Source organism: Pristiophorus japonicus, chromosome 14 (genome assembly GCF_044704955.1).
Source record: "Pristiophorus japonicus isolate sPriJap1 chromosome 14, sPriJap1.hap1, whole genome shotgun sequence".
NCBI lineage: Eukaryota > Metazoa > Chordata > Chondrichthyes > Pristiophoridae > Pristiophorus > Pristiophorus japonicus.
Genome location: NC_091990.1, coordinates 69,154,954 through 69,226,160, shown reverse-complemented (window position 1 = coordinate 69,226,160; position 71,207 = coordinate 69,154,954).

The following is a 71,207-nucleotide window of genomic DNA, read 5'->3' as shown; positions in this document are numbered from 1 at the left end:
TGACACAATCTGAGACAGACTGAGATATATCTGAGAGAATACCTGAGACAATGAGACAGTCTGAGAAAGTATGAGACAGCGTCTGAGACATTCTGAGACAGTGTCTGAGACAGTCTGAGTCAGTCTGAGACAGTTTGACACAGCGTCTGAGACAGTGTCTGCAACAGTCTGAGACACTTTGAGACAGTGCCTTAGACGGTGTCTGAGACAATCTGAGACAGTGTGAGACAGTGTGAGACAGTGTCTCAGACAGTGTCTGAGACAATCTGAGACAGTGTGAGACAGTGTGAGACAGTGTGAGACAGTTTCTGAGACAGTCTGAGTCAGTCTGAGACGGCATCTGAGACAGCTTCTGAGACAGTGTCTGAGAGAGTTTCAGACAGTGTCTGAGACACTGTGAGACAGTGTGAGACATTGTCTGAGACAGTGTCTGAGACAGTCTGAGACATCATCTGAGACCGCGTCTGAGACAGTGTCTGAGACAGTTTGAGACAGTGTCTGAGACAGTGCCTATGACAATCTGAGACAATCTGAGACAGCGAGACAGTTTGAGAAATTCCGAAACAGTGTCTGAGAGAGAATGTCTGAGACAGACCGAGACAGTTTGAGACAGTGTCAGGGACAGTGTCTGAGACATTGTCTGAAACAGTGTAAGACAGTGTGAGACAGTGTCTGAGACAGTGTTGGATGCAGTCTGAGACAGGTTAAGACAGTGTCTGAGAAAATGTCTGAGAGAGTGTCTAAGACAGTGTCTGAGACAGTGTCTGAGACAGTCTGAGACAGTTTGAGACAGCTTCTGAGAAAATTTCTGAGACAGTGTGAGACAGTGTGAGACAGTGTGAGACAGTGTGAGACAGTTTCTGAGACAGTCTGAGTCAGTCTGAGACGGCATCTGAGACAGCTTCTGAGACAGTGTCTGAGAGAGTTTCAGACAGTGTCTGAGACACTGTGAGACAGTGTGAGACATTGTCTGAGACAGTGTCTGAGACAGTCTGAGACATCATCTGAGACCGCGTCTGAGACAGTGTCTGAGACAGTTTGAGACAGTGTCTGAGACAGTGTCTGATACATTCTGAGACAGTTTGAGACATTGTCTGAGAAAGTGTCTGAGACAGTTCGAGGCAGCAACTGAGACAGTGACTGAGATAGTGTCTGAGACAGTCTGAGACAATATCTGAGACAATCTAAGACAGTCTGAGACTGTGTCTGAGACAGTCTGAGACAGTGCCTATGACAATCTGAGACAATCTGAGACAGCGAGACAGTTTGAGAAATTCCGAAACAGTGTCTGAGAGAGTGTCTGAGACAGACCGAGACAGTTTGAGACAGTGTCAGGGACAGTGTCTGAGACATTGTCTGAAACAGTGTAAGACAGTGTGAGACAGTGTCTGAGACAGTGTTGGATGCAGTCTGAGACAGGTTAAGACAGTGTCTGAGAAAATGTCTGAGAGAGTGTCTAAGACAGTGTCTGAGACAGTGTCTGAGACAGTCTGAGACAGTTTGAGACAGCTTCTGAGAAAATTTCTGAGACAGTGTGAGACAGTGTGAGACAGTGTGAGACAGTGTGAGACAGTTTCTGAGACAGTCTGAGTCAGTCTGAGACGGCATCTGAGACAGCTTCTGAGACAGTGTCTGAGAGAGTTTCAGACAGTGTCTGAGACACTGTGAGACAGTGTGAGACATTGTCTGAGACAGTGTCTGAGACAGTCTGAGACATCATCTGAGACCGCGTCTGAGACAGTGTCTGAGACAGTTTGAGACAGTGTCTGAGACAGTGTCTGATACATTCTGAGACAGTTTGAGACATTGTCTGAGAAAGTGTCTGAGACAGTTTGAGGCAGCAACTGAGACAGTGACTGAGATAGTGTCTGAGACAGTCTGAGACAATATCTGAGACAATCTAAGACAGTCTGAGACTGTGTCTGAGACAGTCTGAGACAGTGCCTATGACAATCTGAGACAATCTGAGACAGCGAGACAGTTTGAGAAATTCCGAAACAGTGTCTGAGAGAGTGTCTGAGACAGACCGAGACAGTTTGAGACAGTGTCAGGGACAGTGTCTGAGACATTGTCTGAAACAGTGTAAGACAGTGTGAGACAGTGTCTGAGACAGTGTTGGATGCAGTCTGAGACAGGTTAAGACAGTGTCTGAGAAAATGTCTGAGAGAGTGTCTAAGACAGTGTCTGAGACAGTGTCTGAGACAGTCTGAGACAGTTTGAGACAGCTTCTGAGAAAATTTCTGAGACAGTGTGAGACAGTGTGAGACAGTGTGAGACAGTGTGAGACAGTTTCTGAGACAGTCTGAGTCAGTCTGAGACGGCATCTGAGACAGCTTCTGAGACAGTGTCTGAGAGAGTTTCAGACAGTGTCTGAGACACTGTGAGACAGTGTGAGACATTGTCTGAGACAGTGTCTGAGACAGTCTGAGACATCATCTGAGACCGCGTCTGAGACAGTGTCTGAGACAGTTTGAGACAGTGTCTGAGACAGTGTCTGATACATTCTGAGACAGTTTGAGACATTGTCTGAGAAAGTGTCTGAGACAGTTTGAGGCAGCAACTGAGACAGTGACTGAGATAGTGTCTGAGACAGTCTGAGACAATATCTGAGACAATCTAAGACAGTCTGAGACTGTGTCTGAGACAGTCTGAGACACTGTCTGAGACAATCTGAGACAGTCTGAGACATGCCTGAGAGAGTGTCTGAGACAGTGAGACTGTCTGTGAAAAGTCTGATACAGTGTCTGAGACAATCTGAGACAGTCTGCGACAGTATCTGAGAGAGTGGCTGAGACAGTGTCTGAAACAGCAGCTGTGACAGTGTCTGAGACAGTGTCTGAGACAGTTTAACACAGCGTCTGAGACAGTTTGATGCAATGTCTGGGACAGTGTCTGAGACCGTCTGAGACAGTTTGAGACAATGTCTGGGACAGTGTCTGAGACAATCTGAATCAGTCTGAGACATTGAGAAAGTCTGAGAACGTCTGAGACAGTGTCTGAGAGAGTGCCTGAGACAGTCCGAGACAGTTTGAGACAGTGTCTGATACAGTGTCTGAGACAAGCTAAACAGTCTGAGACAGCATCAGAGACTGTGTGTGAGACACTGTGAGACAGTTTGAGACAGCGGCTGAGACAGTGTCTGAGACAAGCTAAACAGTCTGAGACAGCATCAGAGACAGTGTGTGAGACAGTCTGAGACAGTGTGAGACAGTCTGAGACATACCTGAGAGAGTGTCTGAGACAGTGAGACTGTCTGTGAAAAGTCTGATACAGTGTCTGAGACAATCTGAGACAGTCTGCGACAGTATCTGAGAGAGTGGCTGAGACAGTGTCTGAAACAGCATCTGTGACAGTGTCTGCGACAGTGTCCGAGACAGTTTGACACAGCGTCTGAGACAGTTTGATGCAATGTCTGGGACAGTGTCTGAGACCGTCTGAGACAGTTTGAGACAATGTCTGGAACAGTGTCTGAGACACTGTCTGAGACAATATCTGAGACAGTTTGCGACAATGTCTGAGACAGTGTCTGAGACAGTGTCTGAGACAAACTGAGTCAGTCTGACAGTGAGACAGTCTTTGAACGTCTGAGACAGTGTCTGAGAGAGTGTCTGAGACATTCCGAGACAGTCTGAGACAGTGTCTGAGACAGTGTCTGCGACAAGCGAAACAGTCTGAGACAGCATCAGAGACTGTGTGTGAGACAGTCTGAGACAGTTTGAGACGGCGGCTGAGACAGTGTCTGAGAAAGTGTCTGAGTCAGTTTGAGACAGTGTCTGTGGCAGTCTGAGACAAGCTAAACAGTCTGAGACAGCATCAGAGACAGTGTGTGAGACAGTCTGAGACAGTGAAAGACAGTTTGAGACAGTATCTGAGACAGTGTCTGAGACAGTCTGAGACAGTCTGAGACAGCATCTGAGACAGCGTCTGAGACAGTGTCGGAGACAGTGTCTGAGACAGTATGAGACAGTCTGAGACAGCATCTGAGACAGCTTCTGAGACAGTGTCTGAGACAGTTTAACACAGCATCTGAGACAGTTTTGTGACAGTGCCTGAGAGAGTGTCTGAGACAGTCTGAGACAGTCTGAGACAGTTTGACACAGCGTCTGAGAAAGACTGGGACAGTCTGAGACAGTTTGATGCAATGTCTGGGACAGTGCCTGAGACAGTCTGAGACAATTTTAAACAATGTCTGGGACACTGCCTGAGACAGTGTCTGAGACAGTGTCTGAGGCAGTCTGAGACAATGTCTGGGCCAGTCTGAGAAAGTCTCTGAGACAGTGTCTGATGCAATGTCTGAAACAGGCTGAGACAATTTGAGACAGTGACTGAGACAGTGAGACAGTCTGAGAAAGTCTGAGATAGTGTCTGAGACAGTGTCTGAGACAGACCGAGACAGTTTGAGACAGTTTGAGACAGTGTCTGAAACAGTGTTGCAGACAGTCTGAGACAGTGTCTGATACAGTGTCTGAGACAAGCTAAACAGTCTGAGACAGCATCAGAGACTGTGTGTGAGACAGTGTGAGACAGTTTGAGACAGCGGCTGAGACAGTGTCTGAGACAGTGTCTGAGTCAGTTTGAGACAGTGTCTGAGGCAGTCTGAGACAGTGTCTGAGACAGTGTCTGAGACAAGCTAAACATTCTGAGACAGCATCAGAGACAGTGTGTGAGACAGTCTGAGACAGTGTCTGAGACAGTGTCTGAGTCAAGCTAAACAGTCTGTGATAGCATCAGAGACAGTGTGTGAGATAGTCTGAGACAGTGTCTGAGACAGTCTGAGACAGTGTCTGAGTCAGCTTGAGACAGGGTCTGAGACAGTGTCTGAGGCAGTCTGAGTCAGTCTGAGACAGTGAGACAGTCTGAGAACGTCTGAGACAGTGTCTGAGAGAGTGTCTGAGACAGACGAGACCGACTGAGGCAGTGTCTGAGACAGTGTCTGAGACAAGCTAAACTATCTGAGACAGCTTCAGAGACAGTGTGTGATACAGTCTGAGACAGTTTGAGACAGCGGCTGGGACAGTATCTGAGACAGTGCCTGAGTCAGCTTAAGACAGTGTCTGAGACAGTGTCTGAGACATTGTCTGAGGCAATCAGAGACAATGTCTGAGCCAGCCTGAGAAAGTGACTGTGACAGTTTCTGAAGCAATGTTTGACACAGGCTGAGACAGTTTGAGAAAGTGTCTGAGACATTGTCTGAGACAGTGTCTGAGACAATCTGAGTCAGTCTGAGACAGTGAGACAATCTGAGAACGTCTGAGACAGTGTCTGTGAGAGTGTCAAAGACAGTCCTAGACAGTCTGAGACCGTGTCTGAGAGAGTCTGAAACCGTGTCTGACACAATCTGAGACAGACTGAGATATATCTGAGAGAATATCTGAGACAATGAGACAGTCTGAGAAAGTATGAGACAGCGTCTGAGACATTCTGAGACAGTGTCTGAGACAGTCTGAGTCAGTCTGAGACAGTTTGACACAGCGTCTGAGACAGTGTCTGAAACAGTCTGAGACACTTTGAGACAGTGCCTTAGACAGTGTCTGAGACAATCTGAGACTGTGAGACAGTGTGAGACAGTGTCTGAGACAGTGTCTGAGACAGTCTGAGACAGCGTTAGAGACAGCGTCTGAGACAGTGTCGGAGACAGTGTCTGAGACAGTTTGAGACAGTATCTGAGACAGTGTCTGAGACAGTGCCTGAGACAATCTGAGACAGTGAGACAGTCTGAGAAAGTCCAAACTAGTGTCTGAGAGAGTGTTTGAGACAGACCGAGACAGTTTGACACAGTGACTGAGAATGTGTCTGTGACAAGCGAAACAGTCTGAGACAGCATCAGAGACAGTGTCAGAGACAGTGTCTGAGACATTGTCTGAAACAGTGTGAGACAGTGTCTGAGACAAACTGAGTCAGTCTGACAGTGAAACAGTCTTTGAACGTCTGAGACAGTGTCTGAGAGAGTGTCTGAGACAGTCCGACACCGTCTGAGACAGTGTCGGAGACAGTCTCTGCGACAAGCTCAACAGTCTGAAGCAGCATCAGTGACAGTGTGTGAGAAAGTCTGAGACAGTTTGAGATAGCGGCTGAGAGAGTGTCTGAGACAGTGTCTGAGTCAGCTTGGGACAGTGTCTGAGACAGTGTCTGAGACAGTGTCTGAGGCAGTCTGAGACAATGTCTGAGCCAGTCTGAGAAAGTCTCTGAGACAGTGTCTGATGCAATGTCTGAAACAGCATGAGACAGTTTGAGACAGTGTCTCAGACAGTGTCTGAGACAGTGTCTGAGACGGTCTGAATCAGTCTGAGACATTGAGACAGTCTGAGAACGTCTGAAACAGTGTCTGAGAGAGTGCCTGAGACAGTCCGAGACAGTTTCAGACAGTGTCTGATACAGTGTCTGAGACATGCTAAACAGTCTGAGACAGCATCAGAGACTGTGTGTGAGACAGTGTGAGACAGTTTGAGAAAGCGGCTGAGACAGTGTCTGAGACAGTGTCTGAGTCAGTTTGAGACAGTGTCTGAGGCAGTCTGAGACAGTGTCTGAGACAGTGTCTGAGACAAGCTAAACAGTCTGAGACAGCATCAGAGACAGTGTGTGAGACAGTCTGAGACAGTCTGCGACAGTATCTGAGAGAGTGGCTGAGACAGTGTCTGAAACAGCATCTGTGACAGTGTCTGAGACAGTGTCTGAGACGGTTTAACACAGCGTCTGAGACAGTTTGATGCAATGTCTGGGACAGTGTCTGAGACCGTCTGAGACAGTTTGAGACAATGTCTGGAACAGTGTCTGAGACACTGTCTGAGACAATATCTGAGACAGTTTGCGACAATGTCTGAGACAGTGTCTGAGACAGTGTCTGAGACAAACTGAGTCAGTCTGACAGTGAGACAGTCTTTGAACGTCTGAGACAGTGTCTGAGAGAGTGTCTGAGACATTCCGAGACAGTCTGAGACAGTGTCTGAGACAGTGTCTGCGACAAGCGAAACAGTCTGAGACAGCATCAGCGACAGTGTGTGAGACAGTCTGTGACAGTTTGAGATAGCGGCTGAGAGTGTGTCTGAGACAGTGTCTGAGTCAGCTTGAGACAATGTCTGAGACAGTGTCTGAGACAGTGTCAGAGACAGTGTCTGAGATAATCTGAATCAGTCTTACGCATTGAGACAGTCTGAGAACGTCTGAAACAGTGTCTGAGAGAGTGTCTGAGACAGTCCGAGACAGTCTAAGACAGTTTCTGCGACAGTCTCTGACACAAGCAAAACAGTCTGAGACAGCATCAGAGACTGTGTGTGAGACAGTCTGAGACAGTTTGAGACGGCGGCTGAGACAGTGTCTGAGAAAGTGTCTGAGTCAGTTTGAGACAGTGTCTGTGGCAGTCTGAGACAAGCTAAACAGTCTGAGACAGCATCAGAGACAGTGTGTGAGACAGTCTGAGACAGTGAAAGACAGTTTGAGACAGTATCTGAGACAGTGTCTGAGACAGTCTGAGACAGTCTGAGACAGCATCTGAGACAGCGTCTGAGACAGTGTCGGAGACAGTGTCTGAGACAGTTTGAGACGGTGTCCGAGACAGTTCTGAGACAGTGCCTGACACAATCTGAGACAGTCTGAGACAGTGAGACAGTCTGAGAAAGTACGAGACAGTGTCTGAGACAGTGTTGGAGACAGGCTGGGACAGTTTAAGACAGCGTCTGAGAAAGTGCCTGAGAGAGTGTCTGAGAGAGTGTCTCAGACAGTGTCTGAGACAGTGTCTGAGAAAGTCTGAGACAGTTTGAGACATGTTCTGAGAAAGTGTCTGAGACAGTGTGAGACAGTGTGAGACAGTGTCTGAGACAGTGTCTGAGACAGTATGAGACAGTCTGAGACAGCATCTGAGACAGCTTCTGAGACAGTGTCTGAGACAGTTTAACACAGCATCTGAGACAGTTTTGTGACAGTGCCTGAGAGAGTGTCTGAGACAGTCTGAGACAGTCTGAGACAGTTTGACACAGCGTCTGAGAAAGACTGGGACAGTCTGAGACAGTTTGATGCAATGTCTGGGACAGTGCCTGAGACAGTCTGAGACAATTTTAAACAATGTCTGGGACACTGCCTGAGACAGTGTCTGAGACAGTGTCTGAGGCAGTCTGAGACAATGTCTGGGCCAGTCTGAGAAAGTCTCTGAGACAGTGTCTGATGCAATGTCTGAAACAGGCTGAGACAATTTGAGACAGTGACTGAGACAGTGAGACAGTCTGAGAAAGTCTGAGATAGTGTCTGAGACAGTGTCTGAGACAGACCGAGACAGTTTGAGACAGTTTGAGACAGTGTCTGAAACAGTGTTGCAGACAGTCTGAGACAGTGTCTGATACAGTGTCTGAGACAAGCTAAACAGTCTGAGACAGCATCAGAGACTGTGTGTGAGACAGTGTGAGACAGTTTGAGACAGCGGCTGAGACAGTGTCTGAGACAGTGTCTGAGTCAGTTTGAGACAGTGTCTGAGGCAGTCTGAGACAGTGTCTGAGACAGTGTCTGAGACAAGCTAAACATTCTGAGACAGCATCAGAGACAGTGTGTGAGACAGTCTGAGACAGTGTCTGAGACAGTGTCTGAGTCAAGCTAAACAGTCTGTGATAGCATCAGAGACAGTGTGTGAGATAGTCTGAGACAGTGTCTGAGACAGTCTGAGACAGTGTCTGAGTCAGCTTGAGACAGGGTCTGAGACAGTGTCTGAGGCAGTCTGAGTCAGTCTGAGACAGTGAGACAGTCTGAGAACGTCTGAGACAGTGTCTGAGAGAGTGTCTGAGACAGACGAGACCGACTGAGGCAGTGTCTGAGACAGTGTCTGAGACAAGCTAAACTATCTGAGACAGCTTCAGAGACAGTGTGTGATACAGTCTGAGACAGTTTGAGACAGCGGCTGGGACAGTATCTGAGACAGTGCCTGAGTCAGCTTAAGACAGTGTCTGAGACAGTGTCTGAGACATTGTCTGAGGCAATCAGAGACAATGTCTGAGCCAGCCTGAGAAAGTGACTGTGACAGTTTCTGAAGCAATGTTTGACACAGGCTGAGACAGTTTGAGAAAGTGTCTGAGACAGTGTCTGAGACAATCTGAGTCAGTCTGAGACAGTGAGACAATCTGAGAACGTCTGAGACAGTGTCTGTGAGAGTGTCAAAGACAGTCCTAGACAGTCTGAGACCGTGTCTGAGAGAGTCTGAAACCGTGTCTGACACAATCTGAGACAGACTGAGATATATCTGAGAGAATATCTGAGACAATGAGACAGTCTGAGAAAGTATGAGACAGCGTCTGAGACATTCTGAGACAGTGTCTGAGACAGTCTGAGTCAGTCTGAGACAGTTTGACACAGCGTCTGAGACAGTGTCTGAAACAGTCTGAGACACTTTGAGACAGTGCCTTAGACAGTGTCTGAGACAATCTGAGACTGTGAGACAGTGTGAGACAGTGTCTGAGACAGTGTCTGAGACAGTCTGAGACAGCGTTAGAGACAGCGTCTGAGACAGTGTCGGAGACAGTGTCTGAGACAGTTTGAGACAGTATCTGAGACAGTGTCTGAGACAGTGCCTGAGACAATCTGAGACAGTGAGACAGTCTGAGAAAGTCCAAACTAGTGTCTGAGAGAGTGTCTGAGACAGACCGAGACAGTTTGACACAGTGTCTGAGAATGTGTCTGTGACAAGCGAAACAGTCTGAGACAGCATCAGAGACAGTGTCAGAGACAGTGTCTGAGACATTGTCTGAAACAGTGTGAGACAGTGTCTGAGACAAACTGAGTCAGTCTGACAGTGAAACAGTCTTTGAACGTCTGAGACAGTGTCTGAGAGAGTGTCTGAGACAGTCCGACACCGTCTGAGACAGTGTCGGAGACAGTCTCTGCGACAAGCTCAACAGTCTGAAGCAGCATCAGTGACAGTGTGTGAGAAAGTCTGAGACAGTTTGAGATAGCGGCTGAGAGAGTGTCTGAGACAGTGTCTGAGTCAGCTTGGGACAGTGTCTGAGACAGTGTCTGATGCAATGTCTGAAACAGCATGAGACAGTTTGAGACAGTGTCTCAGACAGTGTCTGAGACAGTGTCTGAGACGGTCTGAATCAGTCTGAGACATTGAGACAGTCTGAGAACGTCTGAAACAGTGTCTGAGAGAGTGCCTGAGACAGTCCGAGACAGTTTGAGACAGTGTGTGATACAGTGTCTGAGACATGCTAAACAGTCTGAGACAGCATCAGAGACTGTGTGTGAGACAGTGTGAGACAGTTTGAGAAAGCGGCTGAGACAGTGTCTGAGACAGTGTCTGAGTCAGTTTGAGACAGTGTCTGAGGCAGTCTGAGACAGTGTCTGAGACAGTGTCTGAGACAAGCTAAACAGTCTGAGACAGCATCAGAGACAGTGTGTGAGACAGTCTGAGACAGTCTGCGACAGTATCTGAGAGAGTGGCTGAGACAGTGTCTGAAACAGCATCTGTGACAGTGTCTGAGACAGTGTCTGAGACGGTTTAACACAGCGTCTGAGACAGTTTGATGCAATGTCTGGGACAGTGTCTGAGACCGTCTGAGACAGTTTGAGACAATGTCTGGGACAGTGTCTGAGACACTGTCTGAGACAATATCTGAGACAGTTTGAGACAATGTCTGAGACAGTGTCTGAGACAGTGTCTGAGACAAACTGAGTCAGTCTGACAGTGAGACAGTCTTTGAACGTCTGAGACAGTGTCTGAGAGAGTGTCTGAGACAATCCGAGACAGACTTAGACAGTGTCTGAGACAGTGTCTGCGACAAGCGAAACAGTCTGAGACAGCATCAGCGACAGTGTGTGAGACAGTCTGTGAAAGTTTGAGATAGCGGCTGAGAGAGTGTCTGAGACAGTGTCTGAGTCAGCTTGAGACAGTGTCTGAGACAGTGTCTGAGACAGTGTCTGAGGCAGTCTGAGACAATATCTGAGCCAGTCTGAGAAAGTCTCTGAGAGAGTGTCTGATGCAATGTCTGAAACAGGCTGAGACAGTTTGAGACGGTGTCTCAGACAGTGTCTGAGACAGTGTCTGAGACGGTCTGAATCAGTCTGAGACATTGAGACAGTCTGAGAACGTCTGAGACAGTGTCTGAGAGAGTGCCTGAGACAGTCCGAGACAGTTTGAGACAGTGTCTGATACAGTGTCTGAGACATGCTAAACAGTCTGAGACAGCATCAGAGACTGTGTGTGAGACAGTGTGAGACAGTTTGAGAAAGCGGCTGAGACAGTGTCTGAGACAGTGTCTGAGTCAGTTTGAGACAGTGTCTGAGGCAGTCTGAGACAGTGTCTGAGACAGTGTCTGAGACAAGCTAAACAGTCTGAGACAGCATCAGAGACAGTGTGTGAGACAGTCTGAGACAGTCTGCGACAGTATCTGAGAGAGTGGCTGAGACAGTGTCTGAAACAGCATCTGTGACAGTGTCTGAGACAGTGTCTGAGACGGTTTAACACAGCGTCTGAGACAGTTTGATGCAATGTCTGGGACAGTGTCTGAGACCGTCTGAGACAGTTTGAGACAATGTCTGGGACAGTGTCTGAGACAGTTTGCGACAATGTCTGAGACAGTGTCTGAGACAGTGTCTGAGACAAACTGAGTCAGTCTGACAGTGAGACAGTCTTTGAACGTCTGAGACAGTGTCTGAGAGAGTGTCTGAGACAATCCGAGACAGACTTAGACAGTGTCTGAGACAGTGTCTGCGACAAGCGAAACAGTCTGAGACAGCATCAGCGACAGTGTGTGAGACAGTCTGTGACAGTTTGAGATAGCGGCTGAGAGAGTGTCTGAGACAGTGTCTGAGTCAGCTTGAGACAGTGTCTGAGACAGTGTCTGAGACAGTGTCTGAGGCAGTCTGAGACAATATCTGAGCCAGTCTGAGAAAGTCTCTGAGAGAGTGTCTGATGCAATGTCTGAAACAGGCTGAGACAGTTTGAGACGGTGTCTCAGACAGTGTCTGAGACAGTGTCTGAGACGGTCTGAATCAGTCTGAGACATTGAGACAGTCTGAGAACGTCTGAGACAGTGTCTGAGAGAGTGCCTGAGACAGTCCGAGACAGTTTGAGACAGTGTCTGATACAGTGTCTGAGACATGCTAAACAGTCTGAGACAGCATCAGAGACTGTGTGTGAGACAGTGTGAGACAGTTTGAGAAAGCGGCTGAGACAGTGTCTGAGACAGTGTCTGAGTCAGTTTGAGACAGTGTCTGAGGCAGTCTGAGACAGTGTCTGAGACAGTGTCTGAGACAAGCTAAACAGTCTGAGACAGCATCAGAGACAGTGTGTGAGACAGTCTGAGACAGTCTGCGACAGTATCTGAGAGAGTGGCTGAGACAGTGTCTGAAACAGCATCTGTGACAGTGTCTGAGACAGTGTCTGAGACGGTTTAACACAGCGTCTGAGACAGTTTGATGCAATGTCTGGGACAGTGTCTGAGACCGTCTGAGACAGTTTGAGACAATGTCTGGGACAGTGTCTGAGACAGTTTGCGACAATGTCTGAGACAGTGTCTGAGACAGTGTCTGAGACAAACTGAGTCAGTCTGACAGTGAGACAGTCTTTGAACGTCTGAGACAGTGTCTGAGAGAGTGTCTGAGACAGTCCGAGATAGCCTGAGACAGTTTCTGCGACAGTCTCTGACACAAGCAAAACAGTCTGAGACAGCATCAGAGACTGTGTGTGAGACAGTCTGAGACAGTTTGAGACAGCGGCTGAGACAGTGTCTGAGAAAGTGTCTGAGTCAGTTTGAGACAGTGTCAGTGGCAGTCTGAGACAGTGTCTGAGACAGTGTCTGTGACAAGCTAAACAGTCTGAGACAGCATCAGAGACAGTGTGTGAGACAGTATCTGAGACAGTGTCTGAGACAGTGTGAGACAGCATCTGAGACAGCGTCTGAGACAGTGGCTGAGACAGTGCCTGCGACAGTCTGAGACAGTGTCTGAGACAGTGTCTGTGACAAGCTAAACAGTCTGAGACAGCATCAGAGACAGTGTGTGAGACAGTATCTGAGACAGTGTCTGAGACAGTCTGAGACAGCATCTGAGACAGCGTCTGAGACAGTGTCAGAGACAGTGTCTGAGACAGTTTGAGACGGTATCCGAGACAGTTCTGAGACAGTGCCTGAGGCAATCTGAGACAGTCTGAGACAGTGAGACAGTCTGAGAAAGTCTGAGACAGTGAGACAGTCTGAGAAAGTCCGAGACAGTGTCTGAGACAGTGTTGGAGACAGTCTGGGACAGTTTAAGACAGCGTCTGAGAAAGTGTCTGAGAGAGTGTCTGAGAGAGTGTCTAAGACAGTGTCTGAGACAGTGTCTGAGACAGTCTGAGACAGTTTGAGACAGCTTCTGAGAAAGTGTCTGAGACAGCTTCTGAGACAGTGTCTGAGACAGTTTGAGACAGTGTCTGAGACCGCGTCTGAGAAATTGTCTGAGACAGTTTAACACAGCGTCTGAGACAGATTTGTGACAGTGCCTGAGAGAGTGTCTGAGACAGTCTGAGACAATTTTAAACAATGTCTGGGACACTGTCTGAGACACTGTCTGAGACAGTGTCTGAGGCAGTCTGAGACAATGTCTGGGCCAGTCTGAGAAAGTCTCTGAGACAGTGTCTGATGCAATGTCTGAAACAGTCTGAGACAGTGTCTGAGACAGACCGAGACAGTTTGAGACAGTATGAGACAGTGTCTGAGACAGTGTTGGAGACAGTCTGTGACAGTTTAAGACAGCGTCTGACAAAGTGTCTGAGAGAGTGTCTGGGACAGTGTCTGAGACAGTGTCTGAGACAGTCTGAGACAGTTTGAGACAACGTCTGAGAAAGTGTCTGAGACAGTGTTTGGGAAAGTGACTGAGACAGTCTGAGACAGTTTGAGACAGTTTGACACAGCCCCTGAGACAGTGTCTGAGACAGTCTGAGACAGTGTGAGTCAGAGTCTGAGACAGTTTGAGATATTGTCTGAGACAGTGTCTGAGACAGTGTCTGAGACAGTCTGAGACAGTCTGAGACAGCGTTAGAGACAGCGTCTGAGACAGTGTTGGAGACAGTGTCTGAGATAGTTTGAGACAGTATCTGAGACAGTGTCTGAGACAGAGCCTGAGACAATCTGAGACAATCTGAGACAGTGAGACAGTCTGAGAAAGTCCAAAACAGTGTCTGAGAGAGTGTCTGAGACAGACCGAGACAGTTTGAGACAGTGTCTGAGAATGTGTCTGTGACAAGCGAAACAGCCTGAGACAGCATCAGAGACAGTGTCAGAGACAGTGTCTGAGACATTGTCTGAAACAGTGTGAGACAGTGTCTGAGACAGTGTTGGAGACAGTCTGAGACAGTTTAAGACAGCGTCTGAGAAAGTGTCTGAGAGTGTGTCTGAGTCAGTTTGAGATAGAGTCTGAGGCAGTCTGAGACAATTTCTGAGCCAGTCTGAGAAGATATCTGAGACAGCGTCTGAGGCAATGTCTGAGACACGCTGAGACAGTCGGTGACAGTGTCTTAGACAGTCGGAGACAGTTTGAGACAGCGTCTGAGACATTGGCTGAGACAGTGCCTGCGACAGTTTGAGACAGTGTCTGAGACAGTGTCTGAGACAGTGTCTGAGGCAGTCTGAGACAGTGTCTGAGCCAGTCTGAGAAAGTGTCTGAGACAGTGTCTGAGGCAATGTCTGAGACAGGATGAGACAGTTTGAGACAGTGTCTTAGACAGCCTGAGACAGTTTGAGACAGTGTCTGAGACAGTGTCTGAGACAGTCTGAGACAGGCTGAGACAGCATCTGAGACAGTGTCTGAGACAGTGTCTGAGTCAGTCTGAGAGACTGAGACAGTCTGAGAACGTCTGAGAGAGTGTCTGAGAGAGTGTCTGAGACAGACGAGACCGACTGAGACAATGTCTGAGACAGGGTCTGAGACAAGCTAAACAGTCTGAGACAGCTTCAATGACAATGTGTGATACAGTCTGAGACAGTTTGAGGCAGTGGCTGGGACAGTATCTGAGACAGTGTCTGAGTCAGCTTGAGACAGTGTCTGAGACAGTGTCTGAGACAGTGTCTGAGGCAGTCAGAGACAATGTCGGAGCCAGCCTGAGAAAGTGTCTGTGACAGTTTCTGAAGCAATGTTTGAGACAGGCTGAGAAAGTTTGAGAAAGTGTCTGAGACAGTGTCTGAGACAGTATCTGAGACAATCTGAGTCAGTCTGAGACAGTGAGACAGTCTGAGGACGTCTGAGACAGTGTCTGAGAGAGTGTCAAAGATAGTCCTAGACAGTCTGAGACAGTGTCTGAGATGGTCTGAAACCGTGTCTGACACAATCTGAGACAGACTGAGATATATCTGAGAGAATACCTGAGACAATGAGACAGTCTGCGAAAGTATGAGACAGCGTCTGAGACATTCTGAGACAGTGTCTGAGACAGTCTGAGTCAGTCTGAGACAGTTTGACACAGCGTCTGAGACAGTGTCTGCAACAGTCTGAGACACTTTGAGACAGTGCCTTAGACGGTGTCTGAGACAATCTGAGACAGTGTGAGACAGTGTGAGACAGTGTCTCAGACAGTGTCTGAGACAGTCTGAGACAGCATCTGAGACAGCGTCTGAGACAGTGTCGGAGACAGTGTTTGAGACAGTCTGAGACAGTATCTGAGACAGTGTCTGAGACAGTGCCTATGACAATCTGAGACAATCTGAGACAGCGAGACAGTTTGAGAAATTCCGAAACAGTGTCTGAGAGAGTGTCTGAGACAGACCGAGACAGTTTGAGACAGTGTCAGGGACAGTGTCTGAGACATTGTCTGAAACAGTGTAAGACAGTGTGAGACAGTGTCTGAGACAGTGTTGGATGCAGTCTGAGACAGGTTAAGACAGTGTCTGAGAAAATGTCTTAGAGAGTGTCTAAGACAGTGTCTGAGACAGTGTCTGAGTCAGTTTGAGACAGCTTCTGAGAAAATTTCTGAGACAGTGTGAGACAGTGTGAGACAGTGTGAGACAGTTTCTGAGACAGTCTGAGTCAGTCTGAGACGGCATCTGAGACAGCTTCTGAGACAGTGTCTGAGAGAGTTTCAGACAGTGTCTGAGACACTGTGAGACAGTGTGAGACATTGTCTGAGACAGTGTCTGAGACAGTCTGAGACATCATCTGAGACCGCGTCTGAGACAGTGTCTGAGACAGTTTGAGACAGTGTCTGAGACAGTGTCTGATACATTCTGAGACAGTTTGAGACATTGTCTGAGAAAGTGTCTGAGACAGTTTGAGGCAGCAACTGAGACAGTGACTGAGATAGTGTCTGAGACAGTCTGAGACAATATCTGAGACAATCTAAGACAGTCTGAGACTGTGTCTGAGACAGTCTGAGACACTGTCTGAGACAATCTGAGACAGTCTGAGACATGCCTGAGAGAGTGTCTGAGACAGTGAGACTGTCTGTGAAAAGTCTGATACAGTGTCTGAGACAATCTGAGACAGTCTGCGACAGTATCTGAGAGAGTGGCTGAGACAGTGTCTGAAACAGCAGCTGTGACAGTGTCTGAGACAGTGTCTGAGACAGTTTAACACAGCGTCTGAGACAGTTTGATGCAATGTCTGGGACAGTGTCTGAGACCGTCTGAGACAGTTTGAGACAATGTCTGGGACAGTGTCTGAGACAATCTGAATCAGTCTGAGACATTGAGAAAGTCTGAGAACGTCTGAGACAGTGTCTGAGAGAGTGCCTGAGACAGTCCGAGACAGGTTGAGACAGTGTCTGATACAGTGTCTGAGACAAGCTAAACAGTCTGAGACAGCATCAGAGACTGTGTGTGAGACACTGTGAGACAGTTTGAGACAGCGGCTGAGACAGTGTCTGAGACAAGCTAAACAGTCTGAGACAGCATCAGAGACAGAGTGTGAGACAGTCTGAGACAGTGTGAGACAGTCTGAGACATGCCTGAGAGAGTGTCTGAGACAGTGAGACTGTCTGTGAAAAGTCTGATACAGTGTCTGAGACAATCTGAGACAGTCTGCGACAGTATCTGAGAGAGTGGCTGAGACAGTGTCTGAAACAGCATCTGTGACAGTGTCTGCGACAGTGTCTGAGACAGTTTGACACAGCGTCTGAGACAGTTTGATGCAATGTCTGGGACAGTGTCTGAGACCGTCTGAGACAGTTTGAGACAATGTCTGGAACAGTGTCTGCGACACTGTCTGAGACAATATCTGAGACAGTTTGCGACAATGTCTGAGACAGTGTCTGAGACAGTGTCTGAGACAAACTGAGTCAGTCTGACAGTGAGACAGTCTTTGAACGTCTGAGACAGTGTCTGAGAGAGTGTCTGAGACATTCCGAGACAGTCTGAGACAGTGTCTGAGACAGTGTCTGCGACAAGCGAAACAGTCTGAGACAGCATCAGCGACAGTGTGTGAGACAGTCTGTGACAGTTTGAGATAGCGGCTGAGAGTGTGTCTGAGACAGTGTCTGAGTCAGCTTGAGACAATGTCTGAGACAGTGTCTGAGACAGTGTCAGAGACAGTGTCTGAGACAATCTGAATCAGTCTTACGCATTGAGACAGTCTGAGAACGTCTGAAACAGTGTCTGAGAGAGTGTCTGAGACAGTCCGAGACAGTCTAAGACAGTTTCTGCGACAGTCTCTGACACAAGCAAAACAGTCTGAGACAGCATCAGAGACTGTGTGTGAGACAGTCTGAGACAGTTTGAGACGGCGGCTGAGACAGTGTCTGAGAAAGTGTCTGAGTCAGTTTGAGACAGTGTCTGTGGCAGTCTGAGACAAGCTAAACAGTCTGAGACAGCATCAGAGACAGTGTGTGAGACAGTCTGAGACAGTGAAAGACAGTTTGAGACAGTATCTGAGACAGTGTCTGAGACAGTCTGAGACAGTCTGAGACAGCATCTGAGACAGCGTCTGAGACAGTGTCGGAGACAGTGTCTGAGACAGTTTGAGACGGTGTCCGAGACAGTTCTGAGACAGTGCCTGACACAATCTGAGACAGTCTGAGACAGTGAGACAGTCTGAGAAAGTACGAGACAGTGTCTGAGACAGTGTTGGAGACAGGCTGGGACAGTTTAAGACAGCGTCTGAGAAAGTGCCTGAGAGAGTGTCTGAGAGAGTGTCTCAGACAGTGTCTGAGACAGTGTCTGAGAAAGTCTGAGACAGTTTGAGACATGTTCTGAGAAAGTGTCTGAGACAGTGTGAGACAGTGTGAAACAGTGTCTGAGACAGTGTCTGAGACAGTATGAGACAGTCTGAGACAGCATCTGAGACAGCTTCTGAGACAGTGTCTGAGACAGTTTAACACAGCATCTGAGACAGTTTTGTGACAGTGCCTGAGAGAGTGTCTGAGACAGTCTGAGACAGTCTGAGACAGTTTGACACAGCGTCTGAGAAAGACTGGGACAGTCTGAGACAGTTTGATGCAATGTCTGGGACAGTGCCTGAGACAGTCTGAGACAATTTTAAACAATGTCTGGGACACTGCCTGAGACAGTGTCTGAGACAGTGTCTGAGGCAGTCTGAGACAATGTCTGGGCCAGTCTGAGAAAGTCTCTGAGACAGTGTCTGATGCAATGTCTGAAACAGGCTGAGACAATTTGAGACAGTGACTGAGACAGTGAGACAGTCTGAGAAAGTCTGAGATAGTGTCTGAGACAGTGTCTGAGACAGACCGAGACAGTTTGAGACAGTTTGAGACAGTGTCTGAAACAGTGTTGCAGACAGTCTGAGACAGTGTCTGATACAGTGTCTGAGACAAGCTAAACAGTCTGAGACAGCATCAGAGACTGTGTGTGAGACAGTGTGAGACAGTTTGAGACAGCGGCTGAGACAGTGTCTGAGACAGTGTCTGAGTCAGTTTGAGACAGTGTCTGAGGCAGTCTGAGACAGTGTCTGAGACAGTGTCTGAGACAAGCTAAACATTCTGAGACAGCATCAGAGACAGTGTGTGAGACAGTCTGAGACAGTGTCTGAGACAGTGTCTGAGTCAAGCTAAACAGTCTGTGATAGCATCAGAGACAGTGTGTGAGATAGTCTGAGACAGTGTCTGAGACAGTCTGAGACAGTGTCTGAGTCAGCTTGAGACAGGGTCTGAGACAGTGTCTGAGGCAGTCTGAGTCAGTCTGAGACAGTGAGACAGTCTGAGAACGTCTGAGACAGTGTCTGAGAGAGTGTCTGAGACAGACGAGACCGACTGAGGCAGTGTCTGAGACAGTGTCTGAGACAAGCTAAACTATCTGAGACAGCTTCAGAGACAGTGTGTGATACAGTCTGAGACAGTTTGAGACAGCGGCTGGGACAGTATCTGAGACAGTGCCTGAGTCAGCTTAAGACAGTGTCTGAGACAGTGTCTGAGACATTGTCTGAGGCAATCAGAGACAATGTCTGAGCCAGCCTGAGAAAGTGACTGTGACAGTTTCTGAAGCAATGTTTGACACAGGCTGAGACAGTTTGAGAAAGTGTCTGAGACATTGTCTGAGACAGTGTCTGAGACAATCTGAGTCAGTCTGAGACAGTGAGACAATCTGAGAACGTCTGAGACAGTGTCTGTGAGAGTGTCAAAGACAGTCCTAGACAGTCTGAGACCGTGTCTGAGAGAGTCTGAAACCGTGTCTGACACAATCTGAGACAGACTGAGATATATCTGAGAGAATATCTGAGACAATGAGACAGTCTGAGAAAGTATGAGACAGCGTCTGAGACATTCTGAGACAGTGTCTGAGACAGTCTGAGTCAGTCTGAGACAGTTTGACACAGCGTCTGAGACAGTGTCTGAAACAGTCTGAGACACTTTGAGACAGTGCCTTAGACAGTGTCTGAGACAATCTGAGACTGTGAGACAGTGTGAGACAGTGTCTGAGACAGTGTCTGAGACAGTCTGAGACAGCGTTAGAGACAGCGTCTGAGACAGTGTCGGAGACAGTGTCTGAGACAGTTTGAGACAGTATCTGAGACAGTGTCTGAGACAGTGCCTGAGACAATCTGAGACAGTGAGACAGTCTGAGAAAGTCCAAACTAGTGTCTGAGAGAGTGTCTGAGACAGACCGAGACAGTTTGACACAGTGTCTGAGAATGTGTCTGTGACAAGCGAAACAGTCTGAGACAGCATCAGAGACAGTGTCAGAGACAGTGTCTGAGACATTGTCTGAAACAGTGTGAGACAGTGTCTGAGACAAACTGAGTCAGTCTGACAGTGAAACAGTCTTTGAACGTCTGAGACAGTGTCTGAGAGAGTGTCTGAGACAGTCCGACACCGTCTGAGACAGTGTCGGAGACAGTCTCTGCGACAAGCTCAACAGTCTGAAGCAGCATCAGTGACAGTGTGTGAGAAAGTCTGAGACAGTTTGAGATAGCGGCTGAGAGAGTGTCTGAGACAGTGTCTGAGTCAGCTTGGGACAGTGTCTGAGACAGTGTCTGAGACAGTGTCTGAGGCAGTCTGAGACAATGTCTGAGCCAGTCTGAGAAAGTCTCTGAGACAGTGTCTGATGCAATGTCTGAAACAGCATGAGACAGTTTGAGAAAGTGTCTCACACAGTGTCTGAGACAGTGTCTGAGACGGTCTGAATCAGTCTGAGACATTGAGACAGTCTGAGAACGTCTGAGACAGTGTCTGAGAGAGTGCCTGAGACAGTCCGAGACAGTTTGAGACAGTGTCTGATACAGTGTCTGAGACATGCTAAACAGTCTGAGACAGCATCAGAGACTGTGTGTGAGACAGTGTGAGACAGTTTGAGAAAGCGGCTGAGACAGTGTCTGAGACAGTGTCTGAGTCAGTTTGAGACAGTGTCTGAGGCAGTCTGAGACAGTGTCTGAGACAGTGTCTGAGACAAGCTAAACAGTCTGAGACATCATCAGAGACAGTGTGTGAGACAGTCTGAGACAGTCTGCGACAGTATCTGAGAGAGTAGCTGAGACAGTGTCTGAAACAGCATCTGTGACAGTGTCTGAGACAGTGTCTGAGACGGTTTAACACAGCGTCTGAGACAGTTTGATGCAATGTCTGGGACAGTGTCTGAGACCGTCTGAGACAGTTTGAGACAATGTCTGGGACAGTGTCTGAGACACTGTCTGAGACAATATCTGAGACAGTTTGAGACAATGTCTGAGACAGTGTCTGAGACAGTGTCTGAGACAAACTGAGTCAGTCTGACAGTGAGACAGTCTTTGAACGTCTGAGACAGTGTCTGAGAGAGTGTCTGAGACAATCCGAGACAGACTTAGACAGTGTCTGAGACAGTGTCTGCGACAAGCGAAACAGTCTGAGACAGCATCAGCGACAGTGTGTGAGACAGTCTGTGACAGTTTGAGATAGCGGCTGAGAGAGTGTCTGAGACAGTGTCTGAGTCAGCTTGAGACAGTGTCTGAGACAGTGTCTGAGACAGTGTCTGAGGCAGTCTGAGACAATATCTGAGCCAGTCTGAGAAAGTCTCTGAGAGAGGATCTGATGCAATGTCTGAAACAGGCTGAGACAGTTTGAGACGGTGTCTCAGACAGTGTCTGAGACAGTGTCTGAGACGGTCTGAATCAGTCTGAGACATTGAGACAGTCTGAGAACGTCTGAGACAGTGTCTGAGAGAGTGCCTGAGACAGTCCGAGACAGTTTGAGACAGTGTCTGATACAGTGTCTGAGACATGCTAAACAGTCTGAGACAGCATCAGAGACTGTGTGTGAGACAGTGTGAGACAGTTTGAGAAAGCGGCTGAGACAGTGTCTGAGACAGTGTCTGAGTCAGTTTGAGACAGTGTCTGAGGCAGTCTGAGACAGTGTCTGAGACAGTGTCTGAGACAAGCTAAACAGTCTGAGACAGCATCAGAGACAGTGTGTGAGACAGTCTGAGACAGTCTGCGACAGTATCTGAGAGAGTGGCTGAGACAGTGTCTGAAACAGCATCTGTGACAGTGTCTGAGACAGTGTCTGAGACGGTTTAACACAGCGTCTGAGACAGTTTGATGCAATGTCTGGGACAGTGCCTGAGACCGTCTGAGACAGTTTGAGACAATGTCTGGGACAGTGTCTGAGACACTGTCTGAGACAATATCTGAGACAGTTTGCGACAATGTCTGAGACAGTGTCTGAGACAGTGTCTGAGACAAACTGAGTCAGTCTGACAGTGAGACAGTCTTTGAACGTCTGAGACAGTGTCTGAGAGAGTGTCTGAGAAAATCCGAGACAGACTTAGACAGTGTCTGAGACAGTGTCTGCGACAAGCGAAACAGTCTGAGACAGCATCAGCGACAGTGTGTGAGACAGTCTGTGACAGTTTGAGATAGCGGCTGAGAGAGTGTCTGAGACAGTGTCTGAGTCAGCTTGAGACAGTGTCTGAGACAGTGTCTGAGACAGTGTCTGAGGCAGTCTGAGACAATATCTGAGCCAGTCTGAGAAAGTCTCTGAGAGAGTGTCTGATGCAATGTCTGAAACAAGCTGAGACAGTTTGAGACAGTTTCTGAGACAGTGTCAGAGACAGTGTCTGAGACAATCTGAATCAGTCTTACACATTGAGACAGTCTGAGAACGTCTGAGACAGTGTCTGAGAGAGTGTCTGAGACAGTCCGAGATAGCCTGAGACAGTTTCTGCGACAGTCTCTGACACAAGCAAAACAGTCTGAGACAGCATCAGAGACTGTGTGTGAGACAGTCTGAGACAGTTTGAGACAGCGGCTGAGACAGTGTCTGAGAAAGTGTCTGAGTCAGTTTGAGACAGTGTCAGTGGCAGTCTGAGACAGTGTCTGAGACAGTGTCTGTGACAAGCTAAACAGTCTGAGACAGCATCAGAGACAGTGTGTGAGACAGTATCTGAGACAGTGTCTGAGACAGTCTGAGACAGCATCTGAGACAGCGTCTGAGACAGTGGCTGAGACAGTGCCTGCGACAGTCTGAGACAGTGTCTGAGACAGTGTCTGTGACAAGCTAAACAGTCTGAGACAGCATCAGAGACAGTGTGTGAGACAGTATCTGAGACAGTGTCTGAGACAGTCTGAGACAGCATCTGAGACAGCGTCTGAGACAGTGTCAGAGACAGTGTCTGAGACAGTTTGAGACGGTATCCGAGACAGCTCTGAGACAGTGCCTGAGGCAATCTGAGACAGTCTGAGACAGTGAGACAGTCTGAGAAAGTCTGAGACAGTGAGACAGTCTGAGAAAGTCCGAGACAGTGTCTGAGACAGTGTTGGAGACAGTCTGGGACAGTTTAAGACAGCGTCTGAGAAAGTGTCTGAGAGAGTGTCTGAGAAAGTGTCTAAGACAGTGTCTGAGACAGTGTCTGAGACAGTCTGAGACAGTTTGAGACAGCTTCTGAGAAAGTGTCTGAGACAGCTTCTGAGACAGTGTCTGAGACAGTTTGAGACAGTGTCTGAGACCGCGTCTGAGAAATTGTCTGAGACAGTTTAACACAGCGTCTGAGACAGATTTGTGACAGTGCCTGAGAGAGTGTCTGAGACAGTCTGAGACAATTTTAAACAATGTCTGGGACACTGTCTGAGACACTGTCTGAGACAGTGTCTGAGGCAGTCTGAGACAATGTCTGGGCCAGTCTGAGAAAGTCTCTGAGACAGTGTCTGATGCAATGTCTGAAACAGTCTGAGACAGTGTCTGAGACAGACCGAGACAGTTTGAGACAGTATGAGACAGTGTCTGAGACAGTGTTGGAGACAGTCTGTGACAGTTTAAGACAGCGTCTGACAAAGTGTCTGAGAGAGTGTCTGGGACAGTGTCTGAGACAGTGTCTGAGACAGTCTGAGACAGTTTGAGACAACGTCTGAGAAAGTGTCTGAGACAGTGTTTGGGAAAGTGACTGAGACAGTCTGAGACAGTTTGAGACAGTTTGACACAGCCCCTGAGACAGTGTCTGAGACAGTCTGAGACAGTGTGAGTCAGAGTCTGAGACAGTTTGAGATATTGTCTGAGACAGTGTCTGAGACAGTGTCTGAGACAGACTCTGAGTCAGTCTGAGAGAATGAGACTGTCTTAGAACATCTGAGACAGTGTCTGAGAGAGTGGCTGAGACAGTCTGAGACAGTTTGAGACAACGTCTGAGAAACTGTCTGAGACAGTGTTTGGGAATGTGTCTGAGACAGTCCGATACAGTCTGAGAGAGTGTCTGAGACAGTCTGAGAGAATGTCTGCGACAGTCTGAGACAGTTTGAGACAACGTCTGAGACAGTGTCTGAGACAAACTGAGTCGGTCTGACAGTGAAACAGTCTTTGAACGTCTGAGACAGTTTCTGCGAGAGTGTCTGAGACTGTCCGCGACCGTCTGAGACAGTGTCGGAGACAGTCTCTGCGACAAGCTCAACAGTCTGAAGCAGCATCAGTGACAGTGTGTGAGAAAGTCTGAGACTGTTTGAGATAGCGGCTGAGAGAGTGTCTAAGACAGTGTCTGAGTCAGCTTGGGACAGTTTCTGAGACAGTGTCTGAGACAGTGTCTGAGGCAGTCTTAGACAATGTCTGAGCCAGTCTGAGAAAGTCTCTGAGACAGTGTCTGAGGCAATGTCTGAAACAGGCTGAGACAGTTTGAGACGGTGTCTCAGACAGTGTCTGAGACAGTGTCTGAGACACTCTGAATCAGTCTGAGACATTGAGACAGTCTGAGAACGTCTGGGACAGTGTCTGAGAGAGTGTCTGAGACAGTCCGAGACAATTTGAGACAGTGTCTGATACAGTGTCTGAGACAAGCTAAACAGTCTGAGACAGCATCAGAGACTGTGTGTGAGACAGTGTGAGACAGTTTGAGACAGCGGCTGAGAATGTGTCTGAGACAAGCGAAACAGTCTGAGACAGCATCAGAGACAGTGTCAGAGACAGTGTCTGAGACATTGTCTGAAACTGTGTGAGACCTTTTCTGAGACAGTGTTGGAGACAGTCTGAGACAGTTTAAGACAGCGTCTGAGAAAGTGTCTGAGAGAGTGTCTGGGACAGTGTCCGAGACAGTTTGAGACAGCAGCTGAAACAGAGTCTGAGACAGTGTCTGAGTCAGTTTGCGATAGTGTCTGAGGCAGTCTGAGACAGTTTCTGAGCCAGTCTGAGAAAATATCTGAGACAGCGTCTGAGGCAATGTCTGAGACAGGCTGAGACAGTCGGTGACAGTGTCTGAGACAGTCGGAGACAGTTTGAGACAGCGTCTGAGACAGTGACTGAGACAGTGCCTGCGACAGTTTGAGACAGAGTCTGAGACAGTGTCTGAGACATTGTCTGAGGCAATGTATGAGATAGGCTAAGACAGTTTGAGACAGTGTCTTAGACAGCCTGAGACAGTCTGAGACAGTTTGATACAGTGTCTGAGACAGTGTCTGAGTCAAGCTAAACAGTCTGTGATAGCATCAGAGACAGTGTGTGAGATAGTCTGAGACAGATTGAGACAGTGCACGAGACAGTGTCTGAGTCAGCTTGAGACAGGTTCTGAGACAGTGTCTGAGGCAGTCTGAGTCAGTCTGAGACAGTGAGACAGTGCCTGCGACAGTTTGAGACAGTGTCTGAGACAGTGTCTGAGACATTGTCTGAGGCAATGTCTGAGACAGGCTGAGACAGTTTGAGACAATGTCTTAGACTGCCTGAGACAGTCTGAGACAGTTTGAGGCAGTGTCTGAGACAGTGTTTGAGTCAAGCTAAACAGTCTGTGATAGCATCAGAGACAGTGTGTGAGATAGTCTGAGACAGTTTGAGACAGTGCCTGAGACAGTGACTGAGTCAGCTTGAGACAGGGTCTGAGACAGTGTCTGAGGCAGTCTGAGTCAGTCTGAGACAGTGAGACAGTCTGAGAACGTCTGAGACAGTGTCTGAGAGAGTGTCTGAGACAGACGAGACCGACTGAGGCAGTGTCTGAGACAGTGTCTGAGACAAGCTAAACTATCTGAGACAGCTTCAGAGACAGTGTGTGATACAGTCTGAGACAGTTTGAGACAGCGGCTGGGACAGTATCTGAGACAGTGCCTGAGTCAGCTTAAGACAGTGTCTGAGACAGTGTCTGAGACATTGTCTGAGGCAGTCAGAGACAATGTCTGAGCCAGCCTGAGAAAGTGACTGTGACAGTTTCTGAAGCAATGTTTGACACAGGCTGAGACAGTTTGAGAAAGTATCTGAGACAGTGTCTGAGACAGTTTCTGAGACAATCTGAGTCAGTCTGAGACAGTGAGACAATCTGAGAACGTCTGAGACAGTGTCTGTGAGAGTGTCAAAGACAGTCCTAGACAGTCTGAGACCGTGTCTGAGAGAGTCTGAAACCGTGTCTGACACAATCTGAGACAGACTGAGATATATCTGAGAGAATATCTGAGACAATGAGACAGTATGAGAAAGTATGAGACAGCGTCTGAGACATTCTGAGACAGTGTCTGAGACAGTCTGAGTCAGTCTGAGACAGTTTGACACAGCGTCTGAGACAGTGTCTGAAACAGTCTGAGACACTTTGAGACAGTGCCTTAGACAGTGTCTGAGACAATCTGAGACTGTGAGACAGTGTGAGACAGTGTCTGAGACAGTGTCTGAGACAGTCTGAGACAGCGTTAGAGACAGCGTCTGAGACAGTGTCGGAGACAGTGTCTGAGACAGTTTGAGACAGTATCTGAGACAGTGTCTGAGACAGTGCCTGAGACAATCTGAGACAATCTGAGACAGTGAGACAGTCTGAGAAAGTCCAAAACAGTGTCTGAGAGAGTGTCTGAGACAGACCGAGACAGTTTGACATAGTGTCTCAGAATGTGTCTGTGACAAGCGAAACAGTCTGAGACAGCATCAGAGACAGTGTCAGAGATAGTGTCTGAGACATTGTCTGAAACAGTGTGAGACAGTGTCTGAGACAGTGTTGGAGACAGTCTGAGACAGTTTAAGACAGCGTCAAAGAAAGTGTCTGAGAGTGTGTCTGGGACAGTGTCTGAGACAGTGTGTGACAGCGGCTGAAACAGAGTCTGCGACAGTGTCTGAGTCAGTTTGAGATAGAGTCTGAGGCAGTCTGAGACCATTTCTGAGCCAGTCTGAGAAAATATCTGAGACAGCGTCTGAGGCAATGTCTGAGACACGCTGAGACAGTCGGTGACAGTGTCTGAGACAGTCGGAGAGAGTTTGAGACAGTGTCTGAGACAATGGCTGAGACAGTGCCTGCGACAGTTTGAGACAGTGTCTGAGACAGTGTCTGAGACAGTGTCTGAGGCAGTCTGAGACAGTTTCTGAGCCAGTCTGAGAAAGTGTCTGAGACAGTGTCTGAGACAATGTCTGAGACAGGATGAGACTGTTTGAGACAGTGTCTTAGACAGCCTGAGATAGTCTGAGACAGTTTGAGACAGTGTCTGAGACAGTGTCTGAGACAGTCTGAGACAGGCTGAGACTGGATCTGAGACAGTGTCTGAGACAGTGTCTGAGTCAGTCTGAGAGAGTGAGACAGTCTGAGAACGTCTGAGAGAGTGTCTGAGAGAGTGTCTGAGACAGTCCGAGACAGACTGAGACAGTGTCTGAGACAGTGTCTGAGACAAGCTAAACAGTCTGTGATAGCATCAGAGACAGTGTGTGAGACAGTCTGGGACAGTTTGAGACAATATCTAAGACAGTGTCTGAGTCAGCTTGTGACTGGGTCTGAGACAGTATCTAAGGCAGTCTGAGTCAGTCTGAGACAGTGAGACAGTCTGAGAACGTCAGAGACAGTGCCTGAGAGAGTGTCTGAGACAGACGAGACCGACTGAGACAGTGTCTGAGACAGTGTCTGAGACAAGCTAAACAGTCTGAGACAGCTTCAAAGACAATGTGTGATACACTCTGAGACAGTTTGAGACAGCGGCTGGGACAGTATCTGAGACTGTGTCTGAGTCAGCTTGAGACAGTGTCTGAGACAATGTCTGAGACAGTGTCTGAGGCAGTCAGAGAAATGTCTGAGCCATCCTGAGAAAGTGTCTGTGACAGTTTCTGAAGCAATGTTTGAGACAGGCTGAGAAAGTTTGAGAAAGTGTCTGAGACATTCTGAGACAGTGTCTGAGACAGTCTGAGTCAGTCTGAGACAGTTTGCCACAGCGTCTGAGACAGTGTCTGCAACAGTCTGAGACACTTTGAGACAGTGCCTTAGACGGTGTCTGAGACAATCTGAGACAGTGTGAGACAGTGTGAGACAGTGTCTCAGACAGTGTCTGAGACAGTCTGAGACAGTCTGAGACAGCATCTGAGACAGCGTCTGAGACAGTGTCGGAGACAGTGTTTGAGACAGTTTGAGACAGTATCTGAGACAGTGTCTGAGACAGTGCCTGAGACAATCTGAGACAATCTGAGACAGTGAGACAGTTTGAGAAAGTCCGAAACAGTGTCTGAGAGAGTGTCTGAGACAGACCGAGACAGTTTGAGACAGTGTCAGAGACAGTGTCTGAGAAAGTGTCTGAGAGAGTGTCTGAGACAGTGTCTGAGACAGTGTCTGAGACAAACTAAGTCAGTCTTACAGTGAGACAGTCTTTGAACGTCTGAGACAGTGTCTGAGAGAGTGTCTCAGACAATCAGAGACAGTCTGAGACAGTGTCTGAGACAGTGTTTGCGACAAGTGAAACAGTCTGAGACAGCATCAGCGACAGTGTGTGAGACAGTCTGTGACAGTTTGAGATAGCGGCTGAGACAGTTTCTGAGACAGTTTGAGATATTGTCTGAGACAGTGTCTGAGACAGTGTCTGGGAAAGACTCTGAGTCAGTCTGAGAGAATGAGACAGTCTTAGAAAGTCTGAGACAGTGTCTGAGACAGTCTGAGACAGTCTGAGACAGCATCTGAGACAGCGTCTGAGACAGTGTCGGAGACAGTGTCTGAGACAGTTTGAGACGGTATCCGAGACAGTTCTGAGACAGTGCCTGAGACAATCTGAGACAGTGTGAGACAGTGAGACAGTCTGAGAAAGTCCGAGACAGTGTCTGAGACAGTGTTGGAGACAGTCTGGGACAGTTTAAGAAAGCGTCTGAGAAAGTGTCTGAGAGAGTGTCTGAGAGAGTGTCTAAGACAGTGTCTGAGACAGTATGTGAGACAGTGTGAGACAGTTTGAGACAGCTTCTGAGAAAGTGTCTGAGACAGTGTGAGACAGTGTCTGAGACAGTGTCTGAGACAGTCTGAGACAGTCTGAGACAGCATCTGAGACAGCTTCTGAGACAGTTTGAGACAGTATCTGAGACCGCGTCTGAGACAGTGTCTGAGACAGTTTAAAACAGCGTCTGAGACAGTTTTGTGACAGTGCCTGAGAGAGTTTCTGAGACAGTCTGAGACAGTCTGAGACAGTTCGACACAGCGTCTGAAAAAGACTGGGACAGTCTGAGACAGTTTGATGCAATGTCTGGGACAGTGTCTGAGACAGTCGGAGACAATTTTAAACAATGTCTGAGACACTGTCTGAGACAGTGTCTGAGACAGTGTCTGAGGCAGTCTGAGACAATGTCTGGGCCAGTCAGAGAAATTCTCTGAGACAGTGTCTGATGCAATGTCTGAAACAGGCTGAGACAGTTTGTGACAGTGTCTGAGACAGTGAGACAGTCTGAGAAAGACTGAGACAGTGTCTGAGAGAGTGTCTGAGACAGACCGAGACATTTTCAGACAGTGTGAGACAGTGTCTGAGACAGTGTTGGAGACAGTCTGAGACAGTTTAAGACAAAGTGTCTGAGAGAGTGCCTGGGACAGTGTCTGAGACAGTGTCTGAGACAGTCTGAGACAGTTTGAGACAACGTCTGAGAAAGTGTCTGAGACAGTGTTTGGGAAAGTGACTGAGACAGTCTGAGACAGTTTGAGACAGTTTGACACAGCCCCTGAGACAGTGTCTGAGACAGTGTGAGACAGTGTGAGACAGTGTGAGACAGAGTCTGAGACAGTTTTTGAGACAGTTTGAGATATTGTCTGAGACAGTGTCTGAGACAGTGTCTGAGAAAGACTCTGAGTCATCTGAGAGAATGAGACAGTCTTAGAAGGTCTGAGACAGTGTCTGAGACAGCATCTGAGACAGCGTCTGAGACAGTGTCGGAGACAGTGTCTGAGACAGTTTGAGACGGTATCCGAGACAGTTCTGAGACAGTGCCTGAGACAATCTGAGACAGTCTGAGACAGTGAGACAGTCTGAGAAAGTCCAAGACAGTGTCTGAGACAGTGTTGGAGACAGTCTGGGACAGTTTAAGAAAGCGTCTGAGAAAGTGTCTGAGAGAGTGTCTGAGAGAGTGTCTAAGACAGTGTCTGAGACAGTGTGTGAGACAGTCTGAGACAGTTTGAGACAGCTTCTGAGAAAGTGTCTGAGACAGTGTGAGACAGTGTGAGGCAGTGTGAGACAGTGTCTGAGACAGTGTCTGAGACAGTCTGAGACAGTCTGGGACAGCATCTGAGACAGCTTCTGAGACAGTTTGAGACCGCGTCTGAGACAGTGTCTGAGACAGTTTAAAACAGCGTCTGAGACAGTTTTGTGACAGTGCCTGAGAGAGTGTCTGAGACAGTCTGAGACAGTCTGAGACAGTTTGACACAGCGTCTGAGAAAGAATGGGACAGTATGAGACAGTTTGATGCAATGTCTGGGACAGTGTCTGAGACAGTCTGAGACAATTTTAAACAATGTCTGGGACACTGTCTGAGAAAGTGTCTGAGACAGTGTCTGAGGCAGTCTGAGACAATGTCTGGGCCAGTCTGAGAAAGTCTCGGAGACAGTGTCTGATGCAATGTCTGAAACAGGCTGAGACAGTTTGAGACAGTGTCTGAGACAGTGAGACAGTCTGAGAAAGTCTGAGACAGTGTCTGAGAGAGTGTCTGAGACAGACCGAGACAGTTTGAGACAGTGTGAGACAGTGTCTGAGACAGTGTCTGAGACAGTCTGAGACACTTTGAGACAACGTCTGAGAAAGTGTCTGAGACAGTGTTTGGGAAAGTGACTGAGACAGTCTGAGACAGTTTGACAGAGTTTGACACAGCCCCTGAGACAGTGTCTGAGACAGTGTGAGACAGTGTGAGACAGTGTGAGACAGAGTCTGAGACAGTTTCTGAGACAGTTTGAGATATTGTCTGAGACAGTGTCTGAGACAGTGTCTGAGAAAGACTCTGAGTCAGTCTGAGAGAATGAGACAGTCTTAGAAGGTCTGAGACAGTGTCTGAGACAGTCTGAGACAGTCTGAGACAGCATCTGAGACAGCGTCTGAGACAGTGTCGGAGACAGTGTCTGAGACAGTTTGAGACGGTATCCGAGACAGTTCTGAGACAGTGCCTGAGACAATCTGAGACAGTCTGAGACAGTGAGACAGTCTGAGAAAGTCCGAGGCAGTGTCTGAGACAGTGTTGGAGACAGTCTGGGACAGTTTAAGAAAGCGTCTGAGAAAGTATCTGAGAGAGTGTCTGAGAGAGTGTCTAAGACAGTGTCTGAGACAGTATGTGAGACAGTCTGAGACAGTTTGAGACAGCTTCTGAGAAAGTGTCTGAGACAGTGTGAGACAATGTGAGACAGTGTGAGACAGTGTCTGAGACAGTGTCTGAGACAGTCTGAGACAGTCTGAGACAGCATCTGAGACAGCTTCTGAGACAGTTTGAGACAGTATCTGAGACCACGTCTGAGACAGTGTCTGAGACAGTTTAAAACAGCGTCTGAGACAGTTTTGTGACAGTGCCTGAGAGAGTGTCTGAGACAGTCTGAGACAATCTGAGACAGTTTGACACAGCGTCTGAAAAAGACTGGGACAGTCTGAGACAGTTTGATGCAATGACTGGGACAGTGTCTGAGACAGTCGGAGACAATTTTAAACAATGTCTGGGACACTGTCTGAGACAGTGTCTGAGACAGTGTCTGAGGCAGTCTGAGACAATGTCTGGGCCAGTCAGAGAAATTCTCTGAGACAGTGTCTGATGCAATGTCTGAAACAGGCTGAGACAGTTTGAGACAGTGTCTGAGACAGTGAGACAGTCTGAGAAAGACTGAGACAGTGTCTGAGAGAGTGTCTGAGACAGACCGAGACAGTTTCAGACAGTGTGAGACAGTGTCTGAGACAGTGTTGGAGACAGTCTGAGACAGTTTAAGACAAAGTGTCTGAGAGAGTGTCTGGGACAGTGTCTGAGACAGTGTCTGAGACAGTCTGAGACAGTTTGAGACAACGTCTGAGAAAGTGTCTGAGACAGTGTTTGGGAAAGTGTCTGAGACAGTCTGAGACAGTCTGGGACAGCATCTGAGACAGCTTCTGAGACAGTTTGAGACCGCGTCTGAGACAGTGTCTGAGACAGTTTAAAACAGCGTCTGAGACAGTTTTGTGACAGTGCCTGAGAGAGTGTCTGAGACAGTCTGAGACAGTCTGAGACAGTTTGACACAGCGTCTGAGAAAGAATGGGACAGTATGAGACAGTTTGATGCAATGTCTGGGACAGTGTCTGAGACAGTCTGAGACAATTTTAAACAATGTCTGGGACACTGTCTGAGAAAGTGTCTGAGAAAGACTCTGAGTCAGTCTGAGAGAATGAGACAGTCTTAGAAGGTCTGAGACAGTGTCTGAGACAGTCTGAGACAGTCTGAGACAGCATCTGAGACAGCGTCTGAGACAGTGTCGGAGACAGTGTCTGAGACAGTTTGAGACGGTATCCGAGACAGTTCTGAGACAGTGCCTGAGACAATCTGAGACAGTCTGAGACAGTGAGACAGTCTGAGAAAGTCCAAGACAGTGTCTGAGACAGTGTTGGAGACAGTCTGGGACAGTTTAAGAAAGCGTCTGAGAAAGTGTCTGAGAGAGTGTCTGAGAGAGTGTCTAAGACAGTGTCTGAGACAGTGTGTGAGACAGTCTGAGACAGTTTGAGACAGCTTCTGAGAAAGTGTCTGAGACAGTGTGAGACAGTGTGAGGCAGTGTGAGACAGTGTCTGAGACAGTGTCTGAGACAGTCTGAGACAGTCTGAGACATCATCTGAGACAGCTTCTGAGACAGTTTGAGACCGCGTCTGAGACAGTATCTGAGACAGTTTAAAACAGCGTCTGAGACAGTTTTGTGACAGTGCCTGAGAGAGTGTCTGAGACAGTCTGAGACAGTCTGAGACAGTTTGACACAGCGTCTGAGAAAGACTGGGACAGTATGAGACAGTTTGATGCAATGTCTGGGACAGTGTCTGAGACAGTCTGAGACAATTTTAAACAATGTCTGGGACACTGTCTGAGAAAGTGTCTGAGAGAGTGTCTGAGGCAGTCTGAGACAATGTCTGGACCAGTCTGAGAAAGTCTCTGAGACAGTGTCTGATGCAATGTCTGAAACAGGCTGAGACAGTTTGAGACAGTGTCTGAGACAGTGAGACAGTCTGAGAAAGTCTGAGACAGTGTCTGAGAGAGTGTCTGAGACAGACCGAGACAGTTTGAGACAGTGTGAGACAGTGTCTGAGACAGTGTTGGAGACAGTCTGAGACAGTTTAAGACAGCGTCTGACAAAGTGTCTGAGAGAGTGTCTGGGACAGTGTCTGAGACAGTGTCTGAGACAGTCTGAGACAGTTTGAGACAACGTCTGAGAAAGTGTCTGAGACAGTGTTTGGGAAAGTGACTGAGACAGTCTGAGACAGTTTGAGACAGTTTGACACAGCCCCTGAGACAGTGTCTGAGACAGTGTGAGACAGTGTGAGACAGTGTGAGACAGAGTCTGAGACAGTTTCTGAGACAGTTTGAGATATTGTCTGAGACAGTGTCTGAGACAGTGTCTGAGAAAGACTCTGAGTCAGTCTGAGAGAATGAGACAGTCTTAGAAGGTCTGAGACAGTGTCTGAGAGAGTGTCTGAGACAGTCCGAGACTGACTGAGACAGTGTCTGAGACAGTGTCTGAGACAAACTAAACAGTCTGAGACAAGCTAAACAGACTGAGACAGCATCAGAGACAGTGTGTGTGACAGTCTGTGAAGGTTTGAGACAGTGTCTGAGAGACTGTCTGAGTCAGCTTGAGACAGTGTCTGAGACAGTGTCTGAGGCAGTCTGAGTCAGTCTGAGACAGTGAGACAGTCTGAGAACGTCTGAGACAGTGACTGAGAGAGTGTCTGAGACAGTCCGAGACCGACTGAGACAGTCACAGAGACAGTGTCTGAGACAAGCTAAACAGTCTGAGACAGCTTCAGAGACAATGTGTCATACAGTCTGAGACAGTTTGAGACAGCGGCTGGGACAGTGTCTGAGGCAGTCTGAGAAAGTGTCTGAAACAGTTTCTGAGGCAATATCTGAGCCAGGCTGAGACAGTTTGAGAAAGAGTCTGAGACAGTGTCTGAGACAGTGTTTGGGAAAGTGACTGAGACAGTCTGAGACAGTTTGACACAGTTTGACACAGCCCCTGAGACAGTGTCTGAGACAGTGTGAGACAGAGTGAGACAGTGTGAGACAGAGTCTGAGACAGTTTCTGAGACAGTTTGAGATATTGTCTGAGACAGTGTCTGAGACAGTGTCTGAGAAAGACTCTGAGTCAGTCTGAGAGAATGAGACAGTCTTAGAAGGTCTGAGACAGTGTCTGAGACAGTCTGAGACAGCATCTGAGACAGCGTCTGAGACAGTGTCGGAGACAGTGTCTGAGACAGTTTGAGACGGTATCCGAGACAGTTCTGAGACAGTGCCTGAGACAATCTGAGACAGTCTGAGACAGTGAGACAGTCTGAGAAAGTCCAAGACAGTGTCTGAGACAGTGTTGGAGACAGTCTGGGACAGTTTAAGAAAGCGTCTGAGAAAGTGTCTGAGAGAGTGTCTGAGAGAGTGTCTAAGACAGTGTCTGAGACAGTGTGTGAGACAGTCTGAGACAGTTTGAGACAGCTTCTGAGAAAGTGTCTGAGACAGTGTGAGACAGTGTGAGGCAGTGTGAGACAGTGTCTGAGACAGTGTCTGAGACAGTCTGAGACAGTCTGGGACAGCATCTGAGACAGCTTCTGAGACAGTTTGAGACCGCGTCTGAGACAGTGTCTGAGACAGTTTAAAACAGCGTCTGAGACAGTTTTGTGACAGTGCCTGAGAGAGTGTCTGAGACAGTCTGAGACAGTCTGAGACAGTTTGACACAGCGTCTGAGAAAGAATGGGACAGTATGAGACAGTTTGATGCAATGTCTGGGACAGTGTCTGAGACAGTCTGAGACAATTTTAAACAATGTCTGGGACACTGTCTGAGAAAGTGTCTGAGACAGTGTCTGAGGCAGTCTGAGACAATGTCTGGGCCAGTCTGAGAAAGTCTCGGAGACAGTGTCTGATGCAATGTCTGAAACAGGCTGAGACAGTTTGAGACAGTGTCTGAGACAGTGAGACAGTCTGAGAAAGTCTGAGACAGTGTCTGAGAGAGTGTCTGAGACAGACCGAGACAGTTTGAGACAGTGTGAGACAGTGTCTGAGACAGTGTCTGAGACAGTCTGAGACAGTTTGAGACAACGTCTGAGAAAGTGTCTGAGACAGTGTTTGGGAAAGTGACTGAGACAGTCTGAGACAGTTTGACACAGTTTGACACAGCCCCTGAGACAGTGTCTGAGACAGTGTGAGACAGTGTGAGACAGTGTGAGACAGAGTCTGAGACAGTTTCTGAGACAGTTTGAGATATTGTCTGAGACAGTGTCTGAGACAGTGTCTGAGAAAGATTCTGAGTCAGTCTGAGAGAATGAGACAGTCTTAGAAGGTCTGAGACAGTGTCTGACACAGTCTGAGACAGTCTGAGACAGCATCTGAGACAGCGTCTGAGACAGTGTCGGAGACAGTGTCTGAGACAGTTTGAGACGGTATCCGAGACAGTTCTGAGACAGTGCCTGAGACAATCTGAGACAGTCTGAGACAGTGAGACAGTCTGAGAAAGTCCGAGGCAGTGTCTGAGACAGTGTTGGAGACAGTCTGGGACAGTTTAAGAAAGCGTCTGAGAAAGTATCTGAGAGAGTGTCTGAGAGAGTGTCTAAGACAGTGTCTGAGACAGTATGTGAGACAGTCTGAGACAGTTTGAGACAGCTTCTGAGAAAGTGTCTGAGACAGTGTGAGACAATGTGAGACAGTGTGAGACAGTGTCTGAGACAGTGTCTGAGACAGTCTGAGACAGTCTGAGACAGCATCTGAGACAGCTTCTGAGACAGTTTGAGACAGTATCTGAGACCACGTCTGAGACAGTGTCTGAGACAGTTTAAAACAGCGTCTGAGACAGTTTTGTGACAGTGCCTGAGAGAGTGTCTGAGACAGTCTGAGACAGTCTGAGACAGTTTGACACAGCGTCTGAAAAAGACTGGGACAGTCTGAGACAGTTTGATGCAATGACTGGGACAGTGTCTGAGACAGTCGGAGACAATTTTAAACAATGTCTGGGACACTGTCTGAGACAGTGTCTGAGACAGTGTCTGAGGCAGTCTGAGACAATGTCTGGGCCAGTCAGAGAAATTCTCTGAGACAGTGTCTGATGCAATGTCTGAAACAGGCTGAGACAGTTTGAGACAGTGTCTGAGACAGTGAGACAGTCTGAGAAAGACTGAGACAGTGTCTGAGAGAGTGTCTGAGACAGACCGAGACAGTTTCAGACAGTGTGAGACAGTGTCTGAGACAGTGTTGGAGACAGTCTGAGACAGTTTAAGACAAAGTGTCTGAGAGAGTGTCTGGGACAGTGTCTGAGACAGTGTCTGAGACAGTCTGAGACAGTTTGAGACAACGTCTGAGAAAGTGTCTGAGACAGTGTTTGGGAAAGTGTCTGAGACAGTCTGAGACAGTCTGGGACAGCATCTGAGACAGCTTCTGAGACAGTTTGAGACCGCGTCTGAGACAGTGTCTGAGACAGTTTAAAACAGCGTCTGAGACAGTTTTGTGACAGTGCCTGAGAGAGTGTCTGAGACAGTCTGAGACAGTCTGAGACAGTTTGACACAGCGTCTGAGAAAGAATGGGACAGTATGAGACAGTTTGATGCAATGTCTGGGACAGTGTCTGAGACAGTCTGAGACAATTTTAAACAATGTCTGGGACACTGTCTGAGAAAGTGTCTGAGACAGTGTCTGAGGCAGTCTGAGACAATGTCTGGGCCAGTCTGAGAAAGTCTCTGAGACAGTGTCTGATGCAATGTCTGAAACAGGCTGAGACAGTTTGAGACAGTGTCTGAGACAGTGAGGCAGTCTGAGAAAGTCTGAGACAGTGTCTGAGAGAGTGTCTGAGACAGACCGAGACAGTTTGAGACAGTGTGAGACAGTGTCTGAGACAGTGTCTGAGACAGTCTGAGACAGTTTGAGACAACGTCTGAGAAAGTGTCTGAGACAGTGTTTGGGAAAGTGACTGAGACAGTCTGAGACAGTTTGACACAGTTTGACACAGCCCCTGAGACAGTGTCTGAGACAGTGTGAGACAGAGTGAGACAGTGTGAGACAGAGTCTGAGACAGTTTCTGAGACAGTTTGAGATATTGTCTGAGACAGTGTCTGAGACAGTGTCTGAGAAAGACTCTGAGTCAGTCTGAGAGAATGAGACAGTCTTAGAAGGTCTGAGACAGTGTCTGAGACAGTCTGAGACAGTCTGAGACAGCATCTGAGACAGCGTCTGAGACAGTGTCGGAGACAGTGTCTGAGACAGTCTGAGACAGTGAGACAGTCTGAGAAAGTCCAAGACAGTGTCTGAGACAGTGTTGGAGACAGTCTGGGACAGTTTAAGAAAGCGTCTGAGAAAGTGTCTGAGAGAGTGTCTGAGAGAGTGTCTAAGACAGTGTCTGAGACAGTGTGTGAGACAGTCTGAGACAGTTTGAGACAGCTTCTGAGAAAGTGTCTGAGACAGTGTGAGACAGTGTGAGGCAGTGTGAGACAGTGTCTGAGACAGTGTCTGAGACAGTCTGAGACAGTCTGAGACATCATCTGAGACAGCTTCTGAGACAGTTTGAGACCGCGTCTGAGACAGTATCTGAGACAGTTTAAAACAGCGTCTGAGACAGTTTTGTGACAGTGCCTGAGAGAGTGTCTGAGACAGTCTGAGACAGTCTGAGACAGTTTGACACAGCGTCTGAGAAAGACTGGGACAGTATGAGACAGTTTGATGCAATGTCTGGGACAGTGTCTGAGACAGTCTGAGACAATTTTAAACAATGTCTGGGACACTGTCTGAGAAAGTGTCTGAGAGAGTGTCTGAGGCAGTCTGAGACAATGTCTGGACCAGTCTGAGAAAGTCTCTGAGACAGTGTCTGATGCAATGTCTGAAACAGGCTGAGACAGTTTGAGACAGTGTCTGAGACAGTGAGACAGTCTGAGAAAGTCTGAGACAGTGTCTGAGAGAGTGTCTGAGACAGACCGAGACAGTTTGAGACAGTGTGAGACAGTGTCTGAGACAGTGTTGGAGACAGTCTGAGACAGTTTAAGACAGCGTCTGACAAAGTGTCTGAGAGAGTGTCTGGGACAGTGTCTGAGACAGTGTCTGAGACAGTCTGAGACAGTTTGAGACAACGTCTGAGAAAGTGTCTGAGACAGTGTTTGGGAAAGTGACTGAGACAGTCTGAGACAGTTTGAGACAGTTTGACACAGCCCCTGAGACAGTGTCTGAGACAGTGTGAGACAGTGTGAGACAGTGTGAGACAGAGTCTGAGACAGTTTCTGAGACAGTTTGAGATATTGTCTGAGACAGTGTCTGAGACAGTGTCTGAGAAAGACTCTGAGTCAGTCTGAGAGAATGAGACAGTCTTAGAAGGTCTGAGACAGTGTCTGAGAGAGTGTCTGAGACAGTCCGAGACTGACTGAGACAGTGTCTGAGACAGTGTCTGAGACAAACTAAACAGTCTGAGACAAGCTAAACAGACTGAGACAGCATCAGAGACAGTGTGTGTGACAGTCTGTGAAGGTTTGAGACAGTGTCTGAGAGACTGTCTGAGTCAGCTTGAGACAGTGTCTGAGACAGTGTCTGAGGCAGTCTGAGTCAGTCTGAGACAGTGAGACAGTCTGAGAACGTCTGAGACAGTGACTGAGAGAGTGTCTGAGACAGTCCGAGACCGACTGAGACAGTCACAGAGACAGTGTCTGAGACAAGCTAAACAGTCTGAGACAGCTTCAGAGACAATGTGTCATACAGTCTGAGACAGTTTGAGACAGCGGCTGGGACAGTGTCTGAGGCAGTCTGAGAAAGTGTCTGAAACAGTTTCTGAGGCAATATCTGAGCCAGGCTGAGACAGTTTGAGAAAGAGTCTGAGACAGTGTCTGAGACAGTGTGAGACAGTGATTGAGACAGTGTTGGAGACAGTCTCAGACAGTTTAAGACAGCGTCTGAGAAAGTGTCTGAGAGAGTGTCTGAGACAGTCTGAGACAGTTTGAGACAATGTCTGAGAAACTGTCTGAGACAGTGTTTGGGAAAGTGTCTGAGACAGTCCGATACAGTCTGAGAGAGTGTCTGAGACAGTCTGAGAGAATGTTTGCGACAGTCTGAGACAGTTTGAGACAGCGTCTGAGAAAGTGTCTGAGACAAACTGAGTCCGTCTGACAGTGAAACAGTCTTTGAACGTCTGAGACAGTGTCTGAGAGAGTGTCTGAGACAGACCGAGACAGTTTCAGACAGTGTGAGACAGTGTCTGAGACAGTGTTGGAGACAGTCTGAGACAGTTTAAGACAAAGTGTCTGAGAGAGTGTCTGGGACAGTGTCTGAGACAGTGTCTGAGACAGTCTGAGACAGTTTGAGACAACGTCTGAGAAAGTGTCTGAGACAGTGTTTGGGAAAGTGTCTGAGACAGTCTGAGACAGTCTGGGACAGCATCTGAGACAGCTTCTGAGACAGTTTGAGACCGCGTCTGAGACAGTGTCTGAGACAGTTTAAAACAGCGTCTGAGACAGTTTTGTGACAGTGCCTGAGAGAGTGTCTGAGACAGTCTGAGACAGTCTGAGACAGTTTGACACAGCGTCTGAGAAAGAATGGGACAGTATGAGACAGTTTGATGCAATGTCTGAGACAGTGTCTGAGAGAGTGTCTGAGACAGACCGAGACAGTTTGAGACAGTGTAAGACAGTGTCTGAGACAGTGTCTGAGACAGTCTGAGACAGTTTGAGACAACGTCTGAGAAAGTGTCTGAGACAGTGTTTGGGAAAGTGACTGAGACAGTCTGAGACAGTTTGACACAGTTTGACACAGCCCCTGAGACAGTGTCTGAGACAGTGTGAGACAGAGTGAGACAGTGTGAGACAGAGTCTGAGACAGTTTCTGAGACAGTTTGAGATATTGTCTGAGACAGTGTCTGAGACAGTGTCTGAGAAAGACTCTGAGTCAGTCTGAGAGAATGAGACAGTCTTAGAAGGTCTGAGACAGTGTCTGAGACAGTCTGAGACAGTCTGAGACAGCATCTGAGACAGCGTCTGAGACAGTGTCGGAGACAGTGTCTGAGACAGTTTGAGACGGTATCCGAGACAGTTCTGAGACAGTGCCTGAGACAATCTGAGACAGTGAGACAGTCTGAGAAAGTCCAAGACAGTGTCTGAGACAGTGTTGGAGACAGTCTGGGACAGTTTAAGAAAGCGTCTGAGAAAGTGTCTGAGAGAGTGTCTGAGAGAGTGTCTAAGACAGTGTCTGAGACAGTGTGTGAGACAGTCTGAGACAGTTTGAGACAGCTTCTGAGAAAGTGTCTGAGACAGTGTGAGACAGTGTGAGGCAGTGTGAGACAGTGTCTGAGACAGTGTCTGAGACAGTCTGAGACAGTCTGAGACATCATCTGAGACAGCTTCTGAGACAGTTTGAGACCGCGTCTGAGACAGTATCTGAGACAGTTTAAAACAGCGTCTGAGACAGTTTTGTGACAGTGCCTGAGAGAGTGTCTGAGACAGTCTGAGACAGTCTGAGACAGTTTGACACAGCGTCTGAGAAAGACTGGGACAGTATGAGACAGTTTGATGCAATGTCTGGGACAGTGTCTGAGACAGTCTGAGACAATTTTAAACAATGTCTGGGACACTGTCTGAGAAAGTGTCTGAGAGAGTGTCTGAGGCAGTCTGAGACAATGTCTGGACCAGTCTGAGAAAGTCTCTGAGACAGTGTCTGATGCAATGTCTGAAACAGGCTGAGACAGTTTGAGACAGTGTCTGAGACAGTGAGACAGTCTGAGAAAGTCTGAGACAGTGTCTGAGAGAGTGTCTGAGACAGACCGAGACAGTTTGAGACAGTGTGAGACAGTGTCTGAGACAGTGTTGGAGACAGTCTGAGACAGTTTAAGACAGCGTCTGACAAAGTGTCTGAGAGAGTGTCTGGGACAGTGTCTGAGACAGTGTCTGAGACAGTCTGAGACAGTTTGAGACAACGTCTGAGAAAGTGTCTGAGACAGTGTTTGGGAAAGTGACTGAGACAGTCTGAGACAGTTTGAGACAGTTTGACACAGCCCCTGAGACAGTGTCTGAGACAGTGTGAGACAGTGTGAGACAGTGTGAGACAGAGTCTGAGACAGTTTCTGAGACAGTTTGAGATATTGTCTGAGACAGTGTCTGAGACAGTGTCTGAGAAAGACTCTGAGTCAGTCTGAGAGAATGAGACAGTCTTAGAAGGTCTGAGACAGTGTCTGAGAGAGTGTCTGAGACAGTCAGAGACTGACTGAGACAGTGTCTGAGACAGTGTCTGAGACAAACTAAACAGTCTGAGACAAGCTAAACAGACTGAGACAGCATCAGAGACAGTGTGTGTGACAGTCTGTGAAGGTTTGAGACAGTGTCTGAGAGACTGTCTGAGTCAGCTTGAGACAGTGTCTGAGACAGTGTCTGAGGCAGTCTGAGTCAGTCTGAGACAGTGAGACAGTCTGAGAACGTCTGAGACAGTGACTGAGAGAGTGTCTGAGACAGTCCGAGACCGACTGAGACAGTCACAGAGACAGTGTCTGAGACAAGCTAAACAGTCTGAGACAGCTTCAGAGACAATGTGTCATACAGTCTGAGACAGTTTGAGACAGCGGCTGGGACAGTGTCTGAGGCAGTCTGAGAAAGTGTCTGAAACAGTTTCTGAGGCAATATCTGAGCCAGGCTGAGACAGTTTGAGAAAGAGTCTGAGACAGTGTCTGAGACAGTGTGAGACAGTGATTGAGACAGTGTTGGAGACAGTCTCAGACAGTTTAAGACAGCGTCTGAGAAAGTGTCTGAGAGAGTGTCTGAGACAGTCTGAGACAGTTTGAGACAATGTCTGAGAAACTGTCTGAGACAGTGTTTGGGAAAGTGTCTGAGACAGTCCGATACAGTCTGAGAGAGTGTCTGAGACAGTCTGAGAGAATGTTTGCGACAGTCTGAGACAGTTTGAGACAGCGTCTGAGAAAGTGTCTGAGACAAACTGAGTCCGTCTGACAGTGAAACAGTCTTTGAACGTCTGAGACAGTGTCTGAGAGAGTGTCTGAGACAGACCGAGACAGTTTCAGACAGTGTGAGACAGTGTCTGAGACAGTGTTGGAGACAGTCTGAGACAGTTTAAGACAAAGTGTCTGAGAGAGTGTCTGGGACAGTGTCTGAGACAGTGTCTGAGACAGTCTGAGACAGTTTGAGACAACGTCTGAGAAAGTGTCTGAGACAGTGTCTGAGACAGTGTCTGAGACAGTCTGAGACAGTCTGGGACAGCATCTGAGACAGCTTCTGAGACAGTTTGAGACCGCGTCTGAGACAGTGTCTGAGACAGTTTAAAACAGCGTCTGAGACAGTTTTGTGACAGTGCCTGAGAGAGTGTCTGAGACAGTCTGAGACAGTCTGAGACAGTTTGACACAGCGTCTGAGAAAGAATGGGACAGTATGAGACAGTTTGATGCAATGTCTGAGACAGTGTCTGAGAGAGTGTCTGAGACAGACCGAGACAGTTTGAGACAGTGTAAGACAGTGTCTGAGACAGTGTCTGAGACAGTCTGAGACAGTTTGAGACAACGTCTGAGAAAGTGTCTGAGACAGTGTTTGGGAAAGTGACTGAGACAGTCTGAGACAGTTTGACACAGTTTGACACAGCCCCTGAGACAGTGTCTGAGACAGTGTGAGACAGAGTGAGACAGTGTGAGACAGAGTCTGAGACAGTTTCTGAGACAGTTTGAGATATTGTCTGAGACAGTGTCTGAGACAGTGTCTGAGAAAGACTCTGAGTCAGTCTGAGAGAATGAGACAGTCTTAGAAGGTCTGAGACAGTGTCTGAGACAGTCTGAGACAGTCTGAGACAGCATCTGAGACAGCGTCTGAGACAGTGTCGGAGACAGTGTCTGAGACAGTTTGAGACGGTATCCGAGACAGTTCTGAGACAGTGCCTGAGACAATCTGAGACAGTGAGACAGTCTGAGAAAGTCCAAGACAGTGTCTGAGACAGTGTTGGAGACAGTCTGGGACAGTTTAAGAAAGCGTCTGAGAAAGTGTCTGAGAGAGTGTCTGAGAGAGTGTCTAAGACAGTGTCTGAGACAGTGTGTGAGACAGTCTGAGACAGTTTGAGACAGCTTCTGAGAAAGTGTCTGAGACAGTGTGAGACAGTGTGAGGCAGTGTGAGACAGTGTCTGAGACAGTGTCTGAGACAGTCTGAGACAGTCTGAGACATCATCTGAGACAGCTTCTGAGACAGTTTGAGACCGCGTCTGAGACAGTATCTGAGACAGTTTAAAACAGCGTCTGAGACAGTTTTGTGACAGTGCCTGAGAGAGTGTCTGAGACAGTCTGAGACAGTCTGAGACAGTTTGACACAGCGTCTGAGAAAGACTGGGACAGTATGAGACAGTTTGATGCAATGTCTGGGACAGTGTCTGAGACAGTCTGAGACAATTTTAAACAATGTCTGGGACACTGTCTGAGAAAGTGTCTGAGAGAGTGTCTGAGGCAGTCTGAGACAATGTCTGGACCAGTCTGAGAAAGTCTCTGAGACAGTGTCTGATGCAATGTCTGAAACAGGCTGAGACAGTTTGAGACAGTGTCTGAGACAGTGAGACAGTCTGAGAAAGTCTGAGACAGTGTCTGAGAGAGTGTCTGAGACAGACCGAGACAGTTTGAGACAGTGTGAGACAGTGTCTGAGACAGTGTTGGAGACAGTCTGAGACAGTTTAAGACAGCGTCTGACAAAGTGTCTGAGAGAGTGTCTGGGACAGTGTCTGAGACAGTGTCTGAGACAGTCTGAGACAGTTTGAGACAACGTCTGAGAAAGTGTCTGAGACAGTGTTTGGGAAAGTGACTGAGACAGTCTGAGACAGTTTGAGACAGTTTGACACAGCCCCTGAGACAGTGTCTGAGACAGTGTGAGACAGTGTGAGACAGTGTGAGACAGAGTCTGAGACAGTTTCTGAGACAGTTTGAGATATTGTCTGAGACAGTGTCTGAGACAGTGTCTGAGAAAGACTCTGAGTCAGTCTGAGAGAATGAGACAGTCTTAGAAGGTCTGAGACAGTGTCTGAGAGAGTGTCTGAGACAGTCCGAGACTGACTGAGACAGTGTCTGAGACAGTGTCTGAGACAAACTAAACAGTCTGAGACAAGCTAAACAGACTGAGACAGCATCAGAGACAGTGTGTGTGACAGTCTGTGAAGGTTTGAGACAGTGTCTGAGAGACTGTCTGAGTCAGCTTGAGACAGTGTCTGAGACAGTGTCTGAGGCAGTCTGAGTCAGTCTGAGACAGTGAGACAGTCTGAGAACGTCTGAGACAGTGACTGAGAGAGTGTCTGAGACAGTCCGAGACCGACTGAGACAGTCACAGAGACAGTGTCTGAGACAAGCTAAACAGTCTGAGACAGCTTCAGAGACAATGTGTCATACAGTCTGAGACAGTTTGAGACAGCGGCTGGGACAGTGTCTGAGGCAGTCTGAGAAAGTGTCTGAAACAGTTTCTGAGGCAATATCTGAGCCAGGCTGAGACAGTTTGAGAAAGAGTCTGAGACAGTGTCTGAGACAGTGTGAGACAGTGATTGAGACAGTGTTGGAGACAGACTCAGACAGTTTAAGACAGCGTCTGAGAAAGTGTCTGAGAGAGTGTCTGAGACAGTCTGAGACAGTTTGAGACAATGTCTGAGAAACTGTCTGAGACAGTGTTTGGGAAAGTGTCTGAGACAGTCCGATACAGTCTGAGAGAGTGTCTGGGACAGTCTGAGAGAATGTTTGCGACAGTCTGAGACAGTTTGAGACAGCGTCTGAGAAAGTGTCTGAGACAAACTGAGTCAGTCTGACAGTGAAACAGTCTTTGAACGTCTGAGACAGTGTCTGAGAGAGTGTCTGAGACAGTCCGAGACCGTCTGAGACAGTGTCGGAGACAGTCTCTGCGACAAGCTCAACAGTCTGAAGCAGCATCAGTGACAGTGTGTGAGAAAGTCTGAGACAGTTTGAGATAGCGGCTGAGAGAGTGTCTGAGACAGTGTCTGAGTCAGCTTGGGACAGTGTCTGAGACAGTGTCTGAGACAGTGTCTGAGGCAGTCTGAGACAATGTCTGAGCCAGTCTGAGAAAGTCTCTGAGACAGTGTCTGATGCAATGTCTGAAACAGGCTCAGAAAGTTTGAGACGGTGTCTCAGACAGTGTCTGAGACAGTGTCTGAGACAATCTGAATCAGTCTGAGACATTGAGACAGTCTGAGAACGTCTGAGACAGTGTCTGAGAGAGTGTCTGAGACAGTCCGAGACAGTTTGAGAAAGTGTCTGATACAGTGTCTGAGACAAGCTAAACAGTCTGAGACAGCATCAGAGACTGTGTGTGAGACAGTGTGAGACAGTTTGAGACAGCGGCTGAGACAGTGTCTGAGACAGTGTCTGAGTCAGTTTGAGACAGTGTCTGAGGCAGTCTGAGACAGTGTCTGAGACAGTGTCTGAGACAAGCTAAACAGTCTGAGACAGCATCAGAGACAGTGTGTGAGACAGTCTGAGACAGTGTGAGACAGTGTGAGACAGTGTCTGAGACAGTCTGAGACAGTCTGAGACAGCATCTGAGACAGCATCTGAGACAGTTTCGGAGATAGTGTCTGAGACATTTTGAGACGGTATCCGAGACAGTGTCTGAGACAGTGCCTAAGACAATCTGAGACGGTCTGAGACAGTGAGACAGTCTGCGAAAGTCCGAGACAGTGTCTGAGTGCGTGTCTGAGACACATCAAGACAGTTTGAGACAGTGTCTGAGAATGTGTCCGAGACAAGCGAAACAGTCTGAGACAGCATCAGAGACAGTGTCAGAGACAGTGTCTGAGACATTGTCTGAAACTGTGTGAGACCTTTTCTGAGACAGTGTTGGATACAGTCATAGACAGTTTAAGACAGCGTCTGAGAAAGTGTCTGAGAGAGTGTCTGGGACAGTGTCCGAGACAGTTAGAGACAGCAGCTGAAACAGAGTCTGAGACAGTGTCTGAGTCAGTTTGCGATAGTGTCTGAGGCAGTCTGAGACAGTTTCTGAGCCAGTCTGAGAAAATATCTGAGACAGCGTCTGAGGCAATGTCTGAGACAGGCTGAGACAGTCGGTGACAGTGTCTGAGACAGTCGGAGACAGTTTGAGACAGCGTCTGAGACAGTGGCTGAGACAGTGCCTGCGACAGTTTGAGACAGTGTCTGAGACAGTGTCTGAGTCAAGCTAAACAGTCTGTGATAGCATCAGAGACAGTGTGTGAGATAGTCTGAGACAGTTTGAGACAGTGCCTGAGACAGTGTCTGAGTCAGCTTGAGACAGGGTCTGAGACAGTGTCTGCGGCAGTCTGAGTCAGTCTGAGACAGTGAGACAGTCTGAGAACGTCTGAGACAGTGTCTGATAGTGTGTCTGAGACAGACGAGACCGACTGAGACAGTGTCTGAGACAGTGTCTGAGACAAGCTAAACAATCTGAGACAGCTTCAGAGACAGTGTGTGATACAGTCTGAGACAGTTTGAGACAGCGGCTGGGACAGTATCTGAGACAGTGCCAGAATCAGCTTGAGACAGTGTCTGAGACAGTGTCTGAGACATTTTCTGAGGCAGTCTGAGACAGTGTCTGAGCCAGTCTGAGAAAATATCTGAGACAGCGTCTGAGGCAATGTCTGAGACAGGCTGAGACAGTCGGTGACAGTGTCGGAGACAGTTTGAGACAACATCTGAGACAGTGGCTGAGACAGTGTCTGAGGCAATCTGAGACAGTGTCTGAGCCAGTCTGAGAAAGTGTCTGAGACAGTGTCTGAGGCAATGTCTGAGACAGGATGAGACAGTTTAAGACAGTGTCTTAGACAGCCTGAGACAGTCTGAGACAGTTTGATATTGTCTGAGACAGTATCTTAGACAGTCTGAGACAGGCAGAGACAGCATCTGAGACAGTGTCTGAGACAGTGTCTGAGTCAGTCTGAGAGAGTGACAAAGTCTGAGAAAGTCCGAAACAGTGTCTGAGAGAGTGCCTGAGACAGACCGAGACAGTTTGAGACAGTGTCTTAGACAGCCTGAGACAGTCTGAGACAGTTTGAGACAGTTTCTGAGACAGTGTCTGAGACAGTCTGAGACAGTCTGAGACAGCATCGGAGACAGTGTCTGAGGCAGTGTCTGAGTCAGTCTGAGTCAGTCTGAGACAGTGAGACAGTCTGAGAACGTCTGAGACAGTGTCTGAGAGAGTGCCTGAGACAGTCCGAGACAGACTGAGACAGTGACTGAGACAGTATCTGAGACAAGCAAAACAGTATGTGATGGCATCAGAGACAGTGTGTGAGACAGTCTGAGACAGTTTGAGACAGTGTCCGAGACAGTGTCTGAGTCAGCTTGAGACAGTGTCTGAGACAGTGTCTGAGCCAGTCTGAATCAGTCTGAGACAGTGAGACAGTCTGAGAACGTCTGAGGCAGTGTCTGAGAGAATGTCTGAGACAGTCCGAGACCGACTGAGACAGTGTCTGAGGCAGTGTGTGAGACAAGCTAAACAGTCTGAGACAGCTTCAGAGACAGTGTGTGATACAGTCTGAGACAGTTTGAGACAGCGGCTGGGACAGTGTCTGAGTCAGTCTGAGAGAGTGAGACAGTCTGAGAAAGTCTGAGACAGTTTCTGAGAGAGTGTGTGAGACAGTGTCAGAGTCATCTTGAGACAGTGTCTAAGACAGTGTTTGAGACAGTGTCTGAGGCAGTCAGAGACAATGTCTGAGCCAGTCTGAGAAAGTGTCTGAGACAGTTTCTGAGGCAATGTCTGAGGCAGGCTGAGGCAGTTTGAGAAAGTGTCTGAGACAGTGTCTGAGACAGTGTCTGAGACAATCTGAGTGAGTCTGAGACAGTGAGACATTCTGAGAACGTCTGAGACAGTGCCTGAGAGAGTGTCAAAGACAGTCCGAGACAGTCTGAGACAGTGTCTGAGACAGTGTCTGAGACAAGCTAAACAGTCTGCGACAGCATCAGAGACAGTGTGTGAGACAATCTGAGACAGTTTGAGACAGCGGCTGAGACAGAGTCTGAGACAGTGTCTGAGTCAGTTTGAGATAGTGTCTGAGGCAGTCTGAGACAGTGTCTGAGCCAGTCTGAGAAAATATCTGAGACAGCGTCTGAGGCAATGTCTGAGACAGGCTGAGACAGTCGGTGACAGTGTCGGAGACAGTTTGAGACAGCGTCTGAGACAGTGGCTGAGACAGTGCCTGAGACAGTATGAGACATTGTCTGAGAGAGTCTCTGAGACAGGATGAGACAGTTTAAGACAGTGTCTTAGACAGCCTGAGACAGTCTGAGACAGTTTGAGACAGAGTCTGAGACAGTATCTTAGACCGTCTGAGACAGGCTGAGACAGCATCGGAGACAGTGTCTGAGGCAGTGTCTGAGTCAGTCTGAGTCAGTCTGAGACAGTGAGCAGTCTGAGAACGTCTGAGACAGTGTCTGAGAGAGTGCCTGAGACAGTCCGAGACCGACTGAGACAGTGTCTGAGTCAGTCTGAGAGAGTGAGACAGTCTGAGAAAGTCTGAGACAGTTTCTGAGAGAGTGTGTGAGACATTGTCAGAGTCATCTTGAGACAGTGTCTAAGACAGTGTTTGAGACAGTGTCTGAGGCAGTCAGAGACAATGTCTGAGCCAGTCTGAGAAAGTGTCTGAGACAGTTTCTGAGGCAATGTCTGAGGCAGGCTGAGGCAGTTTGAGAAAGTGTCTGAGACAGTGTCTGAGACAGTGTCTGAGACAATCTGAGTGAGTCTGAGACAGTGAGACATTCTGAGAACGTCTGAGACAGTGTCTGAGAGAGTGTCAAAGACAGTCCGAGGCAGTCTGAGACAGTGTCTGAGACAGTGTCTGAGACAAGCTAAACAGTCTGCGACAGCATCAGAGACAGTGTGTGAGACAACCTGAGACAGTTTGAGACAGCGGCTGAGACAGAGTCTGAGACAGTGTCTGAGTCAGTTTGAGATAGTGTCTGAGGCAGTCTGAGACAGTGTCTGAGCCAGTCTGAGAAAATATCTGAGACAGCGTCTGAGGCAATGTCTGAGACAGGCTGAGACAGTCGGCGACAGTGTCGGAGACAGTTTGAGACAGCGTCTGAGACAGTGGCTGAGACAGTGCCTGAGACAGTATGAGACATTGTCTGAGACAGTCTCTGAGAAAGGATGAGATAGTTTAAGACAGTGTCTTAGACAGCCTGAGACAGTCTGAGACAGTTTGAGGCAGAGTCTGAGACAGTATCTTAGACCGTCTGAGACAGGCTGAGACAGCATCGGAGACAGTGTCTGAGGCAGTGTCTGAGTCAGTCTGAGTCAGTCTGAGACAGTGAGCAGTCTGAGAACGTCTGAGACAGTGTCTGAGAGAGTGCCTGAGACAGTCCGAGACCGACTGAGACAGTGTCTGAGACAGTATCTGAGACAAGCGAAACAGTCTGTGATAGCATCAGAGACAGTGTGTGAGACAGTCTGAGACAGTTTGAGACAGTGTCTGAGAGAGTGTCTGAGTCAGCTTGAGACAGTGTCTGAGACAGTGTCTGAGACAGTCTGAGTCAGTCTGAGACAGTGAGACAGTCTGAGAACGTCTGAGACAGTGTCTGAGAGAATGTCTGAGACAGTCCGAGACCGACTGAGACAGTGTCTGAAACAGTGTCTGAGACAAGCTAAACAGTCTGAGACAGCTACAGAGACAGTGTGTGATACAGTCTGAGACAGTGAGACAGTCTGAGAACGTGTGAGACAGTGTCTGAGAGAGAGTGTGCGACAGTCTAAGTCAGCTTGAGACAGTGTTTGAGACAGTGTCTGAGACAGTGTCTGAGGCAATGTCTGAGACAGGCTGAGACAGTTTGAGAAAGTGTCCGAGACAGTGTCAGAGTCAGCTTGAGACAGTGTCTAAGACAGTGTCTGAGACAGTGTCTGAGGCAGTCAGAGACAATGTCTGAGCCAGTCTGAGAAAGATTCTGAGACAGTTTCTGAGGCAATATCTGAGGCAGGCTGAGGCAGTTTGAGAAAGTGTCTGAGACAGTGTCTGAGACAGTGTCTGAGACAATCTGAGTGAGTCTGAGACAGTGAGACAGTCTGAGAACGTCTGAGACAGTGTCTGAGAGAGTGTCAAAGACAGTCCGAGACAGTCTGAGCCAGTATCTGAGACAGTGTCTGAGACAAGCTAAACAGTCTGAGACAGCATCAGAGACAGTGTGTGAGACCGTCTGAGACAGTTTGAGACAGCGGCTGAGACAGAGTCTGAGACAGTGTCTGAGTCAGTTTGAGATAGTTTCTGAGGCAGTCTGAGACAGTGTCTGAGCCAGTCTGAGAAAATATCTGAGACAGCGTCGGAGGCAATGTCTGAGACAGGCTGAGACAGTCGGTGACAATGTCGGAGATAGTTTGAGACAACGTCTGAGACAGTGGGTGAGATAGTGCCTGAGACAGTTTGAGACATTGTCTGAGACAGTGTCTGAGACAGTGTCTGAGGCAGTCTGAGACAGTTTCTGAGCCAGTCTGAGAAAGTGTCTGAGTCAGTGTCTGAGGCAATGTCTGAGACAGGATGAGACAGTTTAAGACAGTGTCTGAGACAGTGTCTGAGACAGGCTGAGAAAGTTTGAGAAAGTTTCTGAGACAGTGTCAGAGTCAGCTTGAGAAAGTGTCTAAGACAGTGTCTGAGACGGTGTCTGAGGCAGTCAGAGACAATGTCTGAGCCAGTCTGAGAAAGTGTCTGAGACAGTTTATGAGGCAATGTCTGAGGCAGGCTGAGGCAGTTTGAGAAAGTGTCTGAGACAGTGTCTGAGACAGTGTCTGAGACAATCTGAGTGAGTCTGAGACAGTGAGACAGTCTGAGAACGTCTGAGACAGTGTCTGAGAGAGTGTCAAAGACAGTCCGAGACAGTCTGAGACAGTGTCTGAGACAGTGTCTGAGACAAGCTAAACAGTCTGAGACAGCATCAGAGACAGTGTGTGAGACAATCTGAGACAGTTTGAGACAGCGGCTGAGAAAGAGTCTGAGACAGTGTCTGAGTCAGTTTGAGATAGTTTCTGAGGCAGTCTGAGACAGTGTCTGAGCCAGTATGAGAAAATATCTGAGACAGCGTCTGAGGCAATGTCTGAGACAGGCTGAGACAGTCGGTGACAGTGCCGGAGGCAGTTTGAGACAACGTCTGAGACAGTGGCTGTGACAGTGTCTGAGAGTGTCTGAGAGAGTGTCTGAGGCAATGTCTGAGACAGGATGAGACAGTTTAAGACAGTGTCTTAGACAGCCTGAGACAGTCTGAGACAGCATCTGAGACAGTGTCTGAGACAGTGTCTGAGTCAGTCTGAGAGAGTGAGACAGTCTGAGAAAGTCCGAAACTGTGTCTGAGAGAGTGCCTGAGACAGACCGAGACAGTTTGAGACAGTGTCTTAGACAGCCTGAGACAGTCTGAGACAGTTTGAGACAGTGTCTGAGACAGTGTCTGAGACAGTCTGAGACAGGCTGAGACAGCATCGGAGACAGTGTCTGAGTTAGTCTGAGTCAGTCTGAGACAGTGAGACAGCCTGAGACAGTCTGAGACAGTATCTGGGAGAGTGCCTGAGACAGTATCTGAGACAAACGAAACAGTCTGTGATAGCATCAGAGACAGTGTGTGAGACTGTCTGAGACAGTTTGAGACAGTGTCTGAAACAGTGTCTGAGTCAGCTTGAGACAGTGTCTGAGACAGTGTCTGAGGCAGTCTGAGTCAGTCTGAGACAGTGAGACAGTCTGAGAACGTCTGAGACAGTGTCTGAGACAGTGTGTGAGACAAGCTAAACAGTCTGAGACAGCTTCAGAGACAGTGTGTGATACAGTCTGAGACAGTTTGAGACAGCGGCTGGGACAGTGTCTGAGTCAGTCTGAGAGAGTGAGACAGTCTGAGAAAGTCTGAGACAGTGTCTGACAGAGTGTGTGAGACAGTGTCAGAGTCAGCTTGAGACAGTGTCTAAGACAGTGTCTGAGAAAGTGTCTGAGGCAGTCAGAGACAATGTATGAGCCAGTCTTAGAAAGTGTCTGTGATAGTTTTTGAGGCAATGCCTGAGACTGGCTGAGACAGTTTGTGAAAGTGTCTGAGACAGTGTCTGAGACAATCTGAGTGAGTCTGAGACAGTGAGACAGTCTGAGAACGCCTGAGACAGTTTCTGAGAGAGTGTCAAAGACAGTCCGAGACAGTCTGTGACAGTTTCTGAAAGAATGTCTGAAACCGTGTCAGACACAATCTGAGACAGACTGAGATATGTCTGAGAGAATATCTGAGACAATGAGACAGTCTGAGAATGTCTAAGACAGCGTCTGAGACATTCTGAGACAGTGTCGGAGACAGTCTGAGTCAGTCTGAGACAGGTTGACACAGCTTCTGAGACAGTGTCTGAAGCAGTCTGAGACACTTTGAGACAGTGCCTTAGACAGTGTCTGAGACAATCTGAGACAGTGTGAGACAGTGTGAGACAGTGTCTGAGACAGTGTCTGAGACAGTCTGGGACAGTCTGAGACAGCATCTGAGACAGCGTCTGAGACAGTGTGGGAGACAGTGTCTGAGACAGTTTGAGACAGTATATGAGACAGTGTTTGAGACAGTGCCTGAGACAATCTGAGACAATCTGAGACAGTGAGACAGCCTGAGAAAGTCCGAAACAGTGTCTGAGAGAGTGCCTGAGACAGACCGAGACTGTTTGAGACAGTGTCTTAGACAGCTTGAGAAAATCTGAGACAGTTTGAGACAGTGTCTGAGAGAGTGTCTGAGACAGTATGAGACAGGCTGAGACAGCATCTGAGACAGTGTCTGAGACAGTGTCTGCGTCAGTCTGAGAGAGTGAGACATTCTGAGAACGTCTGAGACAGTGTCTGAGAGAGTGTCTGAGACAGTGAGAGACCGACTGAGACAGTGTCTGAGACAGTCTGAGACAGTCTGAGACAGTATCTGAGACCACGTCTGAGACAGTGTCTGAAACAGTTTGAGACAGTGTCTGAGACAGTGTCTGATACATTCTGAGACAGTTTGAGACATTATCTGAGCTAGTGTCTGAGACAGTTTGAGACAGTGTCTGAGATAGTGTCTGAGACAGTCTGAGACAATGTCTGAGACAATCTAAGACAGTCTGAGACAGTGTCTGAGACAGTGTCTGAGACAATCTGAGACAGTTTGAGACAGCGGCTGGGACAGTATCTGAGACAGTGTCTGAGAAAGTGTCTGAGGCAGTGTCTGAGACAATGTCTGAGCCAGTCTGAGAAAGTGGCTGTGACAGTTTCTGTGGCAATGTCTGAGACAGGCTGAGAGAGTTTGAGAAAGTGTCTGAGACAGTGTCTGAGATAGTGTCTGAGACAATCTGAGTGAGTCTGAGACAGTGAAACAGTCTGAGAACGTCTGAGACAGTTTCTGAGAGAGTGTCAAAGACAGTCTGAGACAGTCTGAGATAGTGTCTGAGAGAGTCGGAAACCGTGTTTGACACAATCTGAGACAGACTGAGATATGTCTGAGAGAATATCTGAGACAATGAGACAGTCTGAGAAAGTCTGAGAAAGCGTCTGAGACATTCTGAGACAGTGTCTGAGACAGTCTGACTCAGTCTGAGACAATTTGACACAGCTTCAAGACAATGTCTGAAACAGTCTGACACACCTTGAGACAGTGCTTAAGACAGTGTCTGAGACAATCTGAGACAGTGTGAGACAGTGTGAGACAGTGTCTGAGACAGTGTCGGAGACAGTTTCTGAGACAGTTTGAGACAGTATCTGAGACAGTGTCTGAGACAGTGCCTGAGACAATCTGAGACAATCTGAGACAGTGAGACAGTCTGAGAACGTCTGAGACAGTGTCTGAGAGAGTGTCTGAGACAGACCGAGACCGACTGAGACAGTGTCTTAGACAGTATCTGAGACAAGCTACACCATCTGTGATAGCATCAGAGACAGTGTGTGAGACAGTCTGAGACTGTTTGAGACAGTGTCTGAGACAGTGTCTGAGTCAGCTTGAGACAGTGTCTGAGACAGTGTCTGAGGCAGTCTGAGTCAGTCTGAGACAGTAAGACAGTCTGCGAACGTCTGAGACAGTGTATGATACAGTCTGAGACAGTTTGAGACAGCGGCTGGGACAGTGTCTGAGTCAGTCTGAGAGAGTGAGACAGTCTGAGAACGTCTGAGACAGTGTCTGAGAGAGTGTGTGAGACAGTGTCAGAGTCAGCTTGAGACAGTGTCTAAGACAGTGTCTGAGACAGTGTCTGAGGCAGTCAGAGACAATGTCTGAGCCAGTCTGAGAAAGTGTCTGAGACAGTTTCTGAGGCAATGTCTGAGGCAGGCTGAGGCAGTTTGAGAAAGTGTCTGAGACAGTGTCTGAGACAGTGTCTGAGACAATCTGAGTGAGTCTGAGACAGTGAGACAGTCTGAGAACGTCTGAGACAGTGTCTGAGAGAGTGTCAAAGACAGTCCGAGACAGTCTGAGACAGTGTCTGAGACAGTGTCTGAGACAAGCTAAACAGTCTGAGACAGCATCAGAGACAGTGTGTGAGACAGTCTGAGACAGTTTGAGACAGCGGCTGAGAGAGTCTGAGACAGTGTCTGAGTCAGTCTGAGACAGTGTCTGAGGCTGTCTGAGACAGTGTCTGAGCCAGTCTGAGAAAGTGTCTGAGACGGTGTCTGTGGCAATGTCTGAGAAAGGATGAGACAGTTTAAGACAGTGTCTTAGACAGCCTGAGACAGTCTGAGACAGTTTGAGACAGTGTCTGAGACAGTGTCTGAGACAGTCCGAGACAGGCTGAGACAGCATCTGAGACAGTGTCTGAGTCAGTCTGAGAGAGTGAGACAGTCTGAGAACGTCTGTAACAGTGTCTGAGAGAGTGTGTGAGACAGTGTCAGAATCAGCTTGAGACAGTGTCTAAGACAGTGTCTGAGTCAGTGTCTGAGGCAGTCAGAGACAATGTCTGAGCCAGTCTGAGAAAGTATCTGAGACAGTTTCTGAGACAGTGTCTGAGACAATCTGAGTGAGTCTGAGACAGTGAGACATTCTGAGAACGTCTGAGACAGTATCTGAGAGAGTGTCAAAGACAGTCCGAGACAGTCTGAGACAGTGTCTGAGACAGTGTCTGAGACAAGCTAAACTGTCTGAGACAGCATCAGAGACAGTGTGTGAGACAGTCTGAGACAGTTTGAGACAGCGGCTGAGACAGAGTCTGAGACAGTGTCTGAGCCAGTCTGAGAAAATATCTGAGACAGCGTCTGAGGCAATGTCTGAGACAGCATGAGACAGTTTAAGACAGTGTCCTTAGACAGCCTGAGACAGTCTGAGACAGTTTGAGACAGCATCTGAGGCAATGTCTGACACAGGCTGAGACAGTCGGTGACAGTGTCGGAGACAGTTTGAGACAGCGTCTGAGACAGTGGCTGAGACAGTGCCTGAGACAGTTTGATACATTGTCTGAGACAGTGTCTGAGACAGTGTCTGAGGCAGTCTGTGACAGTTTCTGAGCCAGTCTGAGAAAGTGTCTGAGACAGTGTCTGAGGCAATGTCTGAGACAGCATGAGACAGTTTAAGACAGTGTCTTAGACAGCCTGAGACAGTCTGAGACAGTTTGAGACGGCGTCTGAGGCAATGTCTGAGACAGGCTGAGACAGTCGGTGACAATGTCAGAGACAGTTTGAGACAACGTCTGAGACAGTGGCTGAGACAGTGCCTGAGACAGTTTGAGACATTGTCTGAGACAGTGTCTGAGACAGTGTCTGAGGCAGTCTGTGACAGTTTCTGAGCCAGTCTGAGAATGTGTCTGAGACAGTGTCTGAGGCAATGTCTGAGACAGGATGAGACAGTTTAAGACAGTGTCTTAGACAGCCTGAGACAGTCTGAGACAGTTTGAGACAGTGTCTGAGACAGTGCCTTAGACAGTCTGAGACAGGCTGAGACAGCATCGGAGACAGTGTCTGAGACAGTGTCTAAGTTAGTCTGAGTCAGTCTGAGACAGTGAGACAGTCTGAGAACGTCTGAGACAGTGTCTGAGAGAGTGCCTGAGACAGTCCGAGACCGTCTGAGACAGTGTCTGAGACAGTATCTGAGACAAGCTAAAATGTCTGTGATAGCATCAGAGACAGTGTGTGAGACAGTCTGAGACAGTTTGAGACAGTGTCTGAGACAGTGTCTGAGTCAGCTTGAGACAGTGTCTGAAACAGTGTCTGAGGCAGTCTGAGTCAGTCTGAGACAGTGAGACAGTCTGAGAACGTCTGAGACAGTGTCTGAGAGAGTGTCTGAGACAGTCCGAGACCGACTGAGACAGTGTCTGAGACAGTGTCTGAGACAAGCTAAACAGTCTGAGACATCTTCAGAGACAGTGTGTGATACAGTCTGAGACAGTTTGAGACAGCGGCTGGGACAGTGTCTGAGTCAGTCTGAGAGAGTGAGACAGTCTGAGAAAGTCTGAGACAGTGTCTGACAGAGTGTGTGAGACAGTGTCAGAGTCAGCTTGAGACAGTGTCTAAGAGAGTGTCTGAGACAGTGTCTGAGGCAGTCAGAGACAATGTATGAGCCAGTCTTAGAAAGTGTCTGTGATAGTTTTTGAGGCAATGCCTGAGACTGGCTGAGACAGTTTGTGAAAGTGTCTGAGACAGTGTCTGAGACAATCTGAGTGAGTCTGAGACAGTGAGACAGTCTGAGAACGCCTGAGACAGTTTCTGAGAGAGTGTCAAAGACAGTCCGAGACAGTCTGTGACAGTTTCTGAAAGAGTGTCTGAAACCGTGTCAGACACAATCTGAGACAGACTGAGATATGTCTGAGAGAATATCTGAGACAATGAGACAGTCTGAGAATGTCTGAGACAGCGTCTGAGACATTCTGAGACAGTGTCGGAGACAGTCTGAGTCAGTCTGAGACAGGTTGACACAGCTTCTGAGACAGTGTCTGAAGCAGTCTGAGACACTTTGAGACAGTGCCTTAGACAGTGTCTGAGACAATCTGAGACAGTATGAGACAGTGTGAGACAGTGTCTGAGACAGTGTCTGAGACAGTCTGGGACAGTCTGAGACAGCATCTGAGACAGCGTCTGAGACAGTGTGGGAGACAGTGTCTGAGACAGTTTGAGACAGTATATGAGACAGTGTTTGAGACAGTGCCTGAGACAATCTGAGACAATCTGAGACAGTGAGACAGCCTGAGAAAGTCCGAAACAGTGTCTGAGAGAGTGCCTGAGACAGACCGAGACTGTTTGAGACAGTGTCTTAGACAGCTTGAGAAAATCTGAGACAGTTTGAGACAGTGTCTGAGAGAGTGTCTGAGACAGTATGAGACAGGCTGAGACAGCATCTGAGACAGTGTCTGAGACAGTGTCTGCGTCAGTCTGAGAGAGTGAGACATTCTGAGAACGTCTGAGACAGTGTCTGAGAGAGTGTCTGAGACAGTGAGAGACCGACTGAGACAGTGTCTGAGATAGTCTGAGACAGTCTGAGACAGTATCTGAGACCACGTCTGAGACAGTGTCTGAAACAGTTTGAGACAGTATCTGAGACAGTGTCTGATACATTCTGAGACAGTTTGAGACATTATCTGAGCTAGTGTCTGAGACAGTTTGAGACAGTGTCTGAGATAGTGTCTGAGACAGTCTGAGACAATGTCTGAGACAATCTAAGACAGTCTGAGACAGTGTCTGAGACAGTGTCTGAGACAATCTGAGACAGTTTGAGACAGCGGCTGGGACAGTATCTGAGACAGTGTCTGAGAAAGTGTCTGAGGCAGTGTCTGAGACAATGTCTGAGCCAGTCTGAGAAAGTGGCTGTGACAGTTTCTGTGGCAATGTCTGAGACAGGCTGAGAGAGTTTGAGAAACTGTCTGAGACAGTGTCTGAGATAGTGTCTGAGACAATCTGAGTGAGTCTGAGAAAGTCTGAGAAAGCGTCTGAGACATTCTGAGACAGTGTCTGAGACAGTCTGACTCAGTCTGAGACAATTTGACACAGCTTCAAGACAATGTCTGAAACAGTCTGACACACCTTGAGACAGTGCTTAAGACAGTGTCTGAGACAATCTGAGACAGTGTGAGACAGTGTGAGACAGTGTCTGAGACAGTGTCGGAGACAGTTTCTGAGACAGTTTGAGACAATATCTGAGACAGTGTCTGAGACAGTGCCTGAGACAATCTGAGACAATCTGAGACAGTGAGACAGTCTGAGAACGTCTGAGACAGTGTCTGAGAGAGTGTCTGAGACAGTCCGAGACGGACTGAGACAGTGCCTTAGACAGTATCTGAGACAAGCTACACCATCTGTGATAGCATCAGAGACAGTGTGTGAGACAGTCTGAGACTGTTTGAGACAGTGTCTGAGACAGTGTCTGAGTCAGCTTGAGACAGTGTCTGAGACAGTGTCTGAGGCAGTCTGAGTCAGTCTGAGACAGTGAGACAGTCTGCGAACGTCTGAGACAGTGTATGATACAGTCTGAGACAGTTTGAGACAGCGGCTGGGACAGTGTCTGAGTCAGTCTGAGAGAGTGAGACAGTCTGAGAACGTCTGAGACAGTGTCTGAGAGAGTGTGTGAGACAGTGTCAGAGTCAGCTTGAGACAGTGTCTAAGACAGTGTCTGAGACAGTGTCTGAGGCAGTCAGAGACAATGTCTGAGCCAGTCTGAGAAAGTGTCTGAGACAGTTTCTGAGGCAATGTCTGAGGCAGGCTGAGGCAGTTTGAGAAAGTGTCTGAGACAGTGTCTGAGACAGTGTCTGAGACAAGCTAAACAGTCTGAGACAGCATCAGAGACAGTGTGTGAGACAGTCTGAGACAGTTTGAGACAGCGGCTGAGAGAGTCTGAGACAGTGTCTGAGTCAGTCTGAGACAGTGTCTGAGGCTGTCTGAGACAGTGTCTGGGCCAGTCTGAGAAAGTGTCTGAGACAGTGTCTGTGGCAATGTCTGAGAAAGGATGAGACAGTTTAAGACAGTGTCTTAGACAGCCTGAGACAGTCTGAGACAGTTTGAGACAGTGTCTGAGACAGTGTCTGAGACAGTCCGAGACAGGCTGAGACAGCATCTGAGACAGTGTCTGAGTCAGTCTGAGAGAGTGAGACAGTCTGAGAACGTCTGTAACAGTGTCTGAGAGAGTATGTGAGACAGTGTCAGAATCAGCTTGAGACAGTGTCTAAGACAGTGTCTGAGTCAGTGTCTGAGGCAGTCAGAGACAATGTCTGAGCCAGTCTGAGAAAGTATCTGAGACAGTTTCTGAGACAGTGTCTGAGACAATCTGAGTGAGTCTGAGACAGTGAGACATTCTGAGAACGTCTGAGACAGTATCTGAGAGAGTGTCAAAGACAGTCCGAGACAGTCTGAGACAGTGTCTGAGACAGTGTCTGAGACAAGCTAAACTGTCTGAGACAGCATCAGAGACAGTGTGTGAGACAGTCTGAGACAGTTTGAGACAGCGGCTGAGACAGAGTCTGAGACAGTGTATGAGTCAGTTTGAGATAGTGTCTGAGGCAGTCTGAGACAGTGTCTGAGCCAGTCTGAGAAAATATCTGAGACAGCGTCTGAGGCAATGTCTGAGACAGCATGAGACAGTTTAAGACAGTGTCCTTAGACAGCCTGAGACAGTCTGAGACAGTTTGAGACAGCGTCTGAGGCAATGTCTGACACAGGCTGAGACAGTCGGTGACAGTGTCGGAGACAGTTTGAGACAGCGTCTGAGACAGTGGCTGAGACAGTGCCTGAGACAGTTTGAGACATTGTCTGAGACAGTGTCTGAGACAGTGTCTGAGGCAGTCTGTGACAGTTTCTGAGCCAGTCTGAGAAAGTGTCTGAGACAGTGTCTGAGGCAATGTCTGAGACAGCATGAGACAGTTTAAGACAGTGTCTTAGACAGCCTGAGACAGTCTGAGACTGTTTGAGACAGCGTCTGAGGCAATGTCTGAGACAGGCTGAGACAGTCGGTGACAATGTCAGAGACAGTTTGAGACAACGTCTGAGACAGTGTCTGAGACAGTGTCTGAGGCAGTCTGTGACAGTTTCTGAGCCAGTCTGAGAATGTGTCTGAGACAGTGTCTGAGGCAATGTCTGAGACAGGATGAGACAGTTTAAGACAGTGTCTTAGACAGCCTGAGACAGTCTGAGACAGTTTGAGACAGTGTCTGAGACAGTGTCTGAGACAGTCTGACACAAGCTGAGACAGCATCTGAGACAGTGTCTGAGACAGTGTCTAAGTTAGTCTGAGTCAGTCTGAGACAGTGAGACAGTCTGAGAACGTATGAGACAGTATCTGAGAGAGTGCCTGAGACAGACCGAGACAGTTTGAGACAGTGTCTTAGACAGCCTGAGACAGTCTGAGACAGTTTGAGACAATGTCTGAGACAGTGTCTGAGACAGTCTGAGACAGGCTGAGACAGCATCGGAGACAGTGTCTGAGACAGTGTCTAAGTTAGTCTGAGTCAGTCTGAGACAGTGAGACAGTCTGAGAACGTCTGAGACAGTGTCTGAGAGAGTGCCTGAGACAGTCCGAGACCGTCTGAGACAGTGTCTGAGACAGTATCTGAGACAAGCTAAAATGTCTGTGATAGCATCAGAGACAGTGTGTGAGACAGTCTGAGACAGTTTGAGACAGTGTCTGAGACAGTGTCTGAGTCAGCTTGAGACAGTGTCTGAAACAGTGTCTGAGGCAGTCTGAGTCAGTCTGAGACAGTGAGACAGTCTGAGAACGTCTGAGACAGTGTCTGAGAGAGTGTCTGAGACAGTCCGAGACCGACTGAGACAGTGTCTGAGACAGTGTCTGAGACAAGCTAAACAGTCTGAGACATCTTCAGAGACAGTGTGTGATACAGTCTGAGACAGTTTGAGACAGCGGCTGGGACAGTGTCTGAGTCAGACTGAGAGAGTGAGACAGTCTGAGAACGTCTGAGCCAGTGTCTGAGAGAGTGTGTGAGACAGTGTCAGAGTCAGCTTGAGACAGTGTCTAAGACAGTGTCTGAGACGGTTTCTGAGGCAGTCAGAGACAATGTCTGAGCCAGTCTGAGAAAGTGTCTGAGACAGTTTCTGAGGCAATGTCTGAGGCAGGCTGAGGCAGTTTGAGAAAGTGTCTGAGACAGTGTCTGAGACAGTGTCTGAGACAATCTGAGTGAGTCTGAGACAGTGAGACATTCTGAGAACGTCTGAGACAGTGTCTGAGAGAGTGTCAAAGACAGTCCGAGACAGTCTGAGACAGTGTCTGAGACAGTGTCTGAGACAAGCTAAACAGTCTGAGACAGCATCAGAGACAGTGTGTGAGACAGTCTGAGACAGTTTGAGACAGCAGCTGAGAAAGAGTCTGAGACAGTGTCTGAGTCCGTTTGAGATAGTGTCTGAGGCAGTCTGAGACAGTGTCTGAGCCAGTCTGAGAAAATATCTGAGACAGCGTCTGAGGCAATGTCTGAGACAGGCTGAGACAGTCGGTGACAGTGTCGGAGACAGTTTGAGACAGCGTCTGAGACAGTGACTGAGACAGTGCCTGAGACAGTTTGAGACATTTTCTGAGACAGTGTCTGAGACAGTGTCTGAGGCAGTCTGAGACAGTTTCTGAGCCAGTCTGAGAAAGTGTCGGAGACAGTGTCTGAGGCAATGTCTGAGACAGGATGAGACAGTTTAAGACAGTGTCTTAGACAGCCTGAGAGAGTTTGAGACAGTTTGAGACAGTGTCTGAGACAGTGTCTGAGACAGGCTGAGACAGCATCTGAGACAGTGTCTGAGACAGTGTCTGAGTCAGTCTGAGAGAGTCAGACAGTCTGAGAAAGCTCGAAACAGTGTCTGACAGAGTGCCTGAGACAGACCGAGACAGTTTGAGACAGTGTCTTAGACAGCCTGAGACAGTCTGAGACAGTTTGAGACTGTGTCTGAGACAGGCTGAGACAGCATCGGTGACAGTATCTGAGACAGTGTCTGAGTCAGTCTGAGTCAGTCTGTGACAGTGAGACAGTCTGAGAACGTCTGAGACAGTGTCTGAGAGAGTGCATGAGACAGTCCGAGACCGACTGACACAGTGTCTGAGACAGTGTCTAAGACAAGCTAAACAGTCTGAGACAGCTTCAGAGACAGTGTGTGATACAGTCTGAGACAGTGAGACAGTCTGAGAACGTGTGAGACAGTGTCTGAGAGAGTGTGTGAGACAGTCTGAGTCAGCTTGAGACAGTGTCTGAGACAGTGTCTGAGACAGTGTCTGATGCAATGTATGAGACAGGCTGAGAAAGTTTGAGAAAGTGTCTGAGACAGTGTCAGAGTCAGCTTGAGAAAGTGTCTAAGACAGTGTCTGAGATGGTGTCTGAGGCAGTCAGAGACAATGTCTGAGCCAGTCTGAGAAAGTGTCTGAGACAGTTTATGAGGCAATGTCTGAGGCAGCCTGTGGCAGTTTGAGAAAGTGTCTGAGACAGTGTCTGAGACAGTGTCTGAGACAATCTGAGTGAGTCTGAGACAGTGAGACAGTCTGAGAACGTCTGAGACAGTGTCTGAGAGAGTGTCAAAGACAGTCCGAGACAGTCTGAGACAGTGTCTGAGACAGTGTCTGAGACAAGCTAAACAGTCTGAGACAGCATCAGAGACAGTGTGTGAGACAATCTGAGACAGTTTGAGACAGCGGCTGAGAAAGAGTCTGAGACAGTGTCTGAGTCAGTTTGAGATAGTTTCTGAGGCAGTCTGAGACAGTGTCTGAGCCAGTATGAGAAAATATCTGAGACAGCGTCTGAGGCAATGTCTGAGACAGGCTGAGACAGTCGGTGACAGTGCCGGAGGCAGTTTGAGACAACGTCTGAGACAGTGGCTGTGACAGTGTCTGAGAGTGTCTGAGAGAGTGTCTGAGGCAATGTCTGAGACAGGATGAGACAGTTTAAGACAGTGTCTTTGACAGCCTGAGACAGTCTGAGACAGCATCTGAGACAGTGTCTGAGACAGTGTCTGAGTCAGTCTGAGAGAGTGAGACAGTCTGAGAAAGTCCGAAACAGTGTCTGAGAGAGTGCCTGAGACAGACCGAGACAGTTTGAGACAGTGTCTTAGACAGCCTGAGACAGTCTGAGACAGTTTGAGACAGTGTCTGAGACAGTGTCTGAGACAGTCTGAGACAGCATCGGAGACAGTGTCTGAGGCAGTGTCTGAGTCACTCTGAGTCAGTCTGAGACAGTGAGACAGTCTGAGAACGTCTGAGACAGTGTCTGAGAGAGTGCCTGAGACAGGCCAAGACCGACTGAGACAGTGTCTGAGAGAGTATCTGAGACAAGCGAAACAGTCTGTGATAGCATCAGAGACAGTGTGTGAGACAGTCTGAGACAGTTTGAGACAGTGTCTGAGAGAGTGTCTGAGTCAGCTTGAGACAGTGTCTGAGACAGTGTCTGAGACAGTCTGAGTCAGTCTGAGACAGTAAGACAGTCTGAGAACGTCTGAGACAGTGTCTGAGAGAATGTCTGAGACAGTCCAAGACCGACTGAGACAGTGTCTGAGACAGTGTCTGAGACAAGCTAAACAGTCTGAGACAGCTACAGAGACAGTGTGTGATACAGTCTGAGACAGTGAGATGGTCTGAGAACGTGTGAGACAGTGTCTGAGAGAGTGTGTGAGACAGTCTGAGTCAGCTTGAGACAGTGTCTGAGACAGTGTCTGAGACAGTGTCTGAGGCAATGTCTGAGACAGGCTGAGATAGTTTGAGAAAGTGTCTGAGACAGTGTCAGAGTCAGCTTGAGACAGTGTCTAAGACAGTGTCTGAGACAATGTCTGAGCCAGTCTGAGAAAGTGTCTGAGACAGTTTATGAGGCAATGTCTGAGGCAGCCTGAGGCAGTTTGAGAAAGTGTCTGAGACAGTCTGAGACAGTGTCTGAGACAGTGTGAGACAGTGTCTGAGACAGTCCGAGACATTCTGAGACAGTGTCTGAGACAGTCTGAGACAGTGTCTGAGACAGTCTGAGACAGTCTGAGACTGTGTCTGAGACAGTATAAGACAGTGTCTGAGACTGTATCTGAGACAGTCTCTGATACAGTGTCTGAGACAGTTTGAGACAGCGTTTGAAGCAGTTTCTGAGACAGTTTTAGACAGTCTGAGACAGTGTCTGAGACAATCTGAGACAATCTGTGACAGTGCCTGAGGCAATTTCTGAGAAAGTCTGAAACCCTGTCTGAGACAATCGGAGCGAGTCTGAGAGATTGAGACAGTCTGAGAAAGTCTGAGACACTGTCTGAGACTGTATCTGAGATAGTCCGGGACAGTGTGAGACAGTTTCTGAGACAGTCAGAGACAGTCTGAGACAGTGTCTGAGACAGTGACTGGGACAGTCTGTGAGAGTGTCTGAGACAGTGCCATAACAATGTCTGAGTCAGTGTCTGAGACAGTCCGAGACAGTGAGAGACAGAGTCTGAGACAGTGTCTGAGACAGTGTCTGAGACCGTCTGAGACAGTTTGAGACAGCGTTTGAGACAGTGTGAGACAGTGTCTGAGAAAATGTCTGAGAAGTCCGAGACAGTCAGAGAGTGTCTGAGACTGTATGAGACAGTCTCTGAGAAAGTGTCAGAGACCGTCTGAGACAGTGTCTGAGACAGTGTGAGACAGTGTCTGAGACAATATCTGAGACAGTGTCTGATACAGTGTCTGAGACAGTGTCTGAGACAGTCTGAAAGTGTGAGAGACTTTCTGAGACAGTATCAGAGACAGTTTCGAGAGAGTCTAAGACAGTTTTTGAGACAATGTCTGAGCCAGTCTGAGTCAGTGTCTGAGACAGTGAGAGACAGTGTCTGAGACAGTGTCTGAGACAGTATCTGAGACAGCGGTTGAGACAGTGTCTGAGACAGTTTGGGACAGTGTCTGACACAATATCTGAGACTGTGTCTGAGACAGTTTGAGACAGTTTGAGACAGCGTCTGAGACAGTGTCTGAAACAGTCTGAGACTGTTTGAGACAGTCTGAGGCAGTGTCTGAGACAGTGCTTGAGACAGTCTGAGACAGTGTGAGACTGTGTCTGAGACTGTCTAAAACAGTGTCTGAGACAATCTGAGTCAATCTGAAACAGTGTCTGAGACAATCTGAGCGAGTCTGAGAGATTGAGACATTCTGAGAAAGTCTGAGACACTGTCTGAGAGTGTATCTGAGATAGTCCGAGACAGTGTGAGACAGTGTCTGAGACAGTCAGAGACAGTCTGAGACAGTGTCTGAGACAGTAACTGGGACATTCTGAGAGAGTGTCTGAGACAGTGTCATAACAATGTCTGAGTCAGTGTCTGAGACAGTCCGAGACAGTGTGAGACAGAGTCTGAGACAGTGTCTGAGACAGTGTCTGAGACCGTCTGAGACAGTTTGAGACAGCGTTTGAGAGAGTGTGTGACAGTGTCTGAGACAGTGTCTGAGAAAGTGTGTGAAACAGTCTGAGACAGTGTCTGAGACAGTGTCTGAGACAGTGTCTGAGACAGTCTGAGACAGTGTCTGAGACAGTCTGAGAAAGTGTCTGAGACAGTCTGAGACTGTGTCTGAGACAGTATAAGACAGTGTCTGTGACTGTATCTGAGACAGTGTGAGACAGTGTCTGAGACAGTGTCTGAGACAGTGTCTGTCACAATCTGAGAGAGTTTGAGACAGCGGTTGAGACAGTGTCTGAGACAGTTTGGGACAGTGTCTTAGACAATGTCTGGGACAGTGTCTGAGACAGTTTGAGACAGTGCCTGAGACAATGTCTAGGCAGTCTAGGACAGAGTCTGAGACAGTGTCTGAGAAAGTGTGTGAAACAGTCTGAGACAGTGTCTGAGAAAATGTCTGAGAAGTCCGAGACAGTCTGAGACAGTGTCTGAGACTGTATGAGACAGTGTCTGAGAAGGTGTCTGAGACAGTCTGAGACAGTTTCTGAGACAGTCTAAGACAGTGTCTGAGACAGTCTGAGACAGTTGCAGACAGAGTTTGAGACAGTGTCTGAGACAGTTTGGGACAGTGTCTGAGACAGTTTCTGAGAGAGTCTGAGACAGTGTCAGGGACAGTCTGAGAAGTGTCTGAGACAGTGTCTGAGACCGTTTCTGAGACAGTGTCTGAGACAGTCTGAGAGTGTGAGAGAGTCTCTGAGATAGTGTCTCAGACAGTGTCTGAGACAGTATAAGACAGTGTCTGAGACAGTTTTTGAGACAGTCTGAGACAGTATGTGAGACAGTGTGAGACAGTGTCTGGGACAGTGTCTGAGACAGTGTCTGTGACAATCTGAGAGAGTTTGAGACAGCGGTTGTGACAGTGTCTGAGACAGTTTGGGACAGTGTCTCGAGACAATGTCTGAGACAGTGTCTGAAACAGTTTGAGACAGTTTGAGACAGCATCTGAGACAGTGTCTGAGAGAGTTTGAGACCGTCTGAGGCAAGATCTGAGACAGACTGAGACAGTGTGAGACAGTGTCTGAGACAGCCTGAGACAATGTCTGAGACAATCTGAGAGAGTCTGAGAGAGGGAGACAGTCTGAGAAAGTCTGAGACACTGTCTGAGTGTGTGTCTGAGACAGACGAGACATTCTAAGACAGTGTCTGAGACAGTCTGAGAATGTTTCTGAGAGAGTGTCTGAGACAGTCTGAGACAGTTTGAGACAGTGTCTGAGACAATGTCTAGGCAGTCTAGGACAGAGTCTGAGACAGTGTCTGAGAAAGTGTGTGAAACAGTCTGAGACAGTGTCTGAGAAAATGTCTGAGAAGTCCGAGACAGTCTGAGACAGTGTCTGAGACTGTATGAGACAGTGTCTGAGAAGGTGTCTGAGACAGTCTGAGACAGTTTCTGAGACAGTCTAAGACAGTGTCTGAGACAGTCTGAGACAGTTGCAGACAGAGTTTGAGACAGTGTCTGAGACAGTTTGGGACAGTGTCTGAGACAGTTTCTGAGAGAGTCTGAGACAGTGTCAGGGACAGTCAGAGAAGTGTCTGAGACAGTGTCTGAGACCGTTTCTGAGACAGTGTCTGAGACAGTCTGAGAGTGTGAGAGAGTCTCTGAGATAGTGTCTCAGACAGTGTCTGAGACAGTATAAGACAGTGTCTGAGACAGTTTTTGAGACAGTCTGAGACAGTATGTGAGACAGTGTGAGACAGTGTCTGGGACAGTGTCTGAGACAGTGTCTGTGACAATCTGAGAGAGTTTGAGACAGCGGTTGTGACAGTGTCTGAGACAGTTTGGGACAGTGTCTCGAGACAATGTCTGAGACAGTGTCTGAAACAGTTTGAGACAGTTTGAGACAGCATCTGAGACAGTGTCTGAGAGAGTTTGAGACCGTCTGAGGCAAGATCTGAGACAGACTGAGACAGTGTGAGACAGTGTCTGAGACAGCCTGAGACAATGTCTGAGACAATCTGAGAGAGTCTGAGAGAGGGAGACAGTCTGAGAAAGTCTGAGACACTGTCTGAGTGTGTGTCTGAGACAGACGAGACATTCTAAGACAGTGTCTGAGACAGTCTGAGAATGTTTCTGAGAGAGTGTCTGAGACAGTCTGAGACAGTTTGAGACAGTGTCTGAGACATTCCGAGACATTGTGAGACAGTGTCTGAGACAGTGTCTGAGAATGTGTCTGAGACAGTGTGAGACAGTGTCTGAGACAGTGTCCGAGACAGAGTCTGAGACCGTCTGAGACAGTTTGAGACCGCGTTTGAGACAGTCTGAGACAGTGTGTGAGGCAGTGTCTGAGACAGTGCGTGAGACAGTCTGAGACAGTTTCTGAGACAGTGTCTGAGACAGTGTGTGAGACAGTCTGAGACAGTGCCTGAGATAGTATGAGACAATGTCTGAGACAGTTTCAGAGAAAGTTTTTGAGAAGTCCGAGACATTCTGCGACAGTGTCTGAGACTGTATGAGATAGTGTTTAAGAATGTTTCTGAGACAGTCCGAGACAGTCTGAGACAGTATCTGAGACAGTCTCAGACAGTGTCTGGGACAGTTTGAAAAAGTGCCTGAGAGAGTCTGTGACAGTGTCTGAGACAGTCTGAAAGTGTGAGAGACTTTCTGAGACAGTATCAGAGACAGTTTCGAGAGAGTCTAAGACAGTTTTTGAGACAATGTCTGAGCCAGTCTGAGACAGTGTCTGAGACAGTGAGAGACAGTGTCTGAGACAGTGTCTGAGACAGTATCTGAGACAGCGGTTGAGACAGTGTCTGAGACAGTTTGGGACAGTGTCTGAGACAATATCTGAGACTGTGTCTGAGACAGTTTGAGACAGTTTGAGACAGCGTCTGAGACAGTGTCTGAAACAGTCTGAGACAGTCTGAGACTGTGTCTGAGACAGTATAAGACAGTGTCTGAGACTGTATCTGAGACAGTCTCTGATACAGTGTCTGAGACAGTTTGAGACAGCGTTTGAAGCAGTTTCTGAGACAGTTTTAGACAGTCTGAGACAGTGTCTGAGACAGCCTGAGGCAGTGTCTGAGACAATCTGAGACAATCTGTGACAGTGCCTGAGGCAATTTCTGAGAAAGTCTGAAACCCTGTCTGAGACAATCGGAGCGAGTCTGAGAGATTGAGACAGTCTGGGAAAGTCTGAGACACTGTCTGAGACTGTATCTGAGATAGTCCGGGACAGTGTGAGACAGTTTCTGAGACAGTCAGAGACAGTCTGAGACAGTGTCTGAGACAGTGACTGGGACAGTCTGTGAGAGTGTCTGAGACAGTGCCATAACAATGTCTGAGTCAGTGTCTGAGACAGTCCGAGACAGTGAGAGACAGAGTCTGAGACAGTGTCTGAGACAGTGTCTGAGACCGTCTGAGACAGTTTGAGACAGCGTTTGAGACAGTGTGAGACAGTGTCTGAGAAAATGTCTGAGAAGTCCGAGACAGTCAGAGAGTGTCTGAGACTGTATGAGACAGTCTCTGAGAAAGTGTCAGAGACCGTCTGAGACAGTGTCTGAGACAGTGTGAGACAGTGTCTGAGACAATATCTGAGACAGTGTCTGATACAGTGTCTGAGACAGTGTCTGAGACAGTCTGAAAGTGTGAGAGACTTTCTGAGACAGTATCAGAGACAGTTTCGAGAGAGTCTAAGACAGTTTTTGAGACAATGTCTGAGCCAGTCTGAGTCAGTGTCTGAGACAGTGAGAGACAGTGTCTGAGACAGTGTCTGAGACAGTATCTGAGACAGCGGTTGAGACAGTGTCTGAGACAGTTTGGGACAGTGTCTGACACAATATCTGAGACTGTGTCTGAGACAGTTTGAGACAGTTTGAGACAGCGTCTGAGACAGTGTCTGAAACAGTCTGAGACAGTCTGAGACAGTCTGAGGCAGTGTCTGAGACAGTGCTTGAGACAGTCTGAGACAATGTGAGACTGTGTCTGAGACTGTCTAAAACAGTGTCTGAGACAAACTGAGTCAATCTGAAACAGTGTCTGAGACAATCTGAGCGAGTCTGAGAGATTGAGACATTCTGAGAAAGTCTGAGACACTGTCTGAGAGTGTATCTAAGATAGTCCGAGACAGTGTGAGACAGTGTCTGAGACAGTCAGAGACAGTCTGAGACAGTGTCTGAGACAGTAACTGGCACAGTCTGAGAGAGTGTCTGAGACAGTGTCATAACAATGTCTGAGTCAGTGTCTGAGACAGTCCGAGACAGTGTGAGACAGAGTCTGAGACAGTGTCTGAGACAGTGTCTGAGACCGTCTGAGACAGTTTGAGACAGCGTTTGAGAGAGTGTGTGACAGTGTCTGAGACAGTGTCTGAGAAAGTGTGTGAAACAGTCTGAGACAGTGTCTGAGACAGTGTGAGACAGTGTCTGAGACAGTGTCTGAGACAGTCTGAGACAGTGTCTGAGACAGTCTGAGAAAGTGTCTGAGACAGTCTGAGACTGTGTCTGAGACAGTATAAGACAGTGTCTGTGACTGTATCTGAGACAGTGTGAGACAGTGTCTGAGACAGTGTCTGAGACAGTGTCTGTCACAATCTGAGAGAGTTTGAGACAGCGGTTGAGACAGTGTCTGAGACAGTTTGGGACAGTGTCTTAGACAATGTCTGGGACAGTGTCTGAGACAGTTTGAGACAGTGCCTGAGACAATGTCTAGGCAGTCTAGGACAGAGTCTGAGACAGTGTCTGAGAAAGTGTGTGAAACAGTCTGAGACAGTGTCTGAGAAAATGTCTGAGAAGTCCGAGACAGTCTGAGACAGTGTCTGAGACTGTATGAGACAGTGTCTGAGAAGGTGTCTGAGACAGTCTGAGACAGTTTCTGAGACAGTCTAAGACAGTGTCTGAGACAGTCTGAGACAGTTGCAGACAGAGTTTGAGACAGTGTCTGAGACAGTTTGGGACAGTGTCTGAGACAGTTTCTGAGAGAGTCTGAGACAGTGTCAGGGACAGTCAGAGAAGTGTCTGAGACAGTGTCTGAGACCGTTTCTGAGACAGTGTCTGAGACAGTCTGAGAGTGTGAGAGAGTCTCTGAGATAGTGTCTCAGACAGTGTCTGAGACAGTATAAGACAGTGTCTGAGACAGTTTTTGAGACAGTCTGAGACAGTATGTGAGACAGTGTGAGACAGTGTCTGGGACAGTGTCTGAGACAGTGTCTGTGACAATCTGAGAGAGTTTGAGACAGCGGTTGTGACAGTGTCTGAGACAGTTTGGGACAGTGTCTCGAGACAATGTCTGAGACAGTGTCTGAAACAGTTTGAGACAGTTTGAGACAGCATCTGAGACAGTGTCTGAGAGAGTTTGAGACCGTCTGAGGCAAGATCTGAGACAGACTGAGACAGTGTGAGACAGTGTCTGAGACAGCCTGAGACAATGTCTGAGACAATCTGAGAGAGTCTGAGAGAGGGAGACAGTCTGAGAAAGTCTGAGACACTGTCTGAGTGTGTGTCTGAGACAGACGAGACATTCTAAGACAGTGTCTGAGACAGTCTGAGAATGTTTCTGAGAGAGTGTCTGAGACAGTCTGAGACAGTTTGAGACAGTGTCTGAGACATTCCGAGACATTGTGAGACAGTGTCTGAGACAGTGTCTGAGAATGTGTCTGAGACAGTGTGAGACAGTGTCTGAGACAGTGTCCGAGACAGAGTCTGAGACCGTCTGAGAGAGTTTGAGACCGCGTTTGAGACAGTCTGAGACAGTGTGTGAGGCAGTGTCTGAGACAGTGTGTGAGACAGTCTGAGACAGTTTCTGAGACAGTGTCTGAGACAGTGTGTGAGACAGTCTGAGACAGTGCCTGAGATAGTGTGAGACAATGT